This window comes from Fringilla coelebs (genome assembly GCF_963513975.1).
Source record: "Fringilla coelebs genome assembly, chromosome: 4".
NCBI classification, from domain to species: domain Eukaryota; kingdom Metazoa; phylum Chordata; class Aves; order Passeriformes; family Fringillidae; genus Fringilla; species Fringilla coelebs.
The window spans coordinates 70,641,564-70,713,652 of NC_140032.1; the positions used below are offsets into that span (position 1 = coordinate 70,641,564).

The 72,089-nt window shown below is 43.5% G+C and overlaps 1 protein-coding gene across 1 annotated transcript; it reads left to right on the top strand.

Moving 5' to 3' along the window:
- The first annotated feature begins 12,090 nt into the window (after positions 1-12,090).
- ARSJ (arylsulfatase family member J) lies at positions 12,091-45,603 on the top strand. Its single transcript, XM_084203993.1, has 2 exons — positions 12,091-12,523; positions 43,253-45,603. The coding sequence occupies exons 1-2, from the start codon at positions 12,156-12,158 to the stop codon at positions 44,652-44,654; spliced, it is 1,770 nt and encodes a 589-aa protein (XP_084060119.1). The 5' UTR covers positions 12,091-12,155; the 3' UTR covers positions 44,655-45,603.
- The last annotated feature ends 26,486 nt before the right edge of the window (positions 45,604-72,089 follow it).

Consider the following 72,089-nt stretch of genomic DNA (forward strand, 5'->3'; position numbering starts at 1 on the left):
GCACTGACATATATATGCAGGCTTGTTTTATTTTCCCTCTCCTTTCAAAGAGGAGTATCAATTGACATTGATGCTGATACTGTCTGGCTTAGAAGCAGGAATACGGGTGGGGTTTTCCCCCCCAGTTTTACCTTTTGGCTGACATTCTTCTATCCTGGCATTAAAAGCTTCCCAGGGTGTAATTCATCCTGGTAAAGTGTTGTACATAGTGCTCACAGTGTTTAGTGAATGTTATACACGGAAGAAATTTACTGTTGGAAAATAAATCATCCTGGACTAATTCCAAAAGCATTCACCAAGCGTGTGTATGTGTGTGTCTGTTTGTGCTTGGGTTTTGCCTCTGTCAATTTGGATTTTGTATCCATAAACTGGTTCTGAATTTCCATAGAAACAGCAATATTCATAATATCCTAAAATCGGTTCAGTACATGGTATTACAACAATTAGCATCAATGCTGTATTACATTTTCTTCCTGAAGAATTTCTAAAACATGTAAATATCTCCTTAGGGAGATCTCTGTGATCAGTGCAACAACAAAGGAAGGAGACAGATTGCTTGAAGCACAGTGTGTCATGCAGTAATTTCCAGTGGGCTAATCATATTAACAGAGAAAATACTGGTGCCAGTTTTACTTTAACTAGTAAAGTTTTATTGAGTGCTACTGTCCCTAGCTGCTGCCCTTAACTTCATCTGATTACAAAACCATCTACAGTTTGGAACTGGTTTTATAGCTCACCCTTCTTATAGGGGAACAGCTGGCAAAAAGAAAAACCATGAAATACCAACACTTAAAATACAAAAAGTGGAAAAAAGATCATAAATATAAAACCAAAATATTGGTTTTCTTAAATCTGTGGTAATTACCTCACTGGGCTTTCCAAAATGCAAAGTAATCTGGATCTCTGAGGCTCCCCTGAGTGTTATGAAAGTTAGTGGAATAAGCATGGTTTCAGTGAAATCCCACTGGGAAAGCCTTTTTCTAGTTGATCCTGTGATTCTAGAGCCAATCGGTGATAAACTGGATTGAAGGGAGATTCCCCCAAAATAAGCCTCCCCACTGCTTTTGCTGTGCATCAGGACAGAGCTATTCCTAATCGCAGATATGAAGTGATTGCTGTGGTGTCTCTGTTCCAGACTCCCTTTCCAGCATTCTCTTTCCTGAAGTGCGCTTTGAAACTTTCGTTTGAGCCCATTCTCTTTTTTTATTCTTCTGAAAAGCGATGTGATCCCTAGAACATTTGTTAAACCTTATTTTAAAGTTTGTTACACCTTATTCCTAAGATCTAAGTGCCTGCGACCCAGAAAACATTTTGGGATCTCAGTTTTATGCTGTAGCCAGACCAGACCTTTAAAGGTCCCTCCAAGGCAAAGCCAAGTGCTCCCTGTCCCTAGCACACTGCTTTGTGTACCAGGGTGTTTTGGGATTGACACTTTGTCCTGTTGGGCTAATTGCAGAGTTCCCAGAGCCTCTGGTGACTCATGTCTCTTTGCAAGGTACACAAGTGACTCCAAGAGAATTTGTGGCAGCCAATTTTTGGGGTCCTGGCACTTGAGGTTAAAAAGTGACCTCACGGGGAGTTTAGTCCATTTTAACATTCCTGCAGCTACCTCAGAATGCATTTTCTTGTGCATCCCTCCAGCTCTCTGGGTGTGACGTATTGGAATTTTGTGGTTCAGCAGTCTGTGGCAAGCAACAGGTGAAGAGAAAATCCTGTAGTTGGGGAATCATTGGAGTTCCATATGCAAACCTTGAGCGATGTGTATTGAGTGATATAAGAGTCTCCACCGACCATATATTTCTTATTTCTGTGAGTTGGTTCCAACCTCGCACACTTAAATCTTTTTAACCCCAAAATTTTACCCTAGGGGCTCTTTCTCTGACTATTGGAAACAGTAGACTGGGATCAAGGCTCTGGATCAAAGTCTGATCAGCACAATACCTTCCACTTGAGAGTTAATACACCCACACTATTAGTCATAAAATATGGAAGGGAACCAAGTTTCCTGTTCCATGTCTCCAGGCATATCCAAGTTACTGTATCCTTGGAATGAGGACTATGGGATATTTATTTGGTGAATTTGAAGTGAGCCATCTAGGAACAGAGCTGTGGATTTGATCTGTATTGCTAGAATTGTGAGAGCTCTGCGGTAACCAGAGATTGGCATGATTTGCTGTAAACCAAAAAAGGGAAATTGATCTCTTCATCAGGGCGGTTGGAATCAGACAAGAGAGAGACCAGAGTTAGCTGCAAGCAAGGCGGTTCTGGGGGAGACCTCCGAGGTTTTTGGCTCCAGGCTTCTGCCGTGGCAGGGAATTGCCTCCTCAAGCCCCACTGATAGAGTTGCCAAGCCCATCTTTAATCAGTGACAGGCTCGGCATTAAGCAAACATAGGCCTCTTTGATTTTCAGAAAGCAGCTTGTGTGGTTTGCCTCTACACAGCCTCTGATTTTTACAGATGAGCTCAAGCATCCAAATAATAACTTTAGGGATAAATTCTAATCTATGCGTTCTGCTAGTAAAATCAAAATCTAGAAATTATGTTCAGTTAATATGTGTTTATGGCAGTTCAGTCACAGATCCCTTAGTGAATTCCACAGCTTTTTTACTTCTTCCATGATTATTCTAAACCTGATATTTTCTTCTGTGTAAAATAGGTGTGTCCATTTTTATCATTAATGTTGGCTAACGTTTGATGCTGCCTCTGATAAGGGTGAAATACAGCTAAAGACATACAATACAGCTGCTGGCTTTAACAATTTTATCAGCATTTGAAATTTACTTATTGGCCCACTGAGTGTGAGAGGCAAGTGAAACATGCCTTGAGATTATTTGTGGTAGGTAAAAATGTGGGAGTGTTCTTGCTTTTTTTCCCTTAAAAAATGGAGAGAAAATGCATTAAAATGACCAAGTTCAGAAGACATATAGGATCCAAAATGTATTAAACAAAAATCTTTTAATAAACAAATTCAAGAAATATTTATTAAACAAATTAGACAAAGTTTTAATTAAGCAATTTTTTTTTTAATCCCATGAGAATTAGGTGCCTGATCCATCATCTGAAGACGTAGATCTTTGGCAATATTAAATACCCATGAATACATTTATAATTGTTTACTTTAGAGACAATATTAGAAGGAATTTCTATAATAGTAAAAAAAGAGCTTGTCTTTTATATCTCTTCACCCAAACCAAAAGATGGATACATCTTACTTATAAATGGTCATTGCTAGATGTCAGAAAAAGGGGCAACACACTCATTCTAGATTCTTGTATTCCACACGGTTCTAGTGCAGAAAATACAATTTAGGTTTTTATTTTTTGATAATTGAAGTAGTGAAAGTTTAGACCGTACATGTTCTTACTGTGTCCAGAATTCTGAGGGTTTATGGCAGCAGGAGTTCTGTGCAGGAAAGAACCTGAGCAATAAAGAGCATCAAAAATTAACAGAAACAACTATTGTTTTATCCATCATATGTGTATATAAAAAAGTATTGACCTACAGGCAGCTGCAAATTATTACAGCTTTAAGAGTAGATTTTGCCAAATACATGCACTTAAAGTCCATTTTCAGGGAAGAAATGTAACCTGAGGATCAAATAACTCAAGGCTTTTGCAGGCTGATACAGAAACTGCTGACACCCGGTTGAGGAAATTAGTTTCTCAGGGCTTTTTCCTCTGTTGGTTTTTTTTTTCCCTGCTGAATGTGGTGATAGTTTCTATTTCATAGCATTTACAAGGCCTAGCACTGGGGAAGGGAGGAAACCAAAGTAGTACAACTTCCTCTAAGCCGAGGCAATTATTTTAGCAACTGCAGAGTCATGATGCTACAGCAGCTGCCGTCATTCCAAGAGCATTCCATAGCTCATTAGAGTTCCATAGCTGCATGTCCGTGATGTTCCACGGACATCAATGGCTCTTACTTCAACCACTCCTTAGGCAGAGCGTGTTCCTCCTGCCTGTGGGCGCCGCGCAATGCTGTGCACACTTCACAGGAAGTTCTTTTTTCCAGGATGGGGTTTGGAAAGGTACCTGGGGCTGTCAGTACCCCCACAGCTGCTCGCACAGGCTATTCACGCAACGTTCCATGCCTGCAGCCAGTGTCCCGGCTCAGAGATTTATTGTGAGCTCCTAGCACACAGCAGAGAAGGAGGAGCAGCCTGTTCTGTCTTGAGCACTTCCAGAAGAAAAGGCAACGTTTGCTCTCTAGAAACACAGAGGGCCCTCTAACAACGCCTTCTTTGAACGCTCTGCCCGTGCCTTTTCCTGCCCCGGGAGAGGGATTTGCTTCCCGACGCAACGTGCAACGCGGCAAACTCCGAAGGCAGCATAAAAGTATTACTGTTCAGTGTCTGAAGAGATGTGTCCCTGGTGGAGCTGAGCTTAATGATACTGTCAGGAGTCCAGAGCTGGCAGCGCAGGGACCTGCACGGGTAATTCATCCCGAACGGGAAGGCCGGGAGACAGGAGGTTTTCATTTCAGCGTGGGGAAGGAAACACAAACCCACCTGGGAGAGCAGCTTGGTTTTATTGCACAGCTCTGTCTGTCTAAAGTCCTCTCACAGGAGCTGAGCCTGTGCTTGGAAAAAGGATGGAGGAGTGGGCAATTCTGAGAGCAGATAAGAACCGATGGGTGCTGAGGCAGGCTAACAGGGCGTGTTAATGACTCCTAGCTTCCTTGTTACAGGAGAGCAAAGCTTTACCGGGCTGGTCTTCTGAAAGAGGATTGAGTTTCCTCATTGCCCACAGAGTGTTCGGTTACCGGTGGAGATGTTTCAGAAGGTTTGGGTGTAATTGAAAAGACAGCCTGATCGGAGCCATTGAACATGCCTGACAGGAATTCAGAAGAGGGAATCGGTGGGGCTTCATCCACAAGGCCAGGACGGTGCTGGGGGTGTTAATGCAAGCAGCCATTTGTGTGATGCTACCAGAGCAGAACGCTGGAAAGGGTTCTCAGAAAATTCTTAATTCATTACGTGTGCACTTTGGGCAGGCAGGGGATGGTATGTTTTCAGAAATCCTGGCACTCATCCAGGCCCAGCTGAAATCCCATCTAACCTGTGGAGCTATTGACTTTGAGAATGCTCACACATTCCCAGAGGAAGTGTGAGAAACACTCTACCTGCAGAATTTCGGCTCCTTGTTATTACTTACACTGCAACAGTGCCCCGAGGCTCTCATTTGCATAACACACTCCTATGCAGTGTTTCGCCTGGGATTTATCACCCTCTGTGGAATCAGAGGGGTGGTATGGTTTTTAATTACTGATTGACCTTAATCAGCAGTTTTTGGTTGCTCTGGTGCTCAGAACACGCTGCAGCCTACATTTTGCATTTCTGTGATTCAGTGTGCCACTGAATTCCGTCCTGGCCAGCTTTTGCAGTAGAATTTGATAAATGCATTCTTCCTCCTCCTTACCTCTTGGTTCCTAAGCAACACTTATTTTCTGCCAGGTTAGTTATCCCTTTACCTGCTGCTTTATGACACAAAGTAGGCAGTAGTTTTCCTGAACACAGGAAGCGATTTTAGTTTAGCAAGGGGTTTTTAAAAGAATGTAAAATTGGTTAATTGTCACTTAGATGTGTAGCTGCTCTATTGGTTTTGGAAGAATTGATGATTACATCCTAGATCCTAGAAAAAAGTGCCTGCAGCAGAAAAAGGTACATGCAGCCATTATCCACACCAGGAGTAGTCTTGGCAGCACCGTGCAAGAGAAGAGCTTTATTAGACTCCTGTTCATCGAGGAGTCTCTTTCCAGCAGGCTATAAATTGGGCTCATGAGGCTGTATCTGCACAGCAGCTTTAATGAAGTTTATCTTATCTCTAGATGGAGAGGCCATTTCTACCAAAGACCTTTCTAAGGAGCAATAGATAGAGCCTCATTCATAAAAATGGGAATAATGCAGTGAGGAAATTTACCCCCCAGACAATTTACATTCTCATATTCATAATAAATAGCATTTCTTTTGAAATACATTGTGTTCACACATACTTAGATAATTTACCAAACTTGCATGAAGTATTGATTGATTTAAATATCAAAAAAGAGATTTATAGCACACTTCTCCTTAAAAGCCTTGTGGTTCTTTTTTTTAAATTTTAATCTTCTTTATCATGTTCTGTCTCTCAGTGCATGTTTTTGTTATGTGATTAGGCAGAGAGTTTAGGATTGAGGAATGCAAGTAGTTGCCTTGTGGACTGGACAGTATCAAATTCAGACTAGAAATAAAACACAGAAGTTTCAGTGATTGTGGTTAACAACTGGAATAGTGAATCAGGGTCTATAATGATAACTTTTAAGTGAAGTCTTAGTTAGTTTCTAAAACATTTACCCACATGTTTATAAGAGCATGATTTCAGGGAAGTTCTGTAGTCTCTGTGTCATGAGCTGCTACAGAGATGGTAATGGTGGACTCTTCCAGCTTTAAAATCTATAACTAAATCTAATTCTTCTTACTGTCTGCACTAAGAGCTGCCATGACTGCTCTGAAAATCTCACAGTAAAGAAAGCAAATGCAAGTTCTTGCAGTATGCAATTGCAAAAATGAAATGTACTAGTGGGTTTAAAGCAAACCCAAGGCAGTATTTCTCACAGTGCATGAGCCAAACTGGCTGTGAGATGAAAAACAGGAACAGGTTCAATAGAAAACCATATCATTTCCCTCCCAATTATTGATTGTGACACAATAAATTCAGGAAATCCCCAACCTGCTGGGTGCTGGAAGGGACCCATTTCCCAGACAAGAGGCGTTTGTTCCAGCTCCAGGCAGATAAGGAATATGCCAGATGAAGCTTTATTGCTCTTTCCAGTGTGTGCAGGAGGAATGCAAGTTGGTGCTGCTCTGATTTGACTGGTTACTTCTGCTTTTGAGTTTAGTCCTCCTGTTTGGTTTGTGAGTAGCTGGGATTACTGAGCCACACAGATGACATTTATGATCCATTACCTAACACTTCTCTGCAGCAATGACATTCTAGCAGTTAATAATTCTGAACCAGAAACGAGCTGAAAGAAATGGCCCCGGCAAAGGTGAAGGAGCGAGGTGTTGGGGTGGGTTTGGGTTGGGTTTTGTTTTTTTTTGTGGAGGTAATGACTGTGTGTTTGGGGATTGTGATTTTTGGGTTTTCTGGGTTGTTTTTTTTTTTGTGTGTGTGCGTTTTGTTTTGTTGGGTTTTTTTTTACCTGAATTATGATAAGGTGAAATTAGAATTTATTACCAGAGCAATCTCTGATATTGCAATCTGTAGAGTTCTGTATGCATGAAGCTTTTATTTGGTGTGTAGCAGTGAATCATCTAAATGCCATTTCTAGTATTTAACAGCTATTTAAAACATCCTGAGCCTTACAAACACTTCATTAGCATTCTTCCTTCTAAGGACAAGCACCATTCCTGGTTTAAATCATCCCTCTCCCTTAAAGCTTGCATTGGAAAGGCACAGCGTTTTGTCAGCTGTGCACCCGTAACCTTGAAATCAAATCCTTCCCAAGACCTTAAGAAATACTTAGAATTATATTTTTGCGGTAGTTGTACCCTTTTGACCAGTCTGTATTTTCAGCTTTATTGTTGCATGGGATAAAAATGTCCTGCTGTGTGAATGCCTGGCAGTTGGTAGAACACTTGCAGCAGTCTGTGGTGTATCCCTCCTAAACTAGGAAAGTTTTGTTCGGGACAGAGAGAAAGGTTTTTCTTCCTTTGTAAAACTTGAGTAATTTTGAGAAGAGAATAAATGTTCCATCCTGTTTAAACTTCTTAGATTTATGTTGCAATTGCATTCATTATAAGCTCATGCCTTGCCCCACTTCTCTTCCTCTGTCCTTTTTAAGTGCACTAGAGTGCAGTTTTAAACAGGACAGGTGACCTTTGTGTAAAACCCACGCTTAAGGAACAGATGAGACTGTTCCCTCTGTACTCTTAGTGGCGAGGAAACCATGCTGGAGACTGTAGCTGAGAAAGAGATTCAGCCAACATGCCAAAGCTTCAAAGCACTAACATGCTGATGGCTGTGGCAGCCTCTAAATGTGTGCTGTAACCTCTTCAATTATTTGGCTCTTCAGAGGCTCAGTAAAGCCAGAAACGTGTCCACACCCCTTGCTCTGACAGCCAGAGAGCTGTGACCTGTGCTCAGTGCCCTGGTCCAGTAGAAGGTGTCCCTGCCATGTCACGGGAATGGAGCTAGATGGTCTTTAAGGTCCCTTTCAAACCAAGCCATTCTGTGACTTCTCTTGGCACCTGCTACCAAAATGTCCCCTTTTCCTACTGAAGCTTACCAGTTGCTGTTTCCAGAAGCAGCCATTTCAGTAGGACTACAGGAATTTTAAGACTTGGTTCTGTTTCACCTGGGACCATAAACCTTATGTAACTGAGAAATGGGAGACTCCTCCAGGAAGGCCAGCACCAGCTCCCAAGTTGAGTTGTTTCAGTGATTGCAGGGACTGACACGAGAGGGATATCTAAGGTCACATCCCAAATTTCCTGAGTGACTTTACTGGCATCAGTTGAGTGACTGCACATTTACATCAGTGCAGGCAGCTGAGATCAGAATCTGGACCTTTGCCTACGAAATAGGCAGGGAGTTGAGGAAAGTCTGTGTTAAATATAGAATAAGCTAAGAGCAAAGCTCTGTTTATGTCATCATAAAGCAGGGAATAAGCCATGGGTGGAATCTGAGCATTCCCAAGCAGCACATCTGAAAATTAATTACCAGGGTCCACCAAAGGAGGCAAAGGGAATGATGTCAAGCTTGTGACTCACCAGACTTCTATTCATGTTGTAGTTTGCTGTTTTCAGTGATGAGTGCCTGGCAAAAGCACAATACCCACCTGGAAAGCAGAGTGCAGGGATGTCCTGCCTTTTCCTTCCCCTGTGAGGAAGGTACGCTGAGGACAGGGGTGTGCAGAAATGAGCAAGGTGAAAGGAAATGCTCAGAAATTACCGTTCTTGGAAATATGGAGAATATTAACTCTGTGTGTCAAAGCCTGCTTCATTCTTCCTCTAGTTGCAGCAATTCAGCTAAAAATAGCAGTTCACAAAGCTGTTCTTCAGGCAAAGTTTCTTGGCCTCGGGCATGATTAGGAAGAGCGCTGAATTGCACATCCCAAATTGCATCCTTCCTTGTTACTGACAGCTGTGAGTCACAGGTAAGAGAAACATGTAGGCTCCAGCTAGGAAGAATTACCTTTGTCCAGCTAGGAAGAATTATCTTTTCAAGACCGACGAAAGGGTTAGAATAGGAGCCTTAGCACTTGAATCTATTTTTTTCTATAAATTGTCTTCCCAAGACCTCACTTACCATTATTATTCCTGTTTCTCTGTAACCTGGAGTGAAGCTCTCTCTCAGGAAGAGTGCAGGCACAAGGAATGGGAGTTTGCATGTGTAACCTTCATGCTGGAGCTCTCTCCAGTCTCCTGCACCACAGGACCGTCACCTTTGTGAGGCAGCTGGCACAAAGGGCAGTCAGGGCAGAGGAAGGAAGCAGAACACGTGTTCTTCTCAGGATATCTTTCTGTGTCAGACGTATCTCAGGATCTATTTGTGTGTCTGGCTCGGGAAGAGCAGGTCAGTGGCATCCTGACCTGGAAGAACCAGCGGAGGGCAGCTCTAAGAGCCCCCACCCGGGCTGCAGGTAACTGCAGATGAGCCTCCAACTGCAGCCATCCTCTCTGCACAAATTTAATTTTATGGCCTCAATACACACGAGAGACTCTACAGCAAGGACTAAAAATATATCCCTTCCTAATGGTGTGCTAAATTCAGTTTTAACTAGTGTATGTTTGAATTAATGTATTCACTGCACTCAAGTTTAAATACCTATGGATGTTCAGGATTTCTTTCCCCTCAGGGAAAAATTACTTCCTCCAGCTTTCACAACTCTTCTGTTCCTTTCACTGAGCATCCTGAATGGGCTCTGTAAACCTTGGCTACAATTTCTGAGCATCTACAAATATTTCCTTAAGTAGAATATTAATAGCACATTATCTTCTAAGGCCTCTCTGCTTGAAGGTCAGCTGAGTATTTTGCTGACATAAGCCTACTTTTGTTTTTGCAAAAGCAGGAGAAAAAAAAGGAAAAAAAGGGAAGCTTTGTCAGGCCCATAAAGAGAGAAGGTCAAGTTTATAGATGTCTGGCAGAGATTGCCCTCGAATATTTTCATTTGCCGCTGGGTGGGGACTAACAGGGCTTGGTATGGTTAATGGGGCACTGGAAAGTCACAGGCTCTGCTCTCCTCCTGTCCTCTTAGAGCTGTTCTATGGCATCTTCTTAATAATATATTTTTCCTACTCTGCTGCTAGAAAATATGTATATATACATTTGATCAGGTACTTGTTATGATACTCTGATGTTTGCCGGGTCTGTGGTGCTACTACAGCTTATATTAAAAGAGGATCATCATATCTTGTTTATGTTAAAGGCAAAATGGCATCACTAATCTGATTTGCACTTGACCATTTATGGATTTTGGTGTCTACATACATTCTTTTGGTCTTGTAAGCGTGGGGAAAAGGCAGGAGTAAAGATTGGAATAGAAAATTCTTTTAAAGGAAGTGTAACGTGAAGGAATTGTAGAATGGTTTGGGTCGGAAGGAACTTCTAATTCCACCCCTCTGCCGTGGGCAAGGAAGGTAGATGAAAATGTCACGGTTTCTTAAGTTTAAGATTTGGGGGGGGGGTTTTAAGAGCTTGTGTTAATGTGCTGTGATTTCAAAATGTGTTCTACCTCAGAAGTTAAACTCTGCAGGTTTTAGGTGCAGTTGTTACTTTATTGTATCACTTTTCGGTGTGAACAAGCCCTTACTTAGCGCTGAAATCCCTAAATCCACTTTTACTTCCATGTTTTCTTGCTGTAGCATTGAAAACTTCAGCATACTTAGTTATTTCTGAATAGGTCTTTTTCAATGGAAATTTTAGAGTGGGGACAGTTTTGTCCAACCTGATGTGAACTGAATCAGTTAGATTCAACACAAATTAAAGTTCTCTCAAGACAGCACTACTTTATTTTTTATCCAGGAGGGATCCCAGAGGGATCTAGAAAGTCCCTTGGCAGCGACCAGCTGGAGCTTAGCACAGAGGTGCGGGAACTAGAGGGCTTGGTCCAAGTTCCTGTTTAAGAGTTAATGCTTTATAAAACCTGGTGTGACTACAAGGCGTTCATGCTGACTCACGTTAGGCAGGTCAGACCTGCAGATTTACTTCAGCCTAATCGTGTGTGAATATCAGTTTCTGCTTGACTCGGTGTCTTCCAGGACAGGGCGAAGTTGTATTTTGCAACTGCAGCACATTCATACTTTAACCCAAATTCTTAAAAGTGATTGTATTCTGCAAAGGCGCATTCCTGGCGTTTGCCACAGCCTAGCCAGAATTGGAGGGTTTGGGATTTGGGGCTGTTTTGTGGCTGGAAACAAATCCGGTACGTTCATACCTTCCAGATGTTTGTGGCCAAGTCAGAAACACTTAAAACAATCAATATTTCGAGGGGGCGGAAGGAGCAGGACCACCTCGCTGTGGGGGGGAGGTTGGGGCTGGCGGCCGAACGGGGTGGGGGGTTTTCCTCTGGGATGCGGGGGGCGGGCGAGGGAGGGGAGGAGGTGCTGGCAGAGGGGAGGAGAGGGAAAGGAAGAAAAGAGTTGCGGACGGGTCGGGCCGGGGCAGGAGCCGGGGCTGCGGAGGGGCCCGGCAGGGAGGAGCGGGGCTGCGGGCGCTGCCGGGGCCGGGGTGCCCCTGTCCTCCGGCGGGTCCGAGCACCGGGAGCCGCCGGGGGCGGTGGCGAGGGTGGGCGGAGGGAGCGGAGAGGGAGCGGCGCGGCCCGGCAGCGCCGGCGGAGGCGGGCGGGGGGCGGCCCGTCCCGGCCCCGTCCCGTCCCGTCCCGGGGCGCCCCGGCTCGCCCCGCCATGGGCAGCGGCCCCGGGACGGGCTGGCAGCGGCGCCCCGGCGCGGGGCCGGGGGCGGGCCGAGGGTGCTGTGACCCCCGGCGGGGCCCTGCCCACCCGCCCGGCACCGGCTCCAGCGGCTGAGGTTGCCGAAGTTGGGGTGGCTGCGATGTCCCGCGCCCGGCGGGAGCCCTGACGGGCGCTGCCCGTCCCGAGGCCGCCTGGTTTTGTTGGGTTTTTGTTGATTTATTTCCTTTTCGTTACTGTTTTTCTGCCCTCCCGCCGCGGTGGATGGCCCGCGGTGGGCGCCGCTGGCCGCGCCGCCCCAGCCCGGGGAGGATGGTGGCGGCGGTGCTGGCCGGGCTGTCCCTGCTCAGCCTCCTCACCTGCGGCTACCTGGCCTGGGGCAGCCGCCGGGGAGGTGCCGGGGAGGCGCCGGGGAACCTGCAGGGAGAGGAGCCCGCGGCCGGCGCCCCCAGCTCGCAGCCGCACATCATCTTCATCCTGGCCGACGATCAGGGCTTCAGGGACGTGGGGTACCACGGGTCCGAGATCCGGACACCCACGCTGGACAAGCTGGCTGCCGAAGGGGTCAAACTGGAGAACTACTATGTCCAGCCCATGTGTACACCATCCAGAAGCCAACTGATCACTGGAAAGTAAGTTTGCTACTACTTTGTCCTTCGCCTCTCCAGCCTAAATGCTGTCCCTGTTGGAAAGAGCAGGGGTGAACCTGGCAGGTTCACGTCTGGGTTATCCTATGGGCAGAAGGTGCCTCTCTGGTTCCCTTAAAACCCTTGAATGGAACATGCTTGTGATAGGTTTGAAACAGCAAAATAAAGCTGTCACCGTGGGAGGCAGGAGGGTTCAGCACTGCGAGCTGCCCCGCGAGTGCTGGAGCACGTTGGTGCTTACAGCATCACTGACAGACGTGCTGGTTGTCAAGTAACGTTGCTATTGCTGGGAGCGAGCAGCTCCGCTTTGCTCTGTGATTTCCAGGGCACTCAGAGGAGGAGGAGGAGGAAATGACAGCCTTTCGTTTTCTCCTCTCTGTTCATTGCAGTTGGCTCACCGGTCTCACTGGCGTTGTCTTATGTGACTTCCCTCCAAGGGTTATCCTGCATTTCTGAGGTAGTGTCGCAGTGTGTCACATGTGGATGGGCACAGGGAATTCAGGCTCTCTCAGCACTCTCATAGCTGCAGCATCACTTTTGTCACTTTGCAGACAGTTACGAACTTTACTCCTAAGCCACTAAAATAGGTGCCTCTCCTAACTGGTGAGAGCTCTGTGTGGGTGTCATGTGCTTTGCCTTAAAGTTGTGTTTTACTGTGGTCTGCTAACAAAATAATTACCCAACCTCAGGGCCTTCTTACATGAGAAGGTTAATGAGGATTAAGGGAGCAAGTTTATGCATTTGAACTGTAGGAACAATTTCTAAATCTCCAAGTGTGGACGCATTTACTCTGGAACAAAACTTCCTTGTCTCTGTTTAGCTTAACTCCCTTTGACAGGAACAGGGAACCCTTAAAAGAGCAAAACAAAATGAGAGGAAAAAAGTTTATTTTCTCCTTTCCCGAAGTATAAACAGGAACAAGGCCACGTTAATACTGCTGGTAAAAGAAACACATGTTAAATAAAACAAGCAACTGGCCTGTGTCTCGCATCTCCATATGGTAGAGATGGAGATAATTCCCAGTCTCGGTCTATTTCCCGGACTTGCTGGACCAGGGAGATTTGCATGGAGAGCTGACACATTATCTAGAGCAAGAATTCCACACAGGTCTTTGTTTGGGTTTTATTTTTACTTCTTTGTGCAGACTGTGTCTCAGAAGTTATTCCGAGGCACCTCCTCAGTCATTCACAAGAACAGAGTTGCCCTGAGGCCGCTAAAGCAGCGGCTTTCAAGGGAAGCGGGTGCCAGGGTAGGTTCGGTGCATCTCGGCTGTCTTTAGAGGCATGCAGCACTTGGAGGCCAGGAGCTGTGCCAGCAGCACGTAGCCAGCCAGCTTTCTGAGCATGATGGTTTGGGAAGCTGTGCTTCACAAAGGCAATGTCATGCTGCACAGGAATGACTCATGCAGCAGCTGCAGGAATGGGATGACCGGGTTCCAGTGGAACCAGGGTGCTGCTCTGGCTCTTGGAGGCTGCAGAGATTTTCTAAACATGAGAAAAGTACAAGTTAAGAATAACTGTGACTCAGTTTAACTGTTTTGATCCTTGTTTAAATACAGTAAAAGGTAGGCATGTTCTGAGGAGCCCTGCTCTTTTCATTGACTTGCCAGGCGGAAATGGTTCTGCAAATCTGCCTGCTTTGGTTTTGGAAACTTTCATAGGAAAAAAGAAATTTGCTTATACTTCGTCTTTATTTCCTTAGTCTGCTGGTCTGAAGCCCTTAGAGTATTTTTTTTGATCTTGTTCTACGTTAGGGAAAAAGGAGCTGTAGAGAGAGACCACTCTCCTGAGTGAGAAATCGAGGCGGGATTGGTGAGGAGTTGATAGGCTGAGTAGAATACTCACAAAGCAAGTTCAGAGAATACTGTTTCCATTCTTGCTGAAGACAAATGCTTTGATGACTGCTTTTAATGCCCTCTTAGAAGAGGTGTCTTAATTAAAATGCTAGGATTTGGGCACTCCTAATCCAGAACAAGTGCTGTTATTTGTTGAGTTGTTAAATGTGTTAGTTCCAGGCTAAAGACCTTCTCATCTTCTGGAGGATTACCTGGATGCTTCATGCTTCCCAATACACATCCAATGCTTAACATAGTACTAAACAATAGTTTAGGTTGGAAGGGACCTTTAAAGGGTAACCTAGTCCAGGCCCCTGCCATGGGCATGGACGCCTTGAACTAGAACATGTTCCAAACATAACCTGTTGGATCAGTCAAATTCAGAGGGACTTGGTGTAAATCAGAGTCATGACTGACTCAAGTTGCCAAGTGGAAGTTACATTTTGGAGAAGACTTTGAACAGCCCAATTTCTTCACAGGTCTCCAGGCAGCCCTTCCATGGCCTGTGTTAGTAAAGAGACCCTTCTCTTGGTGGCTGTCCTGTGTGTGAACTAGTACAGGGAAGGAGGCTGGAGATGACATGTTAGAAGGAAGAGGCAGAATTATTTTTCCCCCTGTGCTGTACCACCGTGTGGCAGCTGGTGAGTTTGTCATCGTCACCTCTCCTGAATCCCTACCTGCTTTCTCACACCCGTTTGGCTACTTTCGTTCCTTGCTTTCTCACAGTATTGTCACTTTCCCCATTCACTCCATCCAAGACTATTGCTTTTAGGCCGCTGGTAGGGCTGGCTTCCACCACTTTTTATTTTGGGCTTGACTTCTGGGTGTGTGGGGGGGTTGCAGCTGAGCTGAGCCTCAGGAATGGAGAAGAAGGGTGTGAGCCAGTGGGCCGAGGGCCAGTGTGATGTGCTGGGGCTGTGAAGGGAGGTGAGGGAGCAGCTCTGCACAGCAGCTGCACAGCTGGGATGGCAGCAGGGACCTGGGTGACAGGGTGTGCTCTGCCCTGGGCAGCTCTGGGACCCTGCCCGGCCTCTCCCACGTCCTGCAGCTGGACTAAGCCTGTGGCTGTCATTGGGCTTGGCTGTGAGTGACATAAATTGTCTCCAGATGAATTGTTTTGTGTGATACGGTATTTCTTGGGGTTGTTTCCTTCTTGAAAGTGTCAGGCATGCCTCAAAAACCTAAATCATTTGTGCAGAATGGGGAACCTGGCTGAAAGCCTGTAAGCTTGGAGGAGCATGTGTCAGGGTAGCTGTCCCAGTTCTGTGCAGCAGGTATTATGCAATGCAGGGGTATTTGCTGGAACAATATCTAATTTAGGAAAGGAATCTGACAATTAATACTGGCTGATATGAAGGAATCTAGACATAATATGCTGTAAATGCTTTTGGCATAATTTAGATACCTGCTTCCTCCTCTAGGTTCCTGGTTTTCTGCTGATTATCAGACTTGTAGCCTGGGGACCACAATGTGCACTGGAATCCCTCTGGGCCACAGGAAGGTTCCTCATCTATTCAGGAGTAGGGATCTCTCTTTGTAGAATCTGATGCGCAGCTGGGGTTGCAGATCAGTGAGAATCTGAACTCCTTTTCTGAGTCATGGAAGGCCAGCACTAATCTCAGGAATGAGCTTTGCACTGTGGATGGAATGCAGAGATGGAAGATGTTGGGAAATGGTGAAAGTCTGGGGAAATAAATCCTTTTTTTCCCGTGGGATAAAATGGAATATTGAGAATTTGCTCATCCAAAGCAGACAGAAATAGATTGTATAATCAGTAAGCATAATCTGAGTGTTATTGTAATATAAATAATTATATCTGTTATCTAATTCAGAAATGTCACACATTTATAAACATATATATATAGCTATATGTGTTAGGCATATGGCTCTAGGCATCCCTGTGTAGTGATACCTAGTTCAGCATTAAAAATGACAGTGTTTGAGCAAACTAGGACTTATTTTGGCAAACAGGAGTGGGCTAAGTACTTTGAGTTGAAGGCAGTGTAGCTGATTCAAGACAAGCAGAAATCCTTTACTCTGAGGGTGCGAGCTGTTGGTCAGCCTCCTCTCTCCCTGCTCCTGGGTGCATCCTGGCCCAGGCTGCAGTTCCAGCAGGGTGCTGCTCTGGGAAGGAGCCAGTACAGCACTGTGGGATTGGGAAGTTACCTGCTGTGCTCTGAGCTGCAGAGAAGGGTCCTGGAGCCTTGACGGGGTACTGGGAAGCATATTCAACACTCCATTAGATACATTCCCTGTGCTGTAGTTAACAAAGCACCAGGGCTGCAGAATATCAGCCTTGAGTAGCAAGAGGTGACCTGATACTTTATCTGCTCTGGAGTAAAGGGACTTGGCAGTCAGCGCTCCCGAGTTTAATTCTGATCAGTGTTTCCATTAAGAACTGAGATGATGAAATAAAATGTTCTGATTAAATGTGCCTGGTGAGCGAGGAGGGCCTGCCAGCATAAAGGGACTGTAGTGATACTGAAAATCATCTTGACAAATTAGAGACATAATCTGAAATAAAGCAAAATTAAAGCCAGCAGTGATAAATAGAAGATACTCTGCTGAATTCTTGAAGCAGGAAGAAATTTAACAGGCTGGGGATGGTGATCAACTCCTTAGACGGTGTTCCTTCAGCAAAGTAGCTGGAATTACGGTGCATTATGCACTGGGTGTGAGGTCAACAATGTCATGCTGTTACAAAAAAGGCGAACGTCGCATGAGTTTGTGAGAATGTGGGGCCTGGTAGGTCTGTGAGGAGCTCCACAGCTGGAGCACTTTTGCCCAAACTTGGGCATCATTCTCCAAGAGCAACGTCTGTATTGTTGGAGAGTGTCCAGAGAAGGGTGATCCGATATCTCAGGGAGATAACTCGGGGGGAAGGATCAGAAGAAACGGAGCTGTTTAGTCTAAAGGAGAGAAAAATGGGAAGGGGTGTGGTAGGCCTCTGGTATTTTAAGAGCTGTGCAGAGAAGGGGCATCGTGTGTGTTCAGTGTCATGCTGGGTGGTACAAGAAATGAGGGGCTTTCTGGAGCAGGAAAACTTCAGGTCGGATCAGAGGGAGAACCTGCAAAGTAGAGATTGTGAAACCCTGGAATAGGTGGCTGTGAGAAATTGGGTTTCTCCAGTGGCAGTCATTAGGAGCAATATGTCAGCAGTGACATCACGTAGCTGAGTCTGCCTTGGGGAGAAGGGTTGAATTGGATGGTGTCTCTTCCAGCTTGGATTCATCTGTGCCTCATTTGAAGTACAGATTAATACAGAAGGCCTTCTGAGGCATGGTGTGAATAGAACACTACTAAGTGCCAGAAACTATTTCAGCGTTCGCTCTGAGTGAAAATGCTGTGTGAAAGTTTAATTTCAGTTTTCTCCTAGAAATTCCTGTTTTCTTCATCCTCGTTTTCTCTGGAAATTTTCAAGATTTTTCCCCCTAGGCCTCATAACTCTTGGAGTATGTCATTGTTTATTTCTGCTGACTTCTTTCAGGACCGTTTGTGGGACGGCTGCCAAAGATGTTGAGGTATCTTTTTCCATGTTCTTATGTCTTTCCCTTAGCATGACATTGTCCATACATACATATATATGAAGCACACGCAGAGAACAAGTAAATAATTAAATGCATCGACTTATTTTTCTTTATTTTCTTCTGCCTCTGTTTGCTCTCCTCTGTTCTGTGGAAAATTAGACCCAGGTACTGAGCTGCTCTGGGGTATTAAGCTACAAGAGGTCTGTCCATATCATTGTAACTATTAATTGACTTCACAAAGGAGCATGTGGAGAACAGGGCAGGAAGGGAAACTACATGCAGGCAATCAAGATAAAAAGTAGCACATGCAGGAAGTAGCAAAGTGTAGGACAGGTTGTGATAATTTTTTCTTGCATCACTTTCTGGCAGCCCCTAAGAATATTGTTTGATAGGCAAAGTCTGTTGCATGGAACAAGCAGCATTGCCTGACATCTATAACTATGTAGTGGAAATTGATTTTTGTTTTTCATTTTCCAATTTATGCAAAGTACAGTAAGCTAAAGAAATATAGTTGGAAATAAATTTAGAAAATTTGTGATTGTAAATTATCAGTACTCCAAAGAGCTTATTATAGGCTTTTTTCCTGTAGTTTGGTTTGTTGGGTGTTCCAGCTCTAAAAGAGAAATTATATTCCATGGACAAGTTAAGCTTGAAGTAATTAAGGAATTGAGCCCTTTTAGCATTGTGCCTGATACATGCTTTGTAATTGATGACACACAGTGCTGCCTGTGACAAGAAGGATGAGTGGTGGCCGTGGACTCCTGTGCAGTTCTCCCTTTTCAGTGTTACTCTTCCTTCATGAGACCCTTAAAGTGAATCAAGATGGGAACCTGAGATGGCTGTCTGAAAATAGAACTGGAAATTAAAAGATGGGGTCTGCTTTCCTGTCAAAGGATTCAGACCAAATGAAATGGGACGAATTAAATTAATGTTTTCGTTAAGACACTTTACATTTCATAGAAAGATTTTCCAGATTAGTGAGCTGAAGGTCAGAAGAAGGGAAAAATCTGTCCACGTTCTTTTTGTCTCTGTGACACCTGTGTGGGTGATAATACCACACCCAGGGCTTTGTCTTCACAATTGTGTGTACCTTAGTTCAGGGTTTGAATTTTTATTGCACTTCGGGTTTAAAGTCAATCTTTGAGATTTCCTATTCCCCCCCCATTTTTTGCCTGGCTTTGTATTGATTGATGTGCTGAGTTGAGCTTGCTCCATTCTAGGATGTCTGTTGCAGAATGAAGGAGGTAATTCAGCAGCCATTTTTCAATTAATATAGATAGCACAAGGCAAAGAAGATTGGGCCTGTGTGAGTGATCTTCTGTAGGATGTGTTAGCTTTCTCTGTATCAGTAAGTGTTTTATCAAAGCTGCCCATTTTATTGGTTTTCTCACTTAAAAGCCAGAAGACCTGGCTGCTGACCTCAGCTTCTCTGTGTGTAAATTGGGGGGCTGGAATGCAATAGCAAGGGTTCAGAGAAAACCCAAGACAGTCCTAATGGGTAACAAATGCCAAGGATTAATACAAAAGGTGTTTTAAGCATTGACTGAAATAGCTCTGTGGCCTGTGATGAAATTGCAGAATTTTCACTGGGGGACTTTATTGTACGTGCTGGTTTATAAAAAGAAAGCAGTTCATCATCCCAGTTCGACTGCAGTAGTAATATGTTAATTGGTGGTGTCAGCTATCACCTGCTTATTAATTCGGGCTGTTAGCAACACATTAGCAAGCTCGAGGTTGGAGGGACAGAATGTTGCTGGAGTTGGAAAACAAATCTGGGATAATTAGGCAGATTTTAATCTGCTTCAAACACAAAATTATCTTCTCAAATGCATCTCTGCAGATATTAGATAACAAGCATTGAAGTAGACATTATTAATATCATAAGTATGTTATGGCCCCAGAGCCTTTGTTTTCAACCTTGGGGCAGAAATCTCACATATGGAAACCAAACCTAGTTCTTATTTTTCTTACACTTAAACACGTGGTTAATGAGGCTGTTTGTGCCACGGCAGCTTTCTCACTGTCATGGCACTCTGGTTGGAAGTGCAGGATTCAAACTAAATTACTTTGGCTTTTCATTTCATTTTTTTCCTTTTTTAATTGAAATATGAATGCAGCTTTTTGGGATTCATTTTAATTCCAGTGCATCCTCTTATCAGATTATTAGCTGTTTTCTAGCCAAATCTCTTGTGTCCATTTTCTGATTCAGTCTGCTTTTATCTCCCATTTATGAGTTTTAAAGCATTCCTTCCCTGAAAGAGAATTTTCTCCCGTTATGAGATAACGTTATGTAGTTTTTCTTAGCATTTATAGAACGCAAGTGGGTACCAAGGTACTGCTTTAGAGGCGATCTCTGTGATAATAAGCTCTCATGAGAAATGAGTTCCCTTCTGTTTTGAAGAGGCAGAAAATTACAAATTTGAAGAAACACTATAATTTGAGGAAAATGGGAAGCTGAAGGGAAAGGAGAAAATTAGTCTCAGGATAGGGGGAAGCAGCGTAGTATCTTTAGACTAAATATACTCTAATAGACCCACTGTTGCCTCACAAATTTTACCTCTCTGAGTGTAATAAACTTTATCAAAACAACATTTACCATCACATTTTGTGTACTCCGTTTTAGTTGCCATGGATCAGAGTTGATAAAACCCCAGAAAACTGGGTTTGAGGGGGCCTCTGGAGGTTGCTGAATTAGGTCTCCTGCCAACGTACATCACACAGCAGGGACACACTGACTTTATAAACTCTTCTTTATTGTTTGTTTCCTCCTGGAAATAAAAAAATATTCCCAAGTATTCAAGAAATTGGAATCTTGACTGTTAGGGAGTTCCCTAACTTTACCAATTGTCAATTTTAGTAAAGAAAACTGTTTTGTGAACTTTTTATATTTAATTTTTTTTCTTTTAAAGGGCCAACTGATGTAATTAGGGACTTTGTTAATGACCACAGCAAAATGGCAGCTCCTTCCTTAATTTTTCCATGGTTCCACTTTCAAGAGCCTTCAGAGGAAGCTATTTCAGCCTGTTTGCTGATTTTCCTTGAAAACAGATTTTTTTCCTATTGTACATACTTGCCTACCATCATTCCACATTAGTTCTGATTTGTGGTCTGTTTAATTCTTAATTCCTGAATTATTTTATGGTTCTGACTTGTCAAAATAAAATTCTTGGTGGAGGGGAGGAAGGAACAACTTAGTTCTGTGTTGTTTCTTCCCCTGTAGAAGTACTCTAGGCAAAAAATGAAGTATTTGCTGCTTGGTTTATGGCCCTCTCCTTTCTTACCAGCTTCTGTTTTCATGTTTCCTGCTAAATGTGACCTGGAAGTGCATTGGGTTTAATAGCCTGAATTTCAGCTGTTGCCTCCTACAATGCCTTGTCTTTGCCAGTAAAGTGATTTAATGGGATTTTTTATATATGTATATATATAGATGTGGCTTTTCCTGGCAAATCCCTAAAGGGCTTTTGAATCTGAAAAACCGTAACATCAAGATGCCTCTTACTGTTCAACATGCATCCTCCATATATCTGAGTCATGCCTGCTCTCTTTGGTAACAAAAACATTTATTTTGTTACCATTAACCATGGTGAGTCATGGTAATGCAAAATGAAATTTGTGAGCTGCTTTTCTTTGTGAACAAGATGCAGCCTGAGATATCTTAGAAGAAAAAAACAAAACCAGAGTGGAGCATTTCTGCATTAAATGATTTCGTGTCATAGTTGGGTTTTGGGGGTACTTGGGGGACATTTCTGCTCCTTTATAAATTATTAATTTGCATAATAAATGTATTGGGGTCAGAAGCAGGAGGAACAACTCAAGCAGTGAGTCAGACAACCAGGATTTTACTTCCTGCCCTTGTGATCGCTCACCCAGGTTCGTGTGTTTGGAAACTCTTCCTGTCTTGCTGTGGGATGAGGGTGCCCATCACCCAAGGGGAAAGTGGGGAGCAAAGTTAGCCTGGAGAAAGCTGTTGCCTCGTTTGTGTTTCTCTGGTAATGGAGGTGTGTGTTTTAGAAAATGGGACTATTTATTAGCTTGACCCGGTTGCCAGTTCCTTATGCAGCCTCCCATCCTTCTAAGGGAAAACTAGAGGAAGTTGTTGTATCTGCAGTAATACTGGTGCTCTGTGCAACCCTCCCCTCCTGTCCTTTAGGATGCCTCCCTGACCTTTTTGCACACTATCCCCAGAAAACACTCAAGCCTTTCAGGTCATTCCAGAATTAGTTTGAAACATTTGCAGCCTCCCAAACCACTTCCAGGCTTTTCTGGACACCAGCCCACCAGGATGTCCTTTCAGAGTCTTCTCTCTGCTTCCAAGGCCAATCAGTTTGGCTGCCAGACTTAAATCCCTTCTCTTCATTTTCCCCATTATCCTGTCTCTGGCACCAAGCAGAGGAAGAGCCAAACCAAGTCTTCTCCACAAGAATGAATTGTCTCACCCTGCCCTTTAGTTCTCTAGTTCTTCAGATATTTTTTGGATGAAGAGCAGCTTGATGTGTCTTTCAGATACAATCAGAATTTATGTTCCTGTTAATCAGTTACTGGCATATGTAAAGATTTGTATGCATAAAGAAATAATATTTATACTTTCCTTATCAGTATTTTAAAGCTGGATTAATTATAGCTGATCACAGTTGTAAACACACTTCAAGGGGCATAAAAGGTAATACTCCTCGCACAGTTCTGAAATTATTTTGAAACTGTTAAAAAGCCTGTTGTCAAAGGAGATTTTCTAATAAATGTTTGATTTTGTACCGTGTCGCTTTCCATCAGCATTGTATTTTAAAACTGGAAGGGAAAAGGTGATACTATCAGGGAGGAGAAGGAACTTGACCAAGGTTGTGCTACTCCCAGGCAGGAGTGTTTGGAAAAGAAAACAAACCTAAGGCACTTGGAAGGAGTTCAGGGATTTCTAATTAGATATGGCATGATATGATATGATAAGTGATGTGATATGATATATGGGCAAGATTATTCACCTTGTACATTCACCCTTCTGGGTTCAAACCAAACCACGCTTCCCTGATTTACTCCAAGCCCTGGAATGTAGCTCTCTGCTACTGCCAGCCTGCCTGAGCAGTGCAGGGAGATGTGTTGCACTGGGCTTTGCAGGGAGATGTGTTGCACTGGGCTTTGCAGGGAGATGTGTTGCACTGGGCTTTGCAGGCTGCTCTGGGAACATGATGTTTCCAGCAAAGCAGATCTCCCTTGTCCACCCACAGCATCCTTGGCTCCTGCAGGAGGAGCTGTGCTCTGGGTACAAATGCAGCACGTGCTGCTGGAGAGCTGATGTCTCTCAGCTGGGCTCTGTGGATCTACTTCTTCTCCTGTGTCAGAGAGAATCCCAGCTGGACCCACTGGATGGTGCTCTTTGGGTGGTTGCCATAATGCCCTTATGGCTCCTCAGCTGACTGCCTTGCTGCTGGACAGTTCAGAAGGGAGGGAACAAACTGCCATTCGTTGCTTTGTCTCCACAGAAAATTCAAGAAAGCAGTTTTAAGAAATCTTAGTAAATTGCCATGTATCTCCTTCTTCAAGAAATCATTCAAAAATACTATTTAAAAACGTAGGAATAACTTGTTCCTAAGAAACTTTCTACAGAGATTTCCACACTTTTCCCAGGCAGTCTCAGCTGTAATTTGCATTAGATAACTTTTAAGCTGTCTCACTTCCATCTTTCCTCCTGCAGTTTAAGCCTCTGATCTCTTGGCAATTTTCAGGTGCAGGACTTTCTTTGCTACAAAAGGTGATAAATCTGTACATCTGGGTGTATTATCACATCTCTGCTCTTCCCTTCTCCAGCCTGAGTAAATTCAGTTCTTTCCATCTTTCCACACAGACCTTGGTTTATATACCTTTGATGGCTCTCAGTGTACTCCTTTGGACTTTTTATATCTGGGCCTATTCTTTATTGAAAAGTGTCATCAGGAACAGGACACAATGTTCCAGTAAAAGTCTGACCAGTCCAGCCTTGCTATCTTGTTCTCAATCCCAAAGTTACTAAAATATTTTCACAGTTGAGTAATTGGAAGGCAGCACATCAACTCCTTTACTGGCATGACTTTACCTCAGCAGAAAATCTGGGCAAAGCGTCTGTTTATCAGAGAGTGTTTGAGGCTTTTCTGCTGCTGATGGGTAGGCAATGTCACAAGAACAGCAGATCTTGTACTATTTTTACCAGTTCAGCCGTGATCTGCCAGTTAAACCAGGCTGATCATCCTTATGGGCTCGTTCCTTTGAGAACTCCCACAGGCTGTGCAGCACAGGGCGAGGCGCACTCAAACCACACCATCCCATGGCAGGATAACGGCCAGGTGGCAGCTCTGTCCCCTTCTCAATGCTTGGATACGAAGCAAATGCATTTTCTTTTCCTCTCACGAGCTGGGAAACCTGTGTGTTATTGCCTTACTTCAAGCAAGGTGTCATGTTTTCCCTAGCCCCCCGTGTAGGTCCCGATAAGACAAAGCTTTTTCCACAGCACCAAGTCGTTGACAACTCACCCTCAGGCTGGGCTAGCAGCAAGCCCCAGATCTTCTTTTCTGCAAGAAACTTCAGTTACTGCCATTGATTATTTGACCCCAAAAGCACTGCTTTGTGGTTATTGTAAGTGAATTGCCTCCTGTTCTGTTCAGGTTATTCCTCTAATTCAATTTCCTTTTGAATTTCAGCTCTCCAACAGGCAATGCAGCAGTTTGATGAGTGCAAATTTGCAGTCTGAACAGGTTGTGGAATTTAATCTGTATAAATTTCACCTTAAACATATATTCATAACCCCTATGAAAATAATCACTCAAAATGTAATTAACCCAATTGCTTTTTCTAATTCCTCACAGATGTACTTTAGGGATGAAAAAGCCTGCAGCTTAAATATATTTATTCCAATTTTTTCATTTTACAACTTGAATTTGCCAAATCAATTTTCAGGGTTAGTTAAAGAAATCATATGGGCATATCATAAAATGGTTTGGGTTGAAAGGGACATTAAATCTCATTTTGGTCCACCCCCTGCCATGTGCAGGGACACCTTCCACTATCCCAGGTTGCTCCAAGCCCTGTCCAACCTGGCCTTGGATGCTTCCAGGTGTGGGGCAGCCACAGCTGCTCTGGGCAACCTGTGCCAGGCTCACCCCCTCACCTCACAGTACAATGTTTTTTTCATGATGGCATTTTCAACCTTGAGCTTTTGGAGTCTTGGGTGTTGATGTGTTTTGAATTTGTTTTGGTTTTGAAGTGTTTCTGCTCTCCCTTCTCTGTGTTTCTGGTTCATCAAACAAAATAATGATCTCGAGTTTGGGCATTCCAGTGTCCAGTCACCCGTGCCACTGTCCATGCATCCTGCTCTGCTGGAGTGTCGCTGGATGTCACCTGCAGGTATTCCAGAAAGATAAGAATAGGCTGATTGTTCCATCTTCATTTGGTTGGGTGTTTCTCTGAAGAAATGGGGCAGGCAGTTTCCCACAGGAGCAGACAGAGCCTCCTCTGGAGCTGTGGTGTTGTGTTGAGGCCTGCAGGACAAGGCTGTAACAAGCTGGAATCCAGGCTGTCCTCATCTGAATCCTGATTGTGACAGTGTGCAAGGAAGGATTTGTCTTTCACAAGATGTGAAACAGATGAAGTTGCTGGATTGTGTTTCATGACAAAAAATGGTCTGTGTTGCAGATCAAGGTGCTGGTAAGTCATATGCAGGGCCAGGAAACTAATAGGCAGCTACAGCTCCAGTATTCAAAAATACAAATACATTTGTGCTCTTTAAAATTCTTTCTTCTCTGCTGAGCAAAGACCAGTTTCATGATGTAATGGACAGTGACATATAAAGACATTTCCTTAAAAGACCATTTGAAGCTTTTGGGTCTTTGAGGTATATCATGTTTAACTGCAAGGACATTTCCTACAAAATTACTGCTGGGTCTTCATTAGGTTTCAAAGGTTGGAGATGACCAATTAGGCATGCTCCAGGTGTTTGCTCTGCTATAGCTAATGCTGGTTTTTATTAGAATTATGACCTTTATTTGCTTTATTTGCTTTTGAATCATGTGCAGCAAAATGGAATCGTCACTCGTTATCAGTGAATTGGATTTTGGTTTTGGGAATAAACCATGCATGCTCTTATTTGTGCATGAGAGTTTCTTCCTTGCCAGAAATCCATGGGTTATGATGAAGAAGGGAGGAAAAAGAATTCCTTGCCAGAGTAAAACATAAAAGATATATCTATATCTATATCTATCTATATCCTATATATGTGTGTGTATGTATATATATATGTATAAATTGCCAGTTTCTTTTTATAAAATGGCATTACTGGGGAGGCAAGGTCTGTTTCTCAACTATTCTTGTATGGAAAGTAAATGTGCTGTCTCACTTGAACTCAGTCTTCTGGCAGCCAATGTCCATGGCCAGGGTATTTGGCTTTGCAAACACAGAGCAAAAGTGTACAAAGAAAACCCCCACCCTTGTCTAGCCTAATTCCCTTGGCTCGCACAAGGGAAATTTTGAATTTAGCAAATGGAACAAGTGTGCTCCCAGCCTGATTTGTTTGGGAGCAGTTGATAAATGGTGTCAAAACAGTCCTGCGTACTTGGAATTAAATCTGCACATTTCTGAAGAAACACTTGCAAATATTGCTGTTCTGCAGAAGTGTCTGAAACAGTTGGTGCTGGTGCAACACTGGCCAGGCAGGAATGGGATTAAAATATTTCCTTTCTTCCGTCTGCTCGAGGCTTATCAGCTGCTGATGCCATAGAGAAACTTGGTCTGTAGTACCCTGATCCAAACTGAAAATATTGTCCTGCATATTTTTTAAAGAAATCTTTCATCAACTTGGGCTTTCACAGCAATGCTTTTATGCAGTCAGTTTGTCTGACTGCATAACTCAGTGTAAATCAAGACTTATTTCAGTGTTCTTGCGGTTCAGAAAATGCAATTTGAAATTTTTTTAATTATTATTTTTTTATTTTATTCTTTTTGCCGAAGACAGCCAGTGAGTGTCCTTCATCTCCTAGCCTGTGCTGGGTGAATGTATGTAGCCTGTGTGGGAAGGTGTGCTACGTGTTTTCCTCTGCCTTTCTGTCCCATCAAGCCAGTGATGCTCCATTAGCATCAGGGACTGGGAATGTAACACCCCCAGTGGCCCTGCCATACCAGGGGCATTGGAACCAGCTGATCTTTAAGGCTCCTTCCAACCTAAACCATTCTGTCATTCCATTATTCCAACTCTATGATTTTCCATTAATTTTTACATTGATACATCTTCAGTTTGTTTTCTCGATGCACCTAAATTTAGGAGCCAGCAAAGCCTGTATTCACAAGATTTTATTTAATACACACAGTTTTGCCATGGTTAAACCAGAAATAATTCATTAAAAACAAAATGTCATTCCCTTGAAGCTATAATTTGATATACCTCCTAGAAATAAAAGTGTGGATTTTCTTAAATAACTTGCTTAGTTAAATAAATCTAAATAAACCCAGACAGTCCACTTAGGTAAGGAGTAGGTGCTTGAAGACAGGAAGTACAAAACAGAAATGCACCCACAGCAACACACGGAAACACACGGAATTCTACATGCAGCTGAACTGTGTGTTCCTTCCCTTTTTCTGCCCCCCTGTTGGGATTGTGTCTGTGTGTACAACTGGAGATTGGCATGCCAGGAACACGACAGGGAGAGAACAGATTGCTTCCCTTCACTGACAGGGAGGATTTAACCTATTTATGGCACTGGGTGTTGGTACAGAAAGAGCCAAGTGTGCCCAGGCTGCGTTTGCTGATAGCACTTGTTCTGAATTCACACCTCATCAATCCATTATCTAAGGAAATGAGGGAAGAAAGGAACCATGGCTTAATTGGGGTGGGTGGATCATAATGCCAGGCAAGCAAGAGGCCTACCTGCACTTCAGCACACGGCAAAACTTTTTCTGGGAAGGAAAATGTGATTCTCTGACCTGTGATTGTCGCCACGAAATGGAGGAGGTCCCTGAGCCATGGACACCGCCACTTCTTGGCTCTTAAAGCCTTTCTTGCTGCTTCAGCTGCTAGCTTGCTTTAGGATGGAAATGTGCAGGCACAGTGTTCAATTTTTGTCACTTCTCTGCAAGAAAAGAAACTACCTGCAGGTGGAGAAAGGCCATCAGGTGCCTTTTGAAAAGCAGCTGAAGCCATGGCCATAACTGGGAAGAATTTTGACGTAGGAGTTATTAAGGAGAGAGAAATGGAATTTTTTAAGCACAGTCCTGAGAAAGTGAGTGGAAGAAATCATTCTGTTTGCTGAGAGCATGAAATAATGTGTGTGCATTTTGGGGGTTTATTAGAAGGCAAGGTGTGCTTTGTGTGACTCCATTTGTTTAGCTACTTAATTCAAATTTATCTCTTCCATCTACAGGCTGATCAAGAGCTCTATAGTAGTCAGGCACTTGAAAATTTTAACCTTTGTCAGATTGCTGTTTTGTTGCATTTTCTTGTCTCAGTAACACACCTTGGAAATTGCGGATTCAAGGAGACAATGGGAATTTTCTTCTCTTTTTTTCATCCCTAGGGAAGGCAGGAATAAGGAAAAAATGTTGATTTCGGCTAGAAAAGCAAAAGAAAAACGAATGGATGGGCATCATACACAGCTCTTTATTTTGTTGGCTCCATTATTGTGTTTGTTACCAGCAGAGTATCTGCAGCTGTATGAGCTATGTTATGAGCTGTAATATAGGTGATAATAGGGCTTGGATGGTCCTGGAGCAACCTGCTCCAGTGGAAGGCTCCCTGCCCACTGCAGAGGGCTTGGAACTGGATAAGCTTTAGGGCCTCTCCAAGCCAAATCATTCTGTGATTCCATGGCCCCAGGAAGGAACCCCAGTGACCCAGAGAGGCTGTTATTCCAGCACATGAGATCCTTAAATGTGGCTGATGCCAAGGATATTTATAGACTCAGGAGGAATACTGATGAGAGATTTTTCCAGAGCAAATGAAATAAAAATGAGGTTGGTTCCCAAGCAAACGCTCTAAATCATGGTGAAACTAACATCTTAATTTGGAGTCCAGCTGGGAAAGAGTTGGAGCAGCAATTTCAGATCCTGTACAGGGAATACAGGTAATCTCAGAAGAGAAGGAGGTATTTCTTTGTTAAACCAAGCCTTCCAGCTTGGAGCCTAGAACTGCAATTGGCTGTATTTTCTAGCCTGGGGTTTCATCCTTCATCCCATAAGAGGGAAGGAAAAAAACCAAACAAAGGCACTTTTCCTGAACTGGAAGAGTTTGGAGTATTCTAGAAAATGTAGTCAATGCAGAGCTGTTTACCAGTGCTGGACTGGGATAGCTCCATGAGTCATGTTAAATGCCTTACATTAGATATTTATTTTCCCACAATGCTAGGAAGTCTTGTGCACTTTGTGAAGCACCAGATGTTGGCCTGGGATTGCCTTGGAACAGCCTGGGTATCACTGGCACCTACAGATAATTCCAGAGATGCAGCAAGATCCATAGACCTAGCTAGCCATTATTTTGCTGGTGAAAATCAGGATTTACATTATTCCACACCAGAAGTGGAGCTGTTCTTCCCTTTTTCCTTTTCTTACATTTTGTTTGGGGGTGGCATATAAAGCATATAAAGAATGAATTAAAAGCTGTTTGCACTTTATGCCTTTAATATATCAGAATGCCAATGTCTCCAGCAACCTTGCTATTAACATTAAGTGGAAATTTATTGTCCTTGGAGTTGACTTGTAGCATTGGCAACAAACAGAATTACTGTTGTGGGGTTTATGTTGGGTTTTATATGACAGCCCAGGATGATGCATTTCTCAAAGCACTTGAGATGCAATTTCAGAGCGGCAAATGAGAATCAGTCAATGGGTCAGAGCAACACAGTTCAAAGGCCCATAGTTCATAAAATATTTATGTGCTGTTATAAAAGTAAAGAGGAAAGGGAGCTTATGTAACATACCAAAAAAAAAATGAAGACCCAGCAGAAAACTTCCTCTCCCATCCCACAACTGAACTCAACTTACATATTTCCAGAGAAAGTGTGTCCAGCCATGGCTTTTCCACAGCTATCCCAGCATGTCTGCCATTTCAAATCCAATTACTCAGTTCTTCACTATTCTATTGTTCTTAGATGGATGCATCATGTCCAAGCTATGCTCACTGTGACCAACTGCAGAAAACGAATTTGCCACAAGATTTTTTGGTTGGGTTTTTTTGGTATAATAATGTAATTGCAAGGGAAAAGGGGGAGGAAGAGAGTGACATCAGAAAATATACTGGAGGGTTTAAATTTGAATGACATTTCAAAGAAAATCACTCCAAACCACCACAACTCCACTAAGCAGGAAAAAATATCTGAACTTTCAGGCAGTAAAAATCTGAGAGGAAATTTTGTTGCCTGTTAGCTGACTCATGGTGTCCTTTACGCTGTTGTTGCCTATGGTAATTCAGCTTTTTGGAATTATCAGGATTTTTAGATTAGTGTCTATTTGGTTTTAAAATACTGATTTTAAATGGGCTCTATGTCTAAAATACTATGCCTGAAAGTTCTAAAGGAAAATGTAAAAAAATAATGAAAGGCTTCATTTAAACTTTTGGGTAATGTTACTCATTAGAGGAAGCCCTCTTGGAATCACCAAGTTCCACTCTGATTCTGATGTGGTTTTTATGCATTTTTCATCTTTCCCTTCTTTCTTTTACCTTGTTTCTCCATAGTCTCCTTACCAGGAGATGTGGCTGCAGTTTCCCCAGTGACCATCAGCCCTGCTTCCATCTTGAGGAAGTGGATTATATGAGAAGTTATATAAGAGAGGTTATAGGAGTAGATTATATGGCAGAAACTTCCAAGTCAGAGCCAGAATGCATATTTAGCCCAGACTCTTGGCTCCCAAGGAGTGCAGGCAGAGGCTTTACAGACCTTTTGCTGCTCTCCCATTCTGCTGCCGCTGACTCTTTAGTCACCTCCCCTGCATTCTGATTTTGAACACACAGACTTAAGCCTGGGGTTGAGAGGCAGATGCTTGACTTTAACACAAATAATAGCAAAGAGGTTGGTCCTGCAGTTTGTCGAGCACTGCTCGTGAAAAGCAGGGCATGAAATGGACTGTTGAGGAATTTTACAGTCATGCAGCCAGATTACCAGAATTCAAAATCCATGAAGTGCTGGAGATTGAATAAGCCAGCTGGGAGAGTTCGTGAAGAACCAAGGCAGTGTGGTTAAGTTGCAGGGGCATATTTGTAGAACAAGTTGAAAATGTGTTTTACAGTGTGCACCCACTCCTATGAGAAGCCTGGTGAGGTGATCCTGGTGAGGTGATCCTGCACGAGCCCAGTGCTCTAGCAAGGGATACAAAGTTGGCAGTGACTTACTGCACTTTGTACAGCTGTACCCAGGGGTGTTGGTGTGTCTCTTTGGTGGGCAAGTTACTGCTGCTGTACTAATTGCTGTCACTGATGGGACAGTAGCGATAAGAATGTGAGCTGACAGGCTCCCTGCAGTTCGGCTTCCTCTGGCTCCTGTCTGCTGTGTGACCCACTGGAGCTTCGCCCCACAGATTTGTTTAGGGAATGGCACAATCTCCTGCAGACAAAGCCGAGCAGATGTTGTGGTTCCAGCAGTGTTCCTGACGTGTTCCCTTCCCCTGAACACAGCCGTGGCTCTGTGGTGGTGTCACCACTCGTCACCTCTGTGCTGTGGTACAGTCTTAGCACAGACGCTGTGCACAGTGTCAGAGAATTGCTGTGGGGCTGATCTGCTCCTCCTTTAGCCTTCCTGGCTCCTGAAGGGGAAAGAAGGATTTAGCTTTTTCACTCAGGACAGATGCAAAGCATGCCTGATTCTTATCTCTTTTCCTTCCCACTTTTCCCTTTACAGTCCCCACAATATGCAAATTTCAATTCCCACTTAGAGAAGAATGTTGAAAATAACAAGAACAGAGTCTAACTGATGATGCTTTGTTCAGCATGACACCATTTTGTAAATTTTGATGTTATTGCCAGGATTATTAACCACTGAAATACATAATTTCACAACCTGGACAGGATGTAAGTGATTTGGAAGCCACAACTTATTTGCCACTGATTGAGTAACTTTCCACAGAGTTAACTGTGCTTCAGAAGAATGGATGGGTTGTGATCTTGCAGTCATATTTTTCCAACTACATTTCCCACTGGAAACCCTGGGGTTGGAGACCAAATATGCAGGACCTGCTTTTCTGTGATCACACACTGATAAATGCTAAATGTGTTTCCCTTTCTCCTGAACAACTAGTGTTTCTCAAAGAACCACTGCTTATAGCTTTTATTTTCAGTTTTTAACGAGTGATCCTCATTTTCTGGGAGCTGTTTGCCCTTAAATCCTTTCTCACAGGGTCTCTGATGCTAATATCACTCTACTTGAATGAATGTTTTCAGACAGGGGGACGAAGCCCCACAGCAGGCAGCATACGCTGCTGATGGTATCTCTGCACAAGTTCCATTAGTGTATTAGGACTTGCTGGATATGATGAATGCATGCTTCCAAAACTTTGTGTGTGTCCCTTTTACACCTCACTTACTCTTATCCAGCTCACTCTGTTACATGAGTCATTTTTGAGGTATTTTGTCTGGGATCAAAATTACCTACTAGCATCTTAAATAAGGCACAGCTTCATTAATACATTAGCATTTTATAGCAAGTGCTTTATGTAAGCTTTGTCTGCTTTTATACATAATTGCTAGACATGTAAGAGACTCTGCTTCTAGATTTTTGTGGGACCAGCAGCAGTAAGGCACCTATTTTATGCTCCATTTTATTTCCAGGGATGTTGCACCACAGCCCCAGTTGCTGTTAGGCCTTTGGGCAGTGCCTCAGTGCAGCAGCAAAGCAAGATGTGAGCGAGGAGCAGTGTGAATGAGAGTTAGGAGGGATTAGGGAGTGCAGCGCTGACATCCAAGAGAGCACTGCTTGTTTTGCTAAGCCGGATTTAGGAGGGAAATAAAGAAGCATTTTTCCAAATCTCTTCATTATTCATTGCACAGTGGCCTAGAAACAGATGTGCTGTTAACCTCTGTCCCCTGTTAACTCCAGTTTGTTCCCTCCTCTGGTGGGGGAGGCTGAGGGAGGGGGAGAAATGCAGCAGGGCGGTGTGAGGGGGCTTCACAGTGTCTGTGCCGTGGCATCTTGCAGCCCTTAAGTGTGACAGGGAGAGTTCTCTCATTTCTCCTAGCCCTTGCCTAGTTTGGGCAGGGAGCAAAGGTAGCAACTCAAATCCATTGGTACAGGAGCAGAGAAATCCCTGTGAGGTACCACAGAGCTTCATCAGGTACCATTAGTGACAGGACAAGAGGGAGGGACCTCAAGGTGTGCCAGGGGAAGGTTTAGGTTGGATAGTAGGGAAAATTTCTTCACCCAAAGGACTGTCAAATTCTGGAACCACCTGAAGCTCAAGTCAGCATCCCTGAGAGATTTAAAAGACAGGCAGATGTGGCACTTAGGGACATGGTTTAGCAGAGGAATTGGCATTGTCAGGTCACTCGTTGGACTCTATCCTAAAGGTCTTTTCCAGCTGTGGGTCACAGTGAGCTGGTCACGTACCTGCTGAAGTTGCTTTGTTCCTTTTGAGTTCCAGCATGTGGTGCTTTGAATGCAGACATTTTACTTCCCTTTTTAATGCTGTGCTATATAGTGTGTGCTGTCTCTGATGTGGTAGATAAAAATTGTCACAGAACTGACTGACAGCCCTGCAACACTGCTCCCCCACTCTTTTCCCTGTGCTACAACAGCACACCTACATCCACTCAGACACTGGCAGTGAAAGCAGCTCCTTTCCACGTGGGATCTCTCCTGTGAGTAAACAAAGATGTTCCATTTCCCCGTGGTGTCAGTCAGGAACCTGTCGTGTGGGACCCAGGTTAATGCAGTACCTCACTATCTTCATCCATTATTTCTTTGGGAGCCACACACAGTGCCTTTGTCTTGATCAAAACTGAATGAGAATACTGTGGTGAGCTCTGAAAAAGGGATTTTCATATTATATTTCTCAGGTGAATCAAATATCAGGAAATAGAAAGAAAATCCAGCAGCCAGCAATATGTGACAGAACTCATACATGGCTGCTGGCAATCCCTGTCAATAAGCAGGTGCCTGTAAGCACTGTATTTGAAAAAGTCCTGTTACTAAGTGGTTTGGCATCAGGGTGAGGCTCATTTGCATCCTGCCACCTCTTTTATCAGGACTAAGAAGCCCCATTTTGAGCTTTAGCTGTGTTGTGCAGCAGGCATGGTTCCATCCCTGCTCAAAGGGATGAGCAGCACAATGGACTCAGAAACTGATATCAGAGTGTCAAAAGGACAAAAGGACTGGAGGTCAGTGGGGATGCTCAGGCTGAAAACTATGCAGGACCCAGAAGAGAGCATCTCTTGGCTGCCAGCCCTCCCCCCTTTCAAGGCAGGGTTATTCCTCTCACTAACAATTCAGTGCCACTGCTGTTGCCAGTAAATGTCAGCCCAGAAAACCAGCAATATTGTTGAAAAGTCAAATTGGGGTTTGGGTTTTTTCCCAGATAAAGCTGTTCTTCGTATTATCAGGGCTGTAGCTTTTCTGGGAAAAGTACTCTGGAGTGGCACGGAGTACCAGGATGCCTGCAGGGACAGCAGCAGAGCGCCTTGCTCTCTCTCGCTGCCAAGAGCAGACCTTACATGAGGGGTCTGGGTGGGCACAGCAGCCTCTGTAAAACTTGAGCTTTGCTTGTTGAAGTGAGTGGCACACTCACTTCTGAGCAGCACCTTATCATTTCATATGCAGCAACATCCAGTGCTCTGGCTGAAATGCATAATTAAACTGCAAAGACTACAGCAGGAATCCTGCTGGCTCAGACTGCTGTGCCATACCCTGGGGATGAAGGAGAAGATAATAATTTCCTTTTGATGCCTGTGTACACGTTTTACAACGATGTTATGTGATAGAATGCATTAGGTAGAACAAATAGAATAACCAAGTTGAGATGAAACAGGAATAATCACCCAAGAATGTTTCTTAATTAATCAGCATTCCCAATGAACCTCCACATGAAAAAAAGGAGTTTGGTGCATTAATTCATAGACTCATTTTGATACTTTGATGACTCTGAGCAAAAATTTACCTAGAAGCCTATTCAATTAAAATTGATTGAATTGCACTTTTATTTAAATAGGTACATATTGATTAAGGGGGGCAGAATCTGTTCTCTATCCTTTTATAGAATCTTGGAGACAGTGGAGCTTGAGACATCTCACAGAGCAGGATAATAGCAATATTATAAATACTGAAGAGAGCTTGTGGCTGTTAACACTGGATCATCATACTCTCACCATAACAATTTATCTTCAGTTTAAATTACTGTCTGTAAGACTTATCCAAGGATTCAAATACAACGTAATGGCCTGTGGTACACTTATGCTCACTAAAGCAGTGGAACTATGATGTTCTCCAGTGTCACACTCAGAAATGGTGTGTTTATGTAGTTGTTCAGTGGTTAATAAAAAATTACAGCTGTCACCAAGCTTGGATGTTGTGAAGGTGTCTAAAACACTTGAGATGTCTCTGAAGCACCACATAGTCCTATTTCTTTTTCAATGTCATAATGTTCTTTAATTATAAAGTAATTACCTCTCTCAAATGATACCATATAAGCCTGTGATGTGGTAGTTGTTAAACTGTATTTTACATCTTGTCTTTTTGCCCTCAGTCATCCTTGCTGTCACTTCAAGGTCATTTTATAGCATTTAAGTTGATAAAGGCTCTAAGTGCTGGATGTATGAATAATAACTAAGGACAGTTTTAATTCAGAAATGGTACTAAATGCTCAAAATGAGTACTTTTAATTAGAGAGTAATATAAGACAATAACTGTTTGGCTGCTACCTTAAGGGCTGCCATCAGATATGTCATTTTTATGAGAGATGTCTTCGTATGAAAGGCAGCCATATAATGAATATCTTTCACGTCCCTTAGGTGCAGTCATTGAATAAATTCTTCCTATATAAAGATGAATCAACTTCCTAAACTGTCACAGAATTAGGTGGAAAATATTTCACACATGTGCATGGCAGGTCATGTAAAAACTCCTATGTTATTTGCAATTAAATATTCTTTTAGACAGAATGTGAGACACCTTGAAGTTTGCCCTGTCTGTAGCAGTGACTATTCTGGGATATTAGGAGGCTCTGGGGTGCTGTTCTCCCCAGCACAGCAGAGAGCAGGGGCTGGAATGGAGGCACCTCTCCATTACAAACTGGGACGTGCTGTGTCCCTGTCCTGGCATGCTGGTCCCGCTCCAGCCTCGCTCTGGGAGTACCCGAGGGGGGCATTCTTTTGCACACAATTTTTAGACTCCATTTATCTTCATTTCTTTTGGTTTTTCTCCTGCAAAAGTGACCAAAGCAGGACTGCAAATCCATCTCTAACTAATGGCAGAGTCATTTTAGGTTCCTTTCCCCTGAAACACGGTGATTAGGTGTCACATCCGCTGGCATCGGCTGTTGCTGAGAGCCCAGAATTGGGTGGCGAGGTCTGGATTTGTGGTTGGCATGCCAAGCATTTGGTCACATTGTTTTCTTTCCGTGTCACTCCCGTGTAGACATGAAACCGCAAGCGCCGATTACGCAATCACACATTTCCCCCTTCTCCTAAATGAATTGCAGTGATAAAGCTGGAAACGTTGTGCTGTTTCCACAGCTGCAGCAAACTGGGAGCAAAGAAAACAATAGCTGCATGAACACATGTGCATTCCAGCTGCTGCCAACTCCCACATTCTCCCTTCTCCTTGCTCTCCTCCCATTGGAGCTGATAAATTGCCTCAGTGACAGGAAAGGTTGGTAGCAGATAAGCTGCCAGTTTAATAATGTTTGGTAGAAAATTCAGAATTAGTGTATGAAAATACTAATTGCAACTTAATTTGGAGGATGATTTGAAGTTCAGGCTTCTGGAACCAAGGAGAGTAGCCCTGAGGAAGTGGAGATGAAGGTTTCTGTTCCTTCTCCCTCCCAGCTTGGTCCCACACTAAGATATTTTTCCTTTAAAGTTCACAACTCTGGAGACAACAGTTGCTTTCCTGCTGTTCACTGAGCTCTGCCCTGCTCCTGGGGTGCCAGTTGCATCTGCAGGAGTTGGGAAGATAAAAGAGAGAGGATCTGGTGCATATCCTGGAGATGTAAAACTGTTGGAATAGAGAGCTATGGAAAACAGCTTTTTGTGGCATGGTTCCCCAGTTTTCAAGCATTTCTAGGTGCCAAGTGCTAAAAATCCCTTTCACAGTATAAACAATATCAGGGTGTAAGGACATAATTTAAATGGCCAGATGCCAGGGCTGGTGTGAGATCAGAATTTAGAAATGATTCTGAGGTTGAGTTCATGAATCAAAATCCAAATGGCATTTGGTGAAATAAGGATGTCTCCGCTCCTCTAAGTCCTTGGAGAAAGGTCATGGGAGCAACACTGATAACATTATTGGTCTGCAAGGAAATTGCTACTTTATTTTTCTTTTCCTGAATTTGATGGAAGATCCTTAACTGATTTAAAAACAACAATGAAAAACTTGAAAGTAGGGCAAGATACAGAATCTTCCCAATGACATATAAGCAATAGCATTGCTAGAGTGATAAAACAGTAAATAATGTGAGTTAGACTTCTTATGTAAACACTTCATTTAGAAGTAGATGCTTTTTTCAGTCTGATTTATAAGCACATAAAAATTCTAGGAATACAGCTGAGGATGAAATAAATGTGTGTGTATGTCTGAGTGAAGACTTCAGGTCTGCTTTGTGGGGGCTGACACAGTCAAAGTCTGTGAAGGTTTGGAGTTTGTATTTAGTTTTTAATGTTGCATTTTCTTCTCTGATGCATTTCCACTCAGAACCCACCTTCCCCCAAAATCCCAAAGGCATAAGCCAGAAGATAGAAATGGTTAAATGATAGAGAATGAATGATAGATTCAATATAGAAAATTGTATTTTTCTGCTATTTTTGAAAGCTGAAATGTAGTGTAGGCTCAGGGCTCCTAGGGATAGGCACTGGGCAGACTATGTAGCATGAGAACTTTTATGCTGACATTTAGAAGTGTATCCCATGGGATTACACACTGTTGCCATAGACTGTAAACACTGAAGCAGTGAGATAGATGGGACTTAGCTTGACCTGCTCTTGTCCAGAACAGATGCCAAACGTGCTGCCCTAAGGAGTGCCAAGGTGCCACCGCCTGCTTGGGCTCTCGTGGCAGCTTGGCACTTGGAAGTCAGCCAAGTCAACACTTGTCCTCAGTCTCTAAGTTAGGGAAAGAATGGAAATAAGAAGGACACGAACATTTAGTAAACATTTTGCTTCTCAGCAAACTGACTTAATAGCAGTGAGAGAGAAGCACTGTGGCTACTCACTCTGGCTTTCTTGTCAGCTGTCTGAGGGGACCAGGACTTGCTGATGGCTTGGGAGCAATTCATGTCAGGCTGTGATGGCTTTATTTGCATCTCATTTAAATCAGCTCAGCTCTACCCTCTGTCCCGGGGTCTCCTGGATCAACTCACCCCTTTTCCAGCTTTACTCTCAGTTTAGTTTTAAAAACTTCAGCTTGTACAGCATGAAACATTTCATTTTTGTGGCAGACATTTCTGCTGCAGAGTCCTTTTGTGTGATTCTTGCTGGTCCATATCCAGCGTGCCACTGGTCAGGATCCTCTGCCCGGCTCTTCACCAGCCTGGGTGAAAGATTGGCAGTGAAAGAGCTCCTGAACTGCTCCTGCTTCCCTCACAAGCACCTTACAGAGCTGAGAACAACTTGGGGATGATTCAGAGTGAACATCCCTGCCCAAAGCAACAACTTTGTCAAACATGTCGGGCTGGTGGGCTCCATGCTAAAGCCTCAGTTCACTCTGATGATTTGCTGGTGACAAGTGGAATGTTGGGGTTTTCCTCCCCCAGCAACTTGGACCAAGAGCCCCCAAAATCACATATTTCCCTATTTTTTACTCACCTGGAATTCCTCTGTTTTAGCTGTTGTGTTATACAAATAGTTTCAGATAAGATGTCAAAGACTGTTCTTCATTAACTCCTAAATCTATGTTCTAGACTAGTATCTGCTTGTTGTATTTCGTTATTTTTAACAGGGAAATGCACAATCATCAATAATGATCTCTTTAATTTATGTAGCATGCAGACCACAGTGCTGTCACTCTCTGCAACTGCTGTCAAACGTGGGGTTTTTATTTAAAGTATCCTTTTCTGAATCCTAGGCTAGAGTTTATTATTTTTAAAATTGAGATTTATTTTTTCACCATATCCTGAGCTATGCAAGCATAATAAAAATACATTTTCCACATGTACTAACTAGAGCTCTGCTAGCAAAAGTTCCTGAAATTAGAAACTTCCAACTGAGCTTCTTTGTTAATCTACAGCCAGCCTTAAAAGAATCTCAGTTTGAAGACAATTAATGCAGTATTTGAAGATTGTGAGAGCTTGAAATCAATAGTGTTGTACATGCACATTACAAAATTAGAAACATCCCAGCTTCTTCTACAGCATGATGCAGAACCCACCCTGAAGTTAACAGGGAAAACACTCAATAGAAAACTCCTCAGGGAAAGGTTTGTTCAGGAAAGCTGGCTTGGCCTGCATGTGTGTGAGGCTGTGCAGGAGATGTGGGGGGTGCCAGGAGAATCCCTTCCCTCCACAGCCTCCCAGCCCTGCTCTCTGCTGTGGGGAACAGCAGTGAAAGTGTGCAGAGATTCTGTCACTGCAGATGAGAGCTGGAAACTAATGCAGCACTGCTGAGGGCATCAGAGAGGGGAAATGAGGCCTCCCAATGTTACCACATTCCTCAAGCTCAGGTCTCACTGACTTCAGCGTGCCTGTGGTAGTTTGCATCCATAACACTCCAGCACTTGAGTGTGCAGTTCACCTTCAGCAGCGTAATGGTCTCTGCACCCTAGGACTGGAGGTAGGAGAGGTGTGAAGCCACTGCCTGAGCTTTGTGTCTAAATTAAAACAGGAAGGGAACTCGTGTTGGAAAGGGGTGCCACGAGCTCACACTCAGGAGGGAGGATTTATTTGCTTATTTATTTTAAGAACCCTCTGAAATATTTCTCTGAGCATCCAAGAAGCAAAGGGCAGTGAAGTCATCGGGATGCTCCCAGAGGGAGGCCATTGCTTTAAAGTTTCCCCTGCAAACAAGAAAACAGCTCAGTGTGTCAGTGAGCCAGCACTGAGCATCTGCCTTGGCTGCAACACTTATCACAGTGGGTTTACTGTGAACATCTGAACAGCACACCAGGAAAAGAAGAACAAGAGTAGAAAAGGCACAAGGAGCCATCCCTGTATAGTGAGGAGAAATCATTTTCCAATATGTTTCTTATTAGCTGAACATTTCGCACAAATTTTACTTAGTTCCTTGTTCTGCAGATTGGAAATTCCAGGTATTCTAAAGGAGACACCTATGATCCTGAATCTTGGAGGAGCAGGGAGAAGGAGAGCACAGCACATCCATCTAAAGTATTCCCCTGTCTTGAACCCCTACTCTTTATACAGGCTCTCAGCAGTTAATGGCCTATATGTAAATAGTGCCCACAGAGGTCAAAGTCTAAAAAATGGTGAAATTAGATTCTGTGGCCTGTCAGCATTTGCTTAGATTTGACTGGTTACTGGTGCTGAAATTCTAATAATGAATTCCAGACTATTCACAGTCCTAACTTGCTTTCTGCATTTGAGATTAAATCCAGCCAGTTTATTCTAAAAAATGGAAGCCATGGAATCTATAGGATGTATCTTACAGACATTTCATGTCAGTTCATGAGCTCATGACTTTATCTGCTAGAGAGCACCTTCAAAATCAGCATCTGCCTCCTAATTTCTTTGTTTTTCCTGGTTCAGTTTTTTTTTTCCCTCTTGCACAGTTTACAAACAGTTTCAAAACAGTTGTTTTGAGACATTTTTCCTATTGCTATTAGTGCCATTTTCTTCTATATCATCACTGTCCTTTGCTCAGATTACTTTGCTTTTCTATGCATGCCCTGCAAGTCCTTTGAAAATGAAATGCTTTCGCTGAGAAAGTAATGTTGGCACATAATGGATCAATTAGAAAGGCATGTGGTGCAGGAAAGTGTACAAATCTTGACCTTTTTTGTCATAGTGAACAGTCTTCTGGTAATCAGAGGTTGATATTTCTTTGAAGCATTTCTACGCTTGAAATATTTCAACTTAAAATGTATTGATTGGAGCCTTCTTTTTTACACATGCGAATATAAAAATGTGTCTCTTTGTCTGTGTGCCTATAGGTATATTCCAAAGCACAGCCATGCCAAAAATAGCACACAGACACACAGACATCTGGGAAACACACCAGAGTCTCCTGCAAAGAGGCAGCAGCAGGGAATGTATGTGCATATAGATGGATGTATGTTATATGTGCAGTGTTACCAGCATATTGAATAACTTCCCGAGGGCACTGCTGAAGCAAGATGCACTGCTGAATGCCTCTATGACTGAGGCTAATTCTTGCCTGGTTTTGGTTCAGTATTTGTCAGATCAACAGCTTAGGAATTTCATGCTTGGATCTCTAGTTGAAAAGCCCTCGCTGGGGAAACTGCCTGGTGTTTTAGGAATTCTTGATGGGAATTAACATTGTGTGACTGTCGTGCTTTCTGTGTACATTTGCCTACAAGAGGAAGGTTTGCAGTGTTCTGCAGATTCTGTGGCCTGTTCCCCTCAGGCCCAGCTTCTCAGTTTTCAGAGGAGAAGGGTGGTGGAAGGATCTGGTTGAGTCCCTTCAGAGAAAATCCTGACTTCCAGCAAAATCAGCTTGTTACGGAGGAACTGCCCAGCTGGGACTGGGGGCTGACCTGGTGATCAAGGAGCCTGTCAGAGTTAAGAAAGCAGAAACTATTGACTAAAATAGCCAAGTGGGGACAGGGACTTTTCCAGTTGGATCAAAAAATGGGAATTTACTGAAAGGATTTCACAAGGTGGAGGAAAGAGAAGGGGAAGGAAATGAAATGCCTTATGGACATAGTTCCCTGAGGAGTCCCAAATACGGAATGAGCTGAAGCATGGGGTACTGCATGGCTTTCCTGGTTGTAGTTGGTCTGGTTTAAGAGGAGAATGTTGCAGCTGAACCATGTGAAGGATGTGGGACTTGTGTGTGTGTGTGGGACATTTCTTTTACAAAAACGAAGTGCAGATCCCAGAAACCCAAAACTCTCAGGGTGTGTTTTAGCTCTCTCCTGCAGCATCTCCTGGGTTGTCAGCACCAGCCTGTGAGTTTGGGGACAATTGGGTGGCAGGGCTCCAGGCCCCCAGCCTGCTCCCAGAGACAATGCTGTGCAGAGGGGCCTGGGGGCAGAGCGCAGCAGCAGTGCTGCAGCACGCTGGGTCCTGAGCAGCACAACAGCCAGAGCTTCTGCAGACAGTTAGTGAGAGCAGAGCTTCTGGGTCCAGGGAAATGAGCTCCAGAATGAAATGGGAGTTACACAATCCATCCACATTGCCAGCCATCAGAGACAGCTATGGCGCCTTCGGAGATCTTGGCCAGGAAGCCCTCATATGAAAGCAGGCTTCAAGTCATTTATGGACAGGCAGAGCCTAATGATTTTAATTTTCTAGACAGCTCAGGAGGCAAATCAGATTGGCAACACCAGCAGAATGTGTCAAGAAGCTCCCAACTCCTGCTACCGCAAATTAATAAGAACCGGTTTTGGGGGAGATGCGTGGTATTGGTGGACCTGGCTGTTCTATGCATGGTTGAGAATTGAACCTCCTCTCACACTCAGGGAGAATGTGTCTTTGGTCTACTATCTGCTGTTACATTCTCTTTTTTAGTGTCAAACTGGTATAAATATATTTGCCCTTGATTTTTGATACTTACTGCTGCCCGTGCTGGATTCATTTTCTCATCATATGGAGGCCATATGTATTCTTTACACATAGCCTGTAGTGAGCTGCAGAATTTATTACCCCATCCTTTAAACATACTGCTCTTACACGCTCAAAGCCCAGCATTTTTATATGCTGTAGATACGTTCACCACTAGCAAATTACGAGGCACCATAAAAATTGTATTTATCCACATAATTTTCTATAGCCACATAATTTTCTATTGTTAAATGGAGACATGTGGAGGAAAGAAGGGTGCCTCAAAGTACCTGTGCTGCTGTATATGTAGGCATTCTGTGTAGCTCAGATCATGGAGGGAAAGGTTTCATCCCTCAGTGAGGCGAGGACAAATTTGATGGTGTGACCGAGCTGGTTTTTGAAAGCGACACACCCAGGCACTCTGAAATATTTCCAGAGAAGGCTTTGGCATGCATAGGGATATTTTCTGTTAGGGTTAAGGTGTCCATACACCTGAGCATTTCCTCTACCAGCCTGATGCCTGTCTCCTCCCACCTCCAGGTACCAGATCCACACGGGACTGCAGCACTCCATCATCCGGCCGACGCAGCCCAACTGCTTACCTCTGGATAACGTCACGCTACCTCAGAAGCTCAAGGAGGTCGGGTACTCCACGCACATGGTGGGCAAGTGGCACCTGGGCTTCTACCGCCGGGAGTGCATGCCCACGCAGAGGGGGTTCGACTCCTTCTTCGGCTCGCTCCTGGGCAGCGGCGACTACTACACCCACTTCAAGTGCGACAGCCCCGGGATATGCGGCTACGACCTGTACGAGAACGACAACGCCGCCTGGGACCACGACAACGGCATCTACTCCACGCAGATGTACACGCAGAAAGTGCAACAGATCCTGGCTTCTCATAACCCCAGGAAACCCATATTCCTCTATATTGCCTACCAAGCTGTCCATTCGCCTCTTCAGGCGCCGGGCAGGTATTTTGAACATTACCGCTCGATAAACAACATCAACAGGCGGCGGTACGCGGCCATGCTGGCCTGCTTGGATGAGGCCATAAACAACGTGACCCTCGCTCTGAGGAAGTATGGCTACTACGAGAACAGCGTTATCATTTATTCATCTGATAACGGTGGGCAGCCGATGGCCGGAGGCAGTAACTGGCCGCTCCGAGGAAGCAAAGGCACCTATTGGGAAGGAGGTATCCGCGCTGTCGGGTTCGTGCACAGCCCCCTTCTGAAAAACAAAGGGTCTGTGTGCAAGGAGCTGGTGCACATCACAGACTGGTTCCCCACGCTGATCACGCTGGCGGAGGGGCAGATTGACGAAGACATCCAGCTGGACGGCTACGACGTGTGGGAGACCATCAGCGAGGGCCGGCGCTCCCCGCGGGTGGACATCCTGCACAACATCGACCCCATCTACACCAAAGCCAAGAACGGCTCCTGGGCCGCTGGCTACGGGATCTGGAACACCGCCATCCAGTCTGCCATCCGAGTGAATCACTGGAAACTGCTGACGGGAAACCCGGGCTACAGCGACTGGGTGCCTCCGCAGGCCTTCAGCAATGCGGGTCCCAACCGCTGGCACAACGAGCGCGTCTCCTGGTCCGCCGGGAAGACCGTGTGGCTCTTCAACATCACGGCCGACCCCTACGAGCGCGTGGACCTGTCTGCCAGGCACCCCGAGGTGGTGAAGCAGCTGCTGCGGAGGCTCTCGCAGTTCAATAAGACCGCGGTGCCCGTCCGCTACCCGCCCAAGGACCCTCGCAGCAACCCCAAGCTCAACGGGGGAGTCTGGGGGCCGTGGTTTAAGGAGGACGAAAAGAAAAAGAAATCAGACAAAAGCAAAGGTGCAAATAAGCAGAAGAAGATGAAGAAGAAGAAGAAAGCCAATCGGAAAAAGGGGCAGTCGTTTCACTGCCGGTCACGTCTTGCTGGTGGGTAAACTCTAAGCAGGCTCCTTGGCCAGACCCGAGTCAGCCTGGCCCCGCTTCTTGAACTTCTGGTGGAATAGACTAGAAATGCCAGTTCTGCACTATGAATGAAAGTTGTCATCTTTTAATTTTGTCTCTGATTTCACCAGCACAAGATACCTTAGCACTCTGAGTGACCATGTGACAGACTTTCTCCTCCATAGGATGAACGGTCCTCACCCATCACCAGACACATTCCAGATAGCAACAGCGATAGCATCTTGTTTCAGGAAACTTAGCTTTGATGGACAAATGATGGTTCCTTGCCTTAATTAGCTGGAATCTTTGGAGAGCATGGAGATGTTAATGGCAGATGTTCTCAAAATGACAGATGGTTCTGAGGGAGAAGGGAGAAACAAAACCCGAGAACCTCTGGGTGTCAGTAAGTGTTAGTCATCAGCCTGTGACATGTTTTGATACAGCACATCAAAAACTGAAGGCATCAGGGTAACTTTGTAGAGGTGCTGGGGAGGGGGGCAGGATAGGAAGAAAGCTGCTTTAAATTAGATTTTGTCCATCTTAACTAAATCTGAAATATTTTTTGCATTTCCTAGGTGTGCTGAGCTCCCCCCATTTGCATGTTGTAAAACACATGACCAACGAGCACACGCCTCGTGTAATTTATTACAGGTTAGACAAAAACACATCACCAAAGTGAATGTAATATTTTAAGACTTTAAGATAACTATACAACAATATGTAAAATAGATAATTTATTTTACAGCACAATCCTTATTTCTCTTCCATTAAAATTTCCTGGCTGATGCAAGGTACCCCTCTGAGTGCCGGGGTTGTTGTGGTTCTTTTAACGCTGACTTTTTAAATTTTATTTCCACCCTGTCATTCAGAGTTTATTTAAGAGATTCATATCCTCAGAGTACTGTAAACCAAGGAAATACTGTATACACTGCTAGGATGAGGAAGGAGAACAATTCAGGTGCGTCACTGCATTATATATTTGCCTTCAGTGGTTTTGAATGTAACAAAGGGTTTATTTAATTTAGGAGTCCCATGAATATTGTTCAGTTTCTGTACAGAAGCTAGGCCATCTTGATGTTTGGGGGGAAAATTCTACTTTAAACCTTTTATTTATGTACCTATTAAAATAGTTTATTTTTATGGCATTCATAAAAGTGGTCTGCCTCTTTTTTTGCATCCAAAATAGCAATTCTGGCCTAGTTTGTTTTAAACAAACTCAAGTAAGCTGTTTCATTACTATTATTTTTGGTACAGGGATGTTTTTGGAGATTTTGCTTCTGAAACAGAATTTCTTCTCCCAACATATATATCATTTGAGACATGCTTCAAAGTTTGCCCTTTTCCAAGGTGTCTGCATGGATGATGGATGCACGGACTGGCTGCACAATCATGGTGATCTGTGGTAATTGATAAAATGCACACACACATATAAGCTTCAAGATGAATTATGTTAAGTAGAATTGATGATTCATTTGTTGAATGGCTATAACATGTTCTGGGGAAATTTCAGATAAGCCTGCTTTTCAGCAGTGTGTCACTTAACTCAGAAATTATATTTATATAGATGGATTATGGCTACAAAATTGAGCGTTCCTAAAATCAGTGCACACAGAAATCTGAATGAAATGCAGCTGTCCAGAACTCCAGCAACCTCTGACCTTTTCAAAAGGCACCTGAGTGCAGGTACATACTGCCAAACCCCAGCAAATGGTGTACTTAAAGATGCAGAGAAGAATAAAGCTGCCATTAACAAAACACAGAAACAAGTCAGGCAGCTCTTAGAGTTACTCTGTAATGGATATACTGGGGAGGACAGAGAAATGCGCTTGGAGAATTGCATGTAAATAATAATTGTAAAAGGATGGTGTGTATCGGCATAAGTGCTTGATATTGTCACTGTTTTTTTTTCATGCTGCGTGGTCCTTAAGATGACTAATTAATTCCTTAGAGATCTGTCTAGCTTTTCTTCACATCCACACTATCCAGTGAGTAATCAGGAACTCTGATGGTCTCTAAATTCTCACTTTTTAAAAAAATGTGCCGTTGATGTCCTTAAAAGAAATGAGAATAACATATTGAAATAATATTCTTCAAAATGTGATCTATAAAATTCATATCTGTGAGAAGATACATTTAATTTTCCAAGGTAATTTTTAAAAGGCAAAAATTAGGTGTATAAGTTAAACTATATACAGAGAGGCTAAGATATTTTAATTTATTTTGGCATAATAGCAGCAAGACAGTGTGATAGAGTGTTATCCTCATAGAATTAATTATTGCCCTTTTCCCTGAAAGTTTTATGGTGGCTTTGGCTTTCATTGGACCAAAGCAGTAGGGAACATTATTCTCTGACAGCATTTTATTCTATAACTATTTGTATCTGTTCTCTCTCAGGCAGAATGGGAGTCCTTGAAAGTAACCAGTGCAAGGCAGAGCAGTGGATCAGTTCTCTGTGTTAAATAAATGTGCCACCAGAGTAAGTGTTTGTAGAGTACTCAGTGGGAGTACATTTCCAGTGAATCTGATATTTTGGTCTAGTGGAGGGCAAAAGTTGGCTTAAGAGTGAGGGAGAAAGGAGCCACAATTCAGCTGCACTCGTGAGTGTTTTGCTGAAATGCTCTGTGTCTGCTCTCACACAGCACTTGTTGTTTCCCTGCAGCAGCACAGTGGGCTCTGGTTCCTGGGGGTGCTGTGTAGCTCTCCAAGCCCACTCTCTGTTTGCTGAGCTCTCAGTGGCTCGTACATACTCCCAGCAGGATTTCACAGCTTGTTTACATCTGCAGCTATGTTACATGCCCACTCTCGGGGAAGGTTTGATAGCTAAACGCTGGGAAAGAGACCTGGAGAAAGGCTGGGTAGGGGACAGACAGTGGGGAACATTCACTTACGGTTTTTCAAATTGTCTCGAGCTTTCTCCAGACTGTGTGAGGGCAGGAGGAAAAGGCAGGCTGGATATAACTCTGATCTGGTCTCAGAGACAGACACACCTTCAGGGGGCCAACCCATTCTTCAGAAGAATGCTGTCTTTTCCAGGCTTTCTCAATTTTATTCTAAAGCTCTTCACAAACAATCTTCTAATGGTAAGATAACTTTAACATCATCAGTGACTTTTAAAGTTTTATTACCAATAATATTGTTGTTATTATCGTTGTGTTGTTACTTAGCTTGACATAAATTTGGAGACAAAACACTCTTGCGCAGCTGCAGGTAAAGAGGAGTGGAAGGTGGTGCCAGGAATGGTGAGTAAAGCAGAGCTGTCAGTCCTTCCCTGTGGGGAAGGTGGGAGGGACGGCCGTGTGGGTGTGAAGCTCAGCCAGACCCGCAAACTTTGGAGTGCCAAGGCACACTGAGGTACTCGGCCGGCTTTAAACACCACCCAGAGTAAAGCACTTCCAACCTTGAACTTGGTAAACTTTGACTTATCCAGATACAACAGGGCACTTACTAAGGCATTGCCTGGAATGTTTTAGTTTGGTGTACAATGTATTTTGAGAAGAAGGTAGGAGAAAAAAGGAGGAAGAAAAAGGAGAAAGTTATGTGGGCAATACTGTGGGGCCCAGCGTGCCCTGAGGGCCTTTGGATCCCTGGCCGGGAGCCCTGGGAGCTCGGGCCGTGTCCCGGGCTCTGCTCCGCTCCCCTGCGGCTCCCCGGGCACGGCGGCGCTGCCACGGCCCCGAGGGGCCGCAGGACGCACGGCGCCATTGGATGGGGTGAGGGGCAGGGGGGTCGGTGTCTGCCATGGCGGGGGAGGGCGTGCGAGGGAAACGGCCTGAGGGTGTGCCTGGGGCTGTGGGGTCAGAGCGCCATTTCCTGTGGGGCTGTGGGTGACTCAGCCATTTCCTGTGGGGCTGTGGGGTCAGAGCGCCATTTTGTGTGGGGCTGTGGGACACACTGCCTATTTGTGTGGGGCCGTGGGTGACTCAGCCATTTTGTGTCGGGCTGTGGGACACTCCACCATTTTGTGACAGACCATGAGGGTCGCCTCCCCCATTTTGTGTCGGGCCATGGGGTCACTCTGCCGTTTTGCAGCAGAGCATGGATCACTCCACCATTTTACGGAAAGCCGTGGGGTCACTCCACAGTGTTATGTCAGGCCATGGGGTCACTCCACCATGTTGTGTCAGATAGTAAATTCCTCCCAGTGGTGTTCTTTTGTGCAAATGGGGGTGCTGGATGTCCCAGGCCCTACTCTGAATGTGGTTCAGGAAATCTCTGAGAAAAAAAGAGAAAGAAAATGATTTGTAGTATGTTTGACAGGATTTTTTTTTTCAGCTAAGGAGATCTCTGAACAAAGGGTTGTTATTTTGGTGACTCTTGATGTGCACTATACCCAAGTACTGGAAGAAGTATCTGTTGGTTTTCAGGATGTAACACTCCCAGGTTCCTTTTGTCATCTGCCTTTAAACCCAGTGAATATTCATCAGTGATGCTGAGGCAAAGTGAGTAAAATCTGGTTTACTTCATACTACAGACGTAATTAATTATACAACCAGTGTTAGGTCTATTTGTCCAAAAGATAACATTAGCTCAGAAAAAGACACTGGGATATGCAACGTGCCTGTTTGCTATTGATTTAATGAACTGTAGTCTCGGGACAGCAGGAACATTTCTGTTTGCCATTCTCCATCTTTTATTCTCTCCTTTCCAAGAACAGGCAGAGAATGTGTATTCCCATGCGGAAAAAAAAAGCATAAGATTTAATTTAGCAGTTAAAGAACACAAGCTCCACTTCAGCATCTCATTCTGTTCAGAGGAATACTCAGTAATGTACATGATTTCCTTTCTGTGGATCATAAGTCAAGGTCTTGATGAAGTGGAGGATTTGTGTCAAAGACAGGCCAATGTGAAAATACAAAAATGCTCTCTTTTCCTGCCTTATGCTTCCTGTTTTTGTCTCTGCCAAGCAAGCTAATAATGAAAAATATAAATACAGATAACCACATGAAAGAAGATATAATTAATACCTAGATCTGAATTAATGGTGCGACAAAAGTATAATCCATGGTATGGTTTAAAGTTATTTAATAAATTCCATTTGTTTCAGGTAGAACCAGGGCAAGGTTGCTGAAGTTTAGCTTTTAATTGAAGTTACAGAACTGAGTAACAACTATTATTGTGAATTTCCATAATGAGGGGAGAACAGGGTCCTGAAATGTCATACTGATGTAGCCTGAAAAATAATTTTTTATAATTCCTTATAAACATCAGTGTCCCAGTAAAAGTCAAGTATTTAATCACCTGAAATCAGTGCAGGCCATGACATTTGTTGTCATTCCCTAGATTTGCTTTAAGAGATCACTTACGAGCATTACTTGGGCAAGGGTGTATTTATTCCTCATTAAATGCAGCTTGCTTCTGCTAGTTGAGCTGGGCCAGCATGGAACAGTGTGCAGGAGAAAGCCAGAGCCTTACTCTGAGTGTAGGAATGGTTCTACACCAGCAGTGTGTGGGCACTGTTTGGAAATGGACATCACTAGTGACAGAACATCTGTAAGGATTTGCCAAAACCCAAAGCAAGGGACTAATTCCCTTTAGATAACCAAGCTGCATTTGTGGTTTTTAAGATGGCAGGAGAAGGAGGAGAAGCGTGGCCCTGTGAGAAGATGAAGAGCACCAAGCTGTGACTGCTGTCAGACTTTGAATGAAGAAATTGCATGTTGCTTAAAAGGAGCATTTTGGGACAGTGAACTGTATGCCATTAAAGAAATGCTTCATATATCATCATCTAATATTCTTCTACAGAAACATAAGCTTCAAAGCTCTGAATATTGGCAAAACTTGAAGGGCATAACTAGTAATGTCTTACCTTTGGGCAACATTCTGAGGTCCTTCTCTCACGGCATACTTTTTTACAGTAATTGGTTCCAGTTTTATTTTGGTTTTCATCAGCAGATTCCATTACATCTTGTCACTCTGGATGGAGGGAATATAATTAGTGTTGATAAAAAGCATATTGGGTCAGTGGTGTTTATCTTCACCAAATTGTTCAGGCTCTCAAGTGACCCCTAAGCAATCTCTTAGCAGACCCATTTCTAATACACCTAAAGAATTGATCTCTTATTACTCTGTGGCTGTGGAGAATTTGAAAGAAATCCACAATGAAGGATTTGAAAAAGCACAGAGGGAGCACATAGCTCTGGCCTTCAGCCCAGGTGACTTCAGCATCTTTTGTCTTTAAATGTCCTTTCTTTGAGGTTTTTACTGCTGCTAGATTTTTTTCTCTTCTTTTTGCAAGGAAAAAGGCTGCATGATTAATTCTGCTTTCAACATTGGATGTGAAAGTCTGCTTAGAAAGCCCCTGCACGGAATGGCAGCAGAGAAGAGCAAGAAGTGCCTGCTTTTTGTGAGGAGGAACACAGTGTGCTGTTCAGAGCCCTCACCAGCAGTCATTCCGCTCCTTAGCCCGTGAGTGTGCCAAGATCCAGCAGTTATCCCAGGTAATGAGCGAGTTGAGATGAAATGGTACCCTCTGGTACCCTCTGTGGTTCCTGTCTTTCTTTCCCATCACTCTCTTACCCTGCAGCCTGACTGAACTTGTGGGGTGCTTCTATTGAAATGTGTCGGAAAGCCTCAGCAGGCTGAGATCCCACTGGCATTCTGTTTCGTTCTGCTCCATGCCAGAGGCCAGCATGGACCTGTACTAGGAGACAGTCCTTGAAATCCAGGTGGAGTCATGTCTTTCCTGTGTTAGTGTGGTTGTTCCTCAGAGGCACACAGGAAACATTTCCTATAGAGTCCCAAATTCAGCTAATTCATAAACAGCCAATAACCATTCTCACTGTCCTGTCTGCTTACACAGTAGCCTTCTGAAATACAGTGTCTTCCCCAAGGCACAGGGTTCAGGTTGCCATTTCTTATCATTGTCTTCAAGTCCCATTTCATTGCTCAGACCCAGGAAATTCTGTTTAACTGGAAGGTAGCTGTTTCTTGAACCAACATGAAGAAAAACATCCACTTCTGACTTAGATCAGATAAATATGGAAAATCCATTGCTTCCCATTGTAAATCTCTTGCAGTAGTTAATATCTGAGTTAAAGGTATAAATGCCTTCTTTCTAGTTTGATTTTTGGTCTGGCTACAGATTCCAGCTTTATGTTATTTTTATCCACAAGACAAAGAGTCCTTTGGCACCTGCTGTTTTCCTCTCATGACTGTACATCTGTATTCCAACCTTGAATATTTTTTTAGAAGCTGAACAGATTGGCTCCTCAGACTCTAATCATTTGATGGCGCTTTCTCCAGTTCCCAAGTAGGAGCTGTAGTTTTTTTACACCCCTTCTCCAGATTTTCAGTAGACTGTAGAAAATGTGGACATCAAAAGTTAATAAAAGACTCCAATATTAGTGTCCTTCAAATGATGTGCAGGAATATTACCTCCTGTGGAGAAAGCCCTGTGGGCTGCACTGAGCCTAGAGCATCCCCTGCTGCTCTGGGCTTGGGATGGCACTCCCAGGCAGGGAAGTGGCTGTGGAGTTTGTGGTTATTTTTGTTGTTCTGTGTGAGGCAGTCTTTCACTCCTTAGGTCTTGTTTAGTCTTAGAAAGAAAAAAAACCAAACCCAAACCAAACACTCAAGTTTGAAAATATCCCAGAAAAAGGATTTCATGTTTTCTCACAGCATTTCCATTCTCTGTCCCAACCCCTAAAACCATTTATAACAGCTGCCTGTGCAAAGCAGAAACAAAAACAAAAGGTACAGAATAAACTTTCTCAATATATTTTATATCCCATAATATGCTCACAGCAGCCATGCCTTTAATGTGTGATTCAGGAAAAATACACCTGTCCTTCTTGGAGGATTATATTTTCAAAAGTCACTTTTCCCCATTTCCTCATTCCAGAGGGTAGGCTCTGTTTAATTCCCCCTAACTGAAATCAGAGATATTATATTTATTCAGATATAGCCCTCAGGGTCTCAGGCATAGCAGGAATGTTTCAGTGGTTGCATTTCCCAGCAGAACATGTTGAAGATCTTAGAGGTGAGTAATCAGTGCCATAAAATAGCTGCTCCATTTCTATAGTTACAGGGAGATCTTCGTTCTGCTTTTCCTGGTTCCAAGTGCAGCGTGCTGGTTTGTCACTGCTGAATGAGGAAATTCACTCAGTCTCTCCTGTAATTCCAGAATTCATCAGGCAGTAATTGCATAGTGATACTATTTCCCCAAAGATCATTTATTTGACACCATTTTTTCCCACCAAGTGCTTTCAGAACATATCAGGAGAAGTAGAGCTGCAGTGCAAGGGAGTCAGTACTGCTGGAAACATTGACAGCTTTGATAATGAGAGTGCGGCAGGTCTGAGAGTTTGCAGTTCTGCTGTGCACAGGTCCAGGTGAGAGACACGCGGGTGTAAAGGGGCATTTGGGGAATTACTGAGGTAGGTGTGACAGCAGTAAAGATTGTTCTTTATAGGGAGGGTAGATGGAAGCAGAGCAAGTTCAGTTGTACACTTATCAACACTTTCCTTGTATTCCCCGTGGAAAAGCCGTCTCAGGGACTCTCCTCTGTATTGTCTCCCAAGACAGAAGACTTCCCAAGGTGTGAAAGTATGTTTGTGATGCTGAGATTTATTCTGCAACACTGTAACCTTGGTTTACCTCAAAGAAGGGAAGGAAAACAAAGGTTTTATTGTCCATCTTAAGCATCTCCCACCCATTATCACCTCATTAGGTTTTTCCTGATTCACCCAGCCCTCAATCTCTCACTCTTCCCTGGGATTTTACCAGTCTTGTTGTTTGTTCTGTTCCCTTGCAGTTGGAATTTCTTTTCCTTGGAGGCAGCAGTGCTGTTCCCAGCGGTGCTGGCTGTGCACTGGCCCTGTGAGTGTGTCAGTTTTGAAGCGATGCGGGTGTTTCCTGCTCTCTAATACGCAATAAACAGGTTACCCTCTGCATGGAAGATTAAATCCATGCTTTTGTTAGCAAGTTGAAGCACAGGCTTTAGCTAAATTATCCCCGATGCCTTTGCCTGGCCATCTGTTTCCAACGGAAATGAATCTTGGGCTTTAATTATAAATCTCTTATGAATATTGTTTTTCTTTTCTTCTCTGTCCCAATCTGCCCTTCTGGAGATTGGTTCAACTCTGCCTGTGTCGTCTGAAAGGTGGGTGGGATCACCAGCGTGGCTCATGGTGTGATTCATTTTTTCTATTAGCCTTCCTGTTAATGACTTTAAGTCTATTTATGCTCTTGCTGCAAGTTGAAGCAAAAATCTGTGTTACCAAACCATGTTCATAAATTTGCTACAGATACGTGTTCATTATGAAGCAGTCTAAGTACAAACATGTTAAACCATATGGAAAATCCGCCCCCATCTTGCTGAATTGTTCCAATGTTTAATTACCCAGATTGTTAGAAGTGTGCACCTTCTTTGTAATTGTTTTTCTAGTTCTAATTTCCTGGTTTAGCCTTCAGATCATCTTATAATTCTTTATGTATGAAGGTGTGCATAGATGGAGACCAAACACAAAAACCTCCTAGTCCAGGTGCTGCTCTCCAGCAAAGCATTACTCATCTCAGTAAGGATTTGTCATTAAAATGCTGTGTAGTTTATTATTTTTTCCAAAGAAAGGGTGAAGTCATTCTCTTTATTTTAAATTAAGTGGGGGATGGGGAGGAGGACACAGGGTGCTCTGTGCTGAGGTGTCAGGGGAGTCCTTGGTAGGATCCTCTCTGGAGCCCATCCCTTTTTCCTGGGAGGTAAAGGGGGAGGTATTCACATCCTGCACAGTGCAGGGCAGTAACTCCTTTTTGTGACCAAGAAAGAAAAGACAAGCTCACCGAGTTACACATCCTGGCACCTTTTCCAGCCCTGCTGGGGAACTTGGCCCTTGTTAGTCGGCACAAAGACCTTGAGCAAGAGAGGAACCTTTTTTTGCCAAGCTTTCCTCCCCAGCAGAGGCCAGCTTGCAGCAGCACGGCCTGGGGATGAGTCAGTGCAGGATGGACGTGGGTAAACCCTGTTAGCCCACCTCTCCAGAGACAGCTGCATTCATTGCTTCACCCCAGAACCCCTGAGCTGGGCCAGTGTTCAGCGCTCAGCACTGAAATCCTGGGCTATGTGCACGTCTTCTGCTCCAGCTTTTACCCCTGCCGGGTTCACTTCCCATCCCTCCCCCTCAGCTCTTGGTGCTTGCCATCCCTTAGGATCATTCTCTCCAAAGGATTTCCAGTTTAGAAGGGTGCCAGGTTGCCTTTTGATCTTCTTGAAGATGCTTTCTCTCCAGAGTGACCAGAGTAACTTTTATCACCATTGCTGGAGGGATTTAAAAGCTGTGTAGATGTGGCAGGTGGGGACACAGTTAGTGGTGGCCTTTCTGCCACTGTTAAATCAGCCCATGGGTTTTCTTCCTGTATGATTTTGCTCTGCTGAGTGCTTGTGCAGAGGATGTATCTCCACTAAGTGCTTCGTACAGGTTTTAAAGGAGTCCTGAGAAGGTTTTGCTGTTACTTTTAGAATGAGACAGGGAAGTATCTTCACACTGACCCCTTTCCCCTCATTTCTATCCTAAGTTCAGTGAGTGAAAATGATTCACTGAACTTTGTTCTCATTCCTCCCCAAGCTGTCTTCTTCCCTGAAAAATACAATATTTCTTTTCATATCCTCCACGAATACTGTGGCTGTGACTTCTTCCTCCTCCAACATTCCTCATAGAGAAGTTTAGCAGCAGCTCCTGTGAAGAACAGGCATCTGAGAAGCATGAGACAAAAGATGGGATTGTATCTGATACCAGCTCTCTGCACCTCTGAGAGCCCTTGGAATAAGGGAAGATGCTCCAAGGATCATTCAGCTAGACCTATAAGTTACTGGGCTGCGAAATGTAGAATAATATAGAAGCAGGAGATGGAAGATGGTGACAGAGTTCCCCTCAAATGAAGGCTCTGCCTTTACACACTCAGCCTCTGGGAAAAAATACAGATAGAATTTGTTTATGGAGCAGAAAAGATGTTGATTCTTCATCCACTTTAGAATAAAGAACTCCAAACAACAGAATTGTGTGAACTTTTATATGAGCAGATGACTTTAGTGTATTCTCAATCACCATCTACGTGAATATTTAGTACAAAACCAGATGTTTAGGCAATGAAAGACAATCCAAGACTCTTGTAACTGTTATGATGCAATGCTAGCAAAGTTACTCTCATAGTAACACAAACAGTTGTATTAAGCCTCTGACCCTGGACTTTGGGCACCTCTACTTTTCCATCCATAAATCATCCTAAATCGGTAACCTCTGGGTGTTGATGGCTCGTGTTAGGCCCTCTCTACATACCTTAGGAAATGTAGCTTGGAATATATGTTCCAGGTTCCAGCTGCTGTGCCTGGAGATGTGAGAAGTGTGCTCAGGCTCATTAAACCTGCAGGACCTGGGAGCTGTGCCCGTGGTGACACCACAGACAATATTCCACATGAAACTCAAACACTGGAGCTCCTTGGCATGAGGCGCATGCGAGCGCTCGGGAGCAGTTCCAGAGCCGACTCCAGCACGTCTCCTTGTTTTTCAGCTGCTCACCAAGACGTGGTTTGTACAAAAAACTCAGAAGGGAAACACGTGTCCTCAGGGAAGCTGGAGATGGAACTAGTTCTCATGTGAGGCATCACACACACATGGACTGGTGGCTGCTTTGGGAGTTTCTCCAGAGACCTTTCCTGAAGATTGTGAGGAGCCGGGCTTTCTCTTGCCTGGAGTTTTGTGGGGAAAACACAAAGCAGTGTCATATGTGGAGTTCTTACAGAGGAAAATATCCTTACACATCTTCATTTCCCCAAGCTAAGAGAGGACTGCTTTTCCAAAACATGGATAAGCCAGCTATGCTACTGTACCACTTCAATTGTTTCCAGCTATAGGCAGAGATCCAGAGGCATCCTGGATCTGTAAGATGCATTCTGGATTCCAAAAGAAGGAGTCTTTCCCTTTAAGCCCGCTCATTTCTTCAATCTAACACAACTAACCTGAAATACTCTTATTTCTTTTAAACTCTGCTTCTCAATTTGCTTTTGAATTGCTTTCATCTAGAGTGTGAAATTCCAAGTGACTGCAAAAAAGCTGTCTGAGGAATATTCTTGGCAGTACTGCTAGCAGAGAGTACAGGAAACCTCACAAGAGAGTTGGTTCCAGCAGCACTGCCATCCACGTTTCACAGCTGCAGGGACATTCAGAGCAAATCCAAACACTGGCTTTCCCTTCAGCAGAGCCACAGTTACCCAGCACACAACCCTGGCAACGTCCAGGGCCAGGCTGGATGGGGATTGGAGCCACCTGGTGCAGTGGAAGGTGTCCCTGCCCATAGTGGAGGGTGGATTGGATGGTCTGCAAGGTCCCTTCCAACCCAAACTGTTCCATGGTCCTGTGAAAACACTTGCAGGCAGCCCCTTGCGCTCAGCAGCTCATCTGTGCATGAAACACATTTCCTGTTCTTGGTGCAAGCTCTTGAATATCACCTGATCTGAAATGTCCTTGAGATGGAAGGGGTCCTCAGCACCCCGTTTTGGCCAGGAGATTATCCCTCTGGAGAAGACACCATGGAGGAGTCCTGAGGCTGCTCTGGACAGGCCAGGCCATGGTGGCTTTGCCTTGAAAATAGAGAGGCCTTCATTGCAACAGGCCCAAGCTCTACAGGGCATGAGAGCAGCTCAGAGCTGCACTGATGCCTTCACCCTGTGTATTCCTGGGATGATGCAGAGCCTCAGCTTTGCCTTAGCTCCACTGTGCTGCAGCTTTGGGGCTCCTCAGCGTGCCCCTAAGGGCAAGGGAACACAGGCACTGCAGCCAGGGCTGTTCACAGACACCTGTGCTGGCATCACTGCCCTGCTCTTGGGCCTCAGGCTCACTTGGCCTTCAAGTCTGCAATAGAACCAGCACGTTGTAAGCCAGTTACTTTCAGAATTATTTTGCTTTTAGGCAGTACAGGTGTTATTTATTTATTGGTCTCACTAAATTTTCTCATTTCTCTACTGGAAATGACAGATTTTTTTTTTCTTCTGAACCTGGCAACTGCAATAACCACATAACCCTGAATTTGCTATTTAACCCGCTGGTGTTGATTTAGGTGAAACCATCAGACAGGTCTCGTACAGTTTAAAAAAATACCATTTATAGCAGTGTGTTTGTGGATATTGTGAACAGTGAGGTGTGGCAGGAAAGACTTCATCAGTATTTTTGTCGGTAATTTTTATGCAGAACTCTGACTTGGCATTTTCTGTCATGTAATATCGGAATAATACAAATTTCTTGAGGCAGATTAATTGCTGAGTAAAATTTCAGAACAAAATAAAACTGGAATAAAAGTAAATTCATATACTTCTGACAACTTTCCCAAATATATTAAACCTAAGGAAATACCTGAAGGTATTTTATACTTAATATGTTAAGGTATTTAATATTTAAGATATTTTAATATTCTAAGGGTGTTTCATGAATAGGAGATACCATTTTCTTGCAATAAATGACTTTAAAACAGAAAATACTAATCATGTAGAAGGGCAGAGTATTAACAAATACTTGATTGCACAAAATAATCCTCTTTAAAAATGTTCCTAATTGTCCTGACCTTTTCTTTTTGTCACTTAGCTGATCTGCATGTTATGAGTTGCCAGTTGAATTGGGTGTAGAAACAATTCAACCCAGCTCCCAAGTCTTGCAGAATGACTAAAGCAAAAGAAGATGACAGGTGGGAGATAGCTGTGCAATAGTATTCACTGTTCAGGAAATAATACATAGCAAACTATGGAGACTTCTGGGGAAAACACTGGGAAGAGGGAGTATACTTTTTTTTCCAGTTATTATATCATCTTCCAAAAATACCAGGTCACACACATACTACTATGTTTGTAGTAAGTAAAGTTAGCACATGGTAAAAGAAAGTCCTGTAAAAATGTCAGTATTCAAAGAAAATTATTTCTTGTACCCTGATGCACACACACACACACACACACGACCAGGACCCAGCTTTTGTGGTAAATAGCAGCTTTCCTTACATCTTTTTATTCAATAAATGGCAGAATCTCTGAATTATGCCATATTGGTCAACTTACAAAGCTTATAAAAAATCCCTTTTGGTCTCTTAATCCACCTGCTTTGGCAGCACACCCTGGCTGCAGAGGGCTGAGTGCTCACTTCTCATGCAGGAATCACAACTTGGGTCATATTTATTCACTTATTTCTCACACATCCTACCCTCTTGCTTATGCTTTTTTCACGGCTGCACATTTTTCAGAGACTTCAGTAAAGTTCCTTGTCAAGTATGAGTGAAGTATGAACATCACTTAACTGATTAGACAGAGATATAATTTACCCAACATATTCAAGATCAAAGGGACCCAATAACCTTTTTTGCTCCCAGAGTGGATTTAACATCACAAAGAAGGAACATATGGTTTCATCGTTTCTAAGTTATTACTTTTATTCTTTTTCCTTTGCCTTTTTTTTTTTTTCTGATCTAAAATAAATAATCCATGCAGACAATGGAAAGTAACAGTCTAAGGACTGAAAACTCTAAATCAAGCAAGGGGCCATGGAAGCAGAGTTGTGTGGAGGTGAAGGGTACCCTCAGGACTTATTTCCATGTATCTAGATAATTTACTTTTGTTTTAAGAGACTGCTTGAGTCCAATTACGGTCATTTTGCATTGATGTAAGTGTCACACTTGATTTATGTGCACAGTGATTGTACAAAATCACACCCAGGTGAGGTATTGCCTGACTGTTCCCTTGGAGCTCCAGGAAAGGTTTGCTCTGTACCATTTCTTTTGCTGTGACTTGGGAACTGATAGGAGGGTGCAGGTGGGACCAGGACCTGGTGTGGGTACTCTGGATCTCCTGTTAGTGGTGCTGGTTGCTGGCTCTGGCTTCCCACTCCAGGACTAAACCAGAGGCTTGGCAGTGTGGGAGCAAGAAGGATCTGGGTACCGTGTGAAAGCAGCACCTGAATGCAGCTAAAGCCCCGAGCAGCTCCTCAGGATTTGGTGGTGTGGAGTGCAGTGGCCAAGGGAATGAGTTGGAACAGGCAGAGGTAGCCCCATGTTCTCCTCCAGCACGTGTGGTAAGTGTGTTCTAATATTGTTGTCGTATATTGCAGATAATCAAGTGTGGTTTTCCTGGGAAGCTGTGGGAGTTGTTAGTTGGGAATGGCAATATTTTTCAACAGTTGCTCCTTCTCAGTAGGAGAAGTGCTTGGAAAAAGCTGTCCTATCCCACTGAAACCCTGAGAAATGTCCAGGCAGGTGAGATGTAGAGACACTCACTGGGTTGTAAACTCCAATTCTGCTGTACTAAAACATTATGAGATTTCTGTTCAGTGTCTACACGTGCTCAAAATGCAATTTTACATCTTCGAAGGATTCCATTCCTCTTCCCTCCAGTACCTCAGCAGTCCCCAGGAGCAGGCTCTTCCTGCTGGCTTGGAAAGCCATTTACCTACTGCAAGCACGAGCAGCCTTTGGAATAAGCAGAGCTCCCAATGAGATCTGCAGGCCCCAGAGCAGGTACAGCCTGCTGCAGGGTGACACAGCCACTCACCCACTCACACACAGGGTGCACAGATGCACACTCACCTACAAAACCCTCCAAAATCTCCATTACTGCTCAGAAACAGTCAGCACAGAGGATTAAAACTACAGGGTTTTTTTCATGGCTTGGCAGAAATCGCTGTAAGGACTCTCAGCATGCAATAATATTTTCCCCTTGGAGTTTGGAGAGTCAGAGTTAAGAGAGCTCAAATCCTGTATTATTCTGGGCAGCTGTGAAGGAAAGTATTTTGTATTGCTGGAATTGCTGGAGCGTGTACTTTAAATTGAAAGTGCTCACCAAACTGAAGTGGTCTAAACTGAAATTACCGTGGTTGGTCACGAGCTTTAATACTTCCACTAGTTTAAACAAGGAGAGGGGAAATTAATACTAAAAAAGACAAGTGTAACACATATACACTCAGCCTGCTATCTTTGCACTCTTTTAGCAGGGTGATTGTTGTACATTTAATCCACAGAAAGGGAATCAAGCCCTTGTTTAATTCCTGTAGCGTTCCAAATATTGCTACTGCAACGATCTCTTATCAAATGTGGAACAGCTTTTGAGTTGTTGTGAACTGTCAGGGGTTCCCAGGCTTTCTGGTTTTCACTGTATTGGTGACTATGTTGTTAAAGCCTAAAGCTAAAGAGAACTTCTGCGTGTAGTCACAGAGACAACATTCAAAAATATTTATAGCCAAGAACAATGCAAAAAGAGAGAGATTGAATATACAAGTGGTGGCTTAAATGCTTTTATTGCTTTGGTTTCTCCATTTCAGCAGCTGGTATGGCTGTTAGAGTACTTTTACCTTAAAAAGAAAGCAGAGAAAGAAGAGAAGAGCAGGATGGGGGGGGGTTGGAATAATACAAGAGAAAACAAAATTGTAGCTTTTGGGACAGTAATTATTCTTTCTAAGCACAGCAATTCCGATGGGTCATAAGTGGGTGAAATCAAGATGACTGTGAAGAGCTCCAGCAGATACAATGTGTGCCTGTTCTGTGGTTGTATGCTTTAATCTCTCTGCCTCTTGTGGGGAAGTGGCTCGGACGCCGCGGTTATTGCGAGTGACAGCTGTCCTTCGGTGCTGCTTCCCCGGAATGGCTGCAGGCGATCAGGTGACCAGGCCTGCTGGCCTGCTGTTCCCAGCTCCTCCTTCTTCCCTCCTGCCTTCTCCTTCAGCTCAGAGCTTTCCTCTTCCTCCGTGTCATATAGGGAGCGCCAGTTATCTTTATCTACCCTGTCTGCCTCCAGTAGAGAGAAAATGGTAATGCTTCATGTTTCTTTCATGGCCCATCATAAATCTGTCACTTTGAAAAATAAAAAGATGGAGTTAAATTAATTACTCTGGTATTGATTCCACTTGGCCAGATTCATTAGGCAATCCTATCCCTGCATAAACCCCCAAATACCGCTCTGGGTAAAACCTGGCAGAGAAATGCAGCGGACTCATTTATATTTCATTGTTTAAGTGGTTTCCTCTGTAAATATTTCACAGATGATGTATATATTGAGGTGAATAGTGAAGCAGAAAACTTCAAAAAAGCTTGACTGCAAACTTTCAAGGTTCCTGTTAGGGTAATAACTAGCAGCTCTCTCCTAGCACAAGCTGATTGGATTTTTACAAATGGTGAGTAATTACCTAAATACCAACACTTACACAAATACTTGCCATTAACAAACTGCATTAATTAGTAAATGGTTGCACACAAGATTCTGCTAGTGACTTACCTTCACACAAGTCTTAGTATTCACATAAACATCTGTTATTTGAACCAAAATTGAACTCCTATGCCAGCATGTAGAACAGGAGAGGTGCCCATTAGTTTCTTCCACGCGTCTAATACTTGACAGCAAAAGCCTTAACTTACTGTTTATTTATTATTATTACTGTTCCTTTACACTTGAGCTGGTTTGGAGAGACCATTGTGCTCCAAATGTGTAAATTATAGAGAGAATGGAGATGGCTCAATGTCAGTAAAGCCATAGGAGCTCACACAGCAGTGACCCAGGAAGAGTCTTGTGTGGTAATTGATAGCAAAACTAAACATTAGACTTATAATCATGCAGGGGCCATCAAAATTGATTGTATTTGAGTGCAAACTGTTGAAAAGCCTAACCTCTTCAGGGCAGGATTTGTGGAAGTGCAGTATCCTTTAGGGAACCATGCAAATCTGCATTGCAATGGCTTTTTTCCTGAGGTTTCCTCAGGGATCACAGAGAATTTATAGGGAGGCTGTATTTTTTTGTAGTCACACTGCCTTTACTAGCTGCACAAATTCTTCCTTGAATGACTACATTCCACAAAAGCTATTAGAGAAAATGCTGGGATTCTTATTTTCATTGCCTTTAGTTGTTCTGCTGAGACAGCTTGTCTGTAAGAAATACCCAGAGAATGCAGGTTCCAGGAGGGAGAAGAGCCTGCATGTTTATCCTTTCTACTGAGGGTATTGGAAAAATACTGTTAGATCTGCATGCATATTGTATGCAGCTGAAGGGGAACAGTGTCTGTGATTGCAAAAGAACTATTAAAAAGAGCCTTGACTTGTTGTGCCTGTTTTGTGTGGGACTGGATACCCAAGGCCACATAGACCAGAGATTTAATTCCTGCTTTTATCTCTTCTTGTGTTGCTGCCTGGGAATTCATTGCCTTTATCAATACAGAAAAATAAGCTCTTTTCTTTTAAAGCAACAGCACAGTGAAAGAAAGCAAATCGTGACCTCCTTTGTTGGTAGCAGGGGTGAGATGAACTGCAGCTCTGACCTATTTCTCCAGAGTTACAATTATCTGCAGTAATGGTACCATTTTGCTTCTTAAATCCTGGATTATTGTAATTTGAGATTTAAAGAAGTTACTCTCTCTCTGCTTACAGACCTTGGTCCTTCAGGGGCAAGCCAGCATGAGGGAGGAATGAATACACATGAGGGAGCAAAGAAAAGGCAGGGGATCAAGCCAGAAGGAATTGGTAATTTTCATTTTAATATTTAATATATATAATATAAGAAGTTGTCTATTTAATCAATATAATTTTGTTTATTTCCATGTACATATAAAATATATGTTTATTTTAGGACTTTTATATACATATGTACATGAAAAAATGTACTTCCCCATTCATATGTGTTCCCACATGGAATGCTCGAAACCAGGGTCACATGGTGAGGGGTCTGGGTTTTGTTCACTTGTCTGGCAAACTCCACTTTGCTGAGACATGATCAGCCTCTCTGTGCACCATGGGAGTGATAAATATAAAAGACTACAAGAAATCAAGTTCTTAGATATTCAGAACCAAACCCCTTGGCAATAGAAGTTGACACAGCTGCTTTTAAATCAATTTAATACTTGCTTAAATCAATGGAAGGAAAGTGAATTTCATTGTGTGAGGATCTGGTATTTATAATCTGATTTCATTTTTTATTTATTAGCAGTGCATACAACCTTGAAGAGCAAACTTCTTTCCCCCCTGAGTTTTATATTTATCTGTATCATCAAAATGAACGGAAAACATGTTCATATATTTTCCTCAAGTCAAATTTCCGTGGTAAATTTTCAGCCTTCAGAATGTACCACAGATTCAGTGGGTTCTTGGCCATGGCTGTGTTTGGTGAAAGCTGCACTCGATGGCCTTGAAGGTCTTTTGCAGCCCCAGTGATTCCACAGTTGCAGGGGTTTTGTTGTTTCACCACTCAGGGCGCTGTGAGCAGCATTTGCAGCAGTGTTGTGTTGGTACCAAACACAGAAATCTTGAGTCAGGCTCTCACCCGGCACAGGACCAGCTCTAAAACCTGAGATTTTAGCAAGAAAAACCCCAACAGACCAAACCAACTCATATCTCTTTATTTACCTCTGCTTTCTACCACATCTTCAGCTTTGTCCCAGCCCATAAATACTGGCAAAACACATAACACCAGGACTCTTCCACAGTTATGTGCCACATGCTAGAATTCCCAGTTGTCACCAAGAGCAGTGCACAGACCATTCAGGCCATGGATTTCACAGCAGTTTCACTGACTGTATTCAATCCTGGTATTTTCACCTGCCTTCAGTCGAACAGGAAATCATTCCCTTTTTGGTCCCAGGTGTACTCTATAGAAGGTGATCACATAAAATGGCTGTTCAGGGCTGGCTTTTCCTCCAGAGCCTTTCGTCTGTGTCAGGGGGATGCCACGAGCACCACCCATGGAATATGTGGATTTTGAAGAGCTCTGCCATGCCTGCAGGAGGCTGAGGTCAGGCAAGGATGAGTAAACTGCAACTGCAGCTGCTCTTTGTGAGGGGCCTTGTTTGTGTTTGGATTCCTGTGTGAATTCAGGAGTTATCCTGATGGGGAATGGTGCTGGCTGAGGTTTTGAGGAAGGCATTCGTGGCTGACACATGGGCTCAGCCTCAGCCTCGGACAGGGATGCATGGAGAGCACAGGGGTTTGGTGGAAAACAGGAGACGTTTCAGCTGAGGCAGCTGGCAAAGCTGAAAAATTGCTGCTGTTGTTTAAATTACTGTAACAAATTTTAAATCTTTCCCATCCATGTAGCAAAGAAGGGATTGACACTGACACTAATGGGAAGGAGATACTGCCGTGGTTTGCCCAGAAACGAGACAGAACATTTTGTTTCCTCCTGAGGGATATGCATTGGAAACAGGCGAAAGGTGGGTGCCTCCAAGTCACAAGAGAGGTTTGCTGTAAAAATGAGAGCACACACTAAAATCTCCAGCACTAACTCCTAGAGTAAATCAAACATTTTCCTCATTCCCTAAACACACCAACTCAGCAAATGCATCGGAAAAGGCAGATGAATAATCGAGCCAGTGTGGGTTCACAGCTGTGAATTTCAGGTACTCTTGGAATCCTGTGGCTCCTAACATGGCAGTAATGTGCATTTCTTACACAGGACTTTCTTTAGAATTTTCTTCTTCTTGTTGTCTACATACAATTTTTTTGTGATAGAAGGGTATGAGTATTAAGATACCTTCCACTGTATGATCAGATTGTTATGGGTATTATCATAATTAATTACTTAAATTCCTCTTAAAATATATAGCTAGCTTCAAGGTCAAGAAAGTTAACAAATGGCCAATAACTAACAATTACCCAGTATATATTGAAATAAAATTCCTAAGAAGATCAAAAGAGATCTCGTTAAAGACTAAAAATTGTAAAGTTGGCTAAGATTTCACAATGGACAAGAATCACTAGCCATGCAATAATTTAAAACATACAGAAAAAAAAAAAATCTGTCCTTTAGTGTAGCTGTAATATAAGTAGTAGTTGCCTTTTATATGATTCAATATTTAATATTAAAGTTTCTAGACTTTACATCAAATCCTGGATCGTGAATAGGCATTTTTCAGCTGTTTATCTCCACTTTGCTACAATTGTAGTAACAGAAATTTGTTGCTAAGGAAAACATAAATACATTTGGTACCACATAGCTTGTTTGGGTTTTTTATTGTTATTAAAACTTAGAGATTTGTTGTGACATCGCTACATCTTAAAAAACAAAAACAGATGAACTTTGTAGAGTAGTAAATAGTTGATCAATTTGGAGTCAGATTTGAAAGTAAGAAATTTTGGCCAATATAGGACAAGGTTTTAAATGCTGATTAAAACCAAATCTGTTTAGAATCTGTGTCCAGCTCTGCCGTCTCCTTCCTTTTTCCATGCTACCTCAAATGTTAGTCTAGGAAGAAATGGCAATAAAAATTCTCTTCACCATCTGTTATCTGACATTTGGAAGAACTCCATATTTGACTAGTAATGAGAGAATTAGGACCAGTTGGGCTATAAATCATTACCCTCAAATTTACAAATCTGGTCCATTTTTAATGGCAAAACAGATAATGCCCTCTGTGGAAAGGGCCACATCCCCCAAAAAACAGAGGCTGTTCCAAGCATTCAAATACCAAACAGATGGAGGAACCTTTCAAGGGATTATACCAAGGGAGAAAAAATGCTGAGGAGTACAAGGTAAGAGGAGCTCAACAGGACCACAGAAGGGGTTAATGACCCTGGGATTATCTGTTCCAAAACTGCATGGAAGACACAACTACAAAGAAGAAAAGGCTTCTCCTAACACAAACATCCAATGAGGAAATAGCATACAGCGACATGGGATTATCCCCCAAAAGATGAAATTGGAAAGGATTTCCCATCCTAATTACATCAACTTTATAAAGGATCAAGTTTAGACAAAATATCCCAAAGCTGACTTGACAACTTCACAGAGGAAGGAGAAAATCAAAAACAGACCCAGATGTTGCATGTTACGGGCGACTTCATATGAATGAGTCATCCACATTATGTAAGCAAGGACAGGGAAGGAGCAGGGGAAGGTCACCCAGGAGCTCCCTGTTGTGCTGGGCACTGGGAAAACATGGAGCAAGAAGAGCCCAAGCTCTTGAGTCAAAGCTGGAGAAGTGCAGAATGCTGGGTCCGAGGGGGCGTGCCTGGGAAGGGGTTTTGCCACGCACTGGGAGGGCAGTGAGAAAGGAAGTGAAGTCTGGGACCACCGCAGAGCTCTGGTGAGGAAGGGCTGTGGGAAGGCAAAGCAAGGCAGAAGGGAATAGCTGGTCACTCAGGGCTGGGGACAGTGTGCTCATGGGCTTCCCCATGGGGCGTGTGGTGATGAGGAAGGAAAGCGCTGCCTGGGTCCTACGTGGTAGCAATGTTGTGTTAATCCAGTGCTGGTTTTAGGGGTTTGTGGTGCTGTGGTACATCAGAAGGTGGTGGATGGGCAGATGAGGAGATATGTACTCTTTTTTGGGGCAGAAATAGAGGAGGTAGATCTCGCTGACTGCAGCAGATTGTGCTTTCAACAAACGGGAACAGCCTTTGGGTAAGAAAGCTGTGAATAATTTCTGTCTGTTTCTGCATGCTGTGTCAGTTGCTCATAGGAGATGATTAACATGCCTCAACACTGTCGCATCTGAAGGTTATCCTGTGAAGGTCCCCTCCAAATCCCCACTTCCCACACACCTAGGGCACAGGAATTTCTCTGTGTGTAGGAGTGCAGCAGGCACCCTTGCCATAAGAGGTGAGTGTGTACTGTCTGTTACTGTACATGAGATACACTCTGTACCCCATGGGAGTGACAATGGAAGGTGGTTCTTCTCCAGACATCCAAAGGGAACATTCTGCCTCAGCCGTGGTTCTCCTCTTATCCATCCTTCCTATGGATTTTATTTGCTTGCCCACTGGAGAAAAGGAATAGGTAAGAAAAGCCTAATTGAGGCAAGATTAATACAGTTCCACTGAGAATAAGGGGAAGATTTATTCTCTCCCTCCCTTCTACACATGTCTTGCTGCGGACTCTGCCTTGCCTGACATATGTACCTTTATTCATTGACTTCCTGCTGGTCACCTGGGAGAAGCCTTTCTCCTGGAATTTATTGCCTTGGCTGCCTTGTTTCTGTCCATGCTCATACTAAGATGTAGTGAACGCTCATGTATTTGTCTTACTCTCAGATGTGAGTGGGAGGGATTTATCCATGCTGAAAAATATGTACTTTTGGCTTGGTGCAGCCAGGAGTTACCGTAAAGAAAGCGTTAGAGAAACTGGAGCCTCTGAGCTGGCAAGGAACGTAAAGCTGTGCAAGAGTAGGACCCAGAGGAGCTGCTGAAATCAAGCATCAGGTTCTGTAGGAATGGGCAGCCTTGGGATCCTGCTCAGTGCTTTTCTTGCTCTGAGGCTGCTCTCACCTTGGGCTGACAGCATTAGCAGGTGATGGAGGAAGGAAATGCTTCTTTTAAATACCTGCTTGATGAAAGGCTGCTGGAGGAGACCAGGGGAACGTGGGAGCACAATTTCATTTATGTGTAATTGACTCAGGCAAGGGGAAGGAGGATGGGCCAAGCCCTGTGTGCCCTGTGTTCTTGCTAAACTTGCCCTTCAGACTGGCAGACAGAAAGTCCTTTACAGCTCTTTCTGGAAAGAACATATTTGAAAGTCACCCTGTGGCATCGCTGTAATATTTTACCCAGAAAAGAAGCATCTTTACCCAATTGTCAGACTCTCAAACCTATCATTGGCGTTAATAAGCTTGAAACAGGCTCTGGGCCTTTTTCCCCAACAGCTGCATTTACTGAAATTGTCTATACTTTTCTATATTCAAAATGTCATTTTCATTTTTACTTTTCAGTAGAGGAAGGCAGCTGTCCTTTGCTTCTTCATGGACAACCTGCCCTTGACATTTTACAACATCACATCTTGCCAAACACAGAACTCCTGAAACGAAGTGCTTTTGGTGTGGTGTGAGTGATGCTCCTGCTCCTGCTTCCGAAACTGCTCCAAAGCTGCCATGGACAGCATGGGGACCAAAGGTACATTTGAAGAGCTCTCGGTGTTTCAGCTGTGCTTGCCAAATGAACCTTTCCACACCTTTTGCTTCCCTTTCTTTAAAGTGCAAGTTTTCACTTAGAGTCACTGCTGTCACCTTTTCCTTCTTCTCTTAGCCCATGCCTGGGAATGAAGGGAATGCTGTTGAACGGAGCAAGGAAATGAAAACAGCAATATTTATCTTGCTGTACTGTGGCTTTCATTTCCTTCAAAGCCAGGCTGCTTTTTAACCTGCAGTTCTCTTTTTTTAGCCCAGACTTGTGGTTTTGGGGGCATCTACTCAAAGTGTTTTTATTAAGTTCTCAATTGTCATTTCCTTCAGTGTAATTCTATTTTCTTTCACACCTCATGTTATTTAAAATTGGTTTTGGCTTGTGGAACTGTCTCTTAAACACCAACTAAAATATACTGTTATTTAGTGCTGGAAATGGCTTCTTGTGTTTGGGGACTCTTCTGTAATTTGTAGAAATCCTGAGGCTGTTTCAGCAGTAGAGGCCTGAGGCTGCCATCAATCTACAGGTAGTTACTTATTCCTCCACTTGTTGCTCAAGGATGTTCTTGTTGAAGAAACCGGGGGTCAATTCCTCTTTGTGCTTCAGTTTGTAGAGCTTTGTTCAAGACAGTGAGTGTCCAGTTTGTTGTCATCATGATTACCCACTATTTTTATATTTACTGATGTTACTTCCCTTTTACCCATTTGCTTCTGGCTCCAAGCAGTGACTTAACATGTGATTTATAAAGAGCAAAACCAACCAAACCAACCCCCAGCCACCACCAGATGCCATTGCTGGTGGCTCAGATGGATACAGGCTAACCAATATAAAACTCCTTGTGTTTTTATTTATCCACTGCAATAGACTTAAATTACATCTTTCCTTTTAAGCAGCTCCTTGATGTTTTTCTTGCCATCGTGACTCCTGCTAAGTTGGTTTTGCCTTCTCGTTCCTGTTTTTACTTTTCCCTTCTGTGTCTGTTTAAGGGTCTCCTTACCAGTGTACACTTGGCTCCCCACAGCATGAGAACTGTCCAAGATGCCTTAAACCTTTTTACACAGCCAGTGGGGCACTTCTGGATTTCTTCTTTTCCTGTAGGATAGGGAGGATTTCTATTAGGATGCTGAAACCCAGCCAGGGAAGCAGGCTGGGCTTGTGGATCTCTTTAGTGCCTACAGAACTCCCATTAGTCAGTTGATATGTGCAGTGAACTAATTTTCTACCTTTTATTTGTTTCCCTGTGTGAGCACACTGAGCACATTTAATGCCTTTTTGGGGAAGGGAAATGAGATGGTAATTTGGGAGATATTTCTGAACGATGATGTTCATTTTAAATAAAAAAACTCTGTTGCTGCAAGGAACTAACAATTGTTTTCACCTCAGGAATAATCAGTAGTATTTGAAAATGATTTCCACTGATCCATCTCCAAATGAAGAAGTGCCATTTCTCCTCTCAATCTGAGATCAATGCAGAGAATTTATCTTAATCTCTTTATCTGAGACATCCATCCTCCCAGACTAGTAGTTACAATGAGGAAGTGGGCAGGCTGCAGATATCAGCCCTGGGGGATATGGTGACTGTGAGTTAGCAATTTCACAGCAATTTTACTGCAAGACAGGTCACCCAGAGACATTTTAACCTCAGCAATTATTTTTCACAATGCCAATGACATCATGAAAGGAGCCAGAAACTAATTCCTTTGGACAATTATAAGCAGAGATTGCTCTTGACCCTGATATTTATGGGGTGCCAACCATCAGGAGAGGTTATATGGGTCTCCAGAGCAACCCTGCCAAAATCTCGGAGAAGTTCTGAAATGGCAATAATTCCTGATTTCATTGTGCATGCCTAATTGTTTTTCCTGAAAGAAAAGCTCATGTTTGGCAGGGTCCTTTGTAACAAGAAGATAGCAAAGGTTGTAAATCCCTGGACAGCTATTACTGCACAGTCAGACCTGGTAACTCATATCTATCTCCCCTGGAAACACAGTAATGTGCTTCTCAAGTCAGGGAAAAAATGGGATTTGGGGCCTTTATGAGCTGCACAGAGAATCCTTAGACTGTTTTTAAGGAATGATTTGTTAGGAAATAGAGCAGTATGATATTGGTCAGTGTATGTATGTGCAATATGTGTGCAGTGGAGTGGTCTGCAAGTTCCCTACTGCAAAATACACTACATAGAATGCATTTTTTAAAAACACAATAGGGACAGAAACACAACTGTTTCCCACAGAAACAAATTATTTCTATCACTATATACAAATGAGCACAGGTAAGAGGGAAAATGTTGATAAATCAAATATCTGGTGTACTCTACTCAACCAATGTTCCAGGCCAAACTTTCTCTTCTCTCATGGCCGGGGAGGGAATCTCCTCTTTTGGCTAAAATCCCAGTTAAGTCTTGGCTGTCTCTCGTTGGGTGTCTGAGCATCTAGTTTCCTGATCACTTGGAAACAACTATTTAAAGATGAGCTTGACTTTGTCTTACACAGATGATGGTTAAATGGGACTTGTTATGCCAGAATTTATCACAGTAGATATAGTATTTTTTTTCTATTTTAAGCAGGCATAGCGAAGGGCTGATGAGATGTCCCCCGAATAATAATTATAATCTGATTTAGACATGTAATTTTAAGTAATGCGTAGAATTTGGCTTTACCATATTTAAAAAAGAGAAAATCCAATCTGAAAAACTGCCAGGGGGATGGAACAGCCTGATCTGAACAGCTCTGAGCAGCCATTCAAGGATGACAGGGAAAAGAAAAACCTGTCTTCTGATCAGAGCCCGAAACCAACGACTGAGAGAGGATGCAGCTGCACTCTGAACACAGAAATGGCATTAACAGCATTTGGGGACAAGCTTAATGGAAATTAAAGGATAACAGTGGAGCTGAACAAATGGCTCCAAGCTGAAAATGGGTATGTGTGGGCTGGCTACGAAGCAAAGTTTTCTAACTGATAATGTTGTATTGGCTTGGAGTAGAATTTTAATCTGATTAGCAGAGGAAGGCAAGAGGGAAAGCTGCCCATAATATAGATGGCTGATATGGCCCAGAAACATCTTCTGGTCCTATATGTTCAATTCCTGTATGCCTGCAGCAAAGACAAGGCCTGTGGGCAGGCTGACCTGCAAAGGAATCAAGTGAAAAAATGGGAAAGAAAACCAAGTAACTCGTAAATTCCTTGCTGAGATTTTCTGTTGCCTCAAATGTTGTCATTCACATTGCAGTTCCATAGACTCAACCCTTTCTGTGCCTATCAGTCTGTTTTAAAAGAAGTAGACTCGCAAATGCTCAATTAGGCACATGCGTTTGTAAATTAATTAAAGATGGGACAGCGAGCAAAGACATCTTCTCTGGTCCAGGATCTCCTGTGGAGCCCTTTCATTCCCTATTGCTATTTTCCTGAGCAACCCCTTCAGTTTCCATGATACCCAGGTAGTTGCCAGGCTCTCGGGTAACCTGTCCAGAAGGCCTGGGCTGGAGAGCCAGCAATGAATGCCAGGCAGGACTGAGCCCAGGCTCCCCTAGCCCAGCAGCTCCTTGGGGTGAGCTCATCACCTGCTGCCAGCACTGACACATGCTGTCAGGGCTGTCACTGCC

Bases quoted from the DNA above. Each gene is read 5' to 3' on its own strand.
- ARSJ (XM_084203993.1), top strand. From the start codon at position 12,156: ATGGCCCGCGGTGGGCGCCGCTGGCCGCGCCGCCCCAGCCCGGGGAGG. The intron at 12,524-43,252 runs GTAAGTTTGCTA...TCCCACCTCCAG, and splicing joins AGCCAACTGATCACTGGAAA to GTACCAGATCCACACGGGAC.